This window comes from Typopeltis vanoorti, chromosome 2 (assembly GCF_054136105.1).
Source record: "Typopeltis vanoorti isolate ZY-2024b chromosome 2, IOZ_Tvanoo_1.0, whole genome shotgun sequence".
In the NCBI taxonomy this organism is placed as follows: Eukaryota; Metazoa; Arthropoda; class Arachnida; order Uropygi; family Thelyphonidae; genus Typopeltis; species Typopeltis vanoorti.
Genome location: NC_143550.1, coordinates 72,252,169 through 72,324,257, shown reverse-complemented (window position 1 = coordinate 72,324,257; position 72,089 = coordinate 72,252,169). Strand labels below are relative to the sequence as shown.

The 72,089-nt window shown below is 35.3% G+C and overlaps 1 protein-coding gene across 1 annotated transcript; it reads right to left on the bottom strand.

The window, feature by feature from the left end:
• Positions 1 to 20,222: 20,222 nt before the first annotated feature.
• On the bottom strand, positions 20,223 to 67,572 carry LOC150109163 (uncharacterized). Its single transcript, XM_090405910.1, has 5 exons — positions 67,217 to 67,572; positions 47,377 to 47,455; positions 32,598 to 34,127; positions 26,402 to 26,572; positions 20,223 to 21,136 (listed from the first exon to the last, which is right to left on the bottom strand). Exons 2-5 carry the CDS (start codon positions 47,441 to 47,443, stop codon positions 21,009 to 21,011), a joined length of 1,896 nt encoding a protein of 631 aa, XP_090262036.1. The 5' UTR covers positions 47,444 to 47,455; positions 67,217 to 67,572; the 3' UTR covers positions 20,223 to 21,008.
• Between the last annotated feature and the right edge of the window lie 4,517 nt (positions 67,573 to 72,089).

The following is a 72,089-nucleotide window of genomic DNA, read 5'->3' as shown; positions in this document are numbered from 1 at the left end:
CAGGTAATTCTTTCCAAATACAAGGTGATTTTGTCAATGCATATCTTACAATAATTCCATCAGAAATACAAATTTCTTTAGGAAATAAATTTGAACTCTTATTCAAAAGAGATTCGCAATCAATTGTTCCAATGATAGCTGAAAATTCGTATTTTTCACCCACTGCCGATTTTTCATAATTGTTTTCCTTCGTTCTTCTTCTTCTTAGATTACTTCATATGGCACCACAAATAAATATTTATTTATTATTATTATTATTATTTCACTGATTATTAGCTTTGATCGTATATTTTATGTTAACATTCTGTTACAAAATTCTAAACAATTAGAACTTTTCACAAAGAAACTCACAAAGAGTTCAAATCCTTGTTTGTCTCATATCAGTTAATTAAAATTACTAATGCTAAAGAAAAAATAAATAAAATAAATAAATTCCACTTACAGAAATAGGTTAAGAGCACAAGGAATCGAAGGTAAAATTAATAGTCATATTGGTTTTAAAAAAAAATAATGCATGTAAGCATTAATTTACTACAGAAATAATTTCCCACGGGAACCAAGAGTTCGAAAAAACTAAACACATGATTTCTCACCTACCTACAACAATTTGGTGACCAGATAAGAGGGATATCTTTAAGATAAGACTTAATGAGAAATCTACAGTCTTGGAAAATAAATTTACATACACTTTATATATTTATTAATTTTGCTCAGTTATTCTGTTAGAATATGAATTTTAAAAGTAAAATATTGAAAATAACCAATCAGTTTGAAAAGAAAAAAATAATAATAATAATTTCACTTTTCAGAATTCCATACTCTAACAGCAATCGGAATTCGAAACCGGAAATAACACTTACCCTAAACTAAATGGCGCATAGACTTTCCCACCGAGCTTGGGAAATCATAGCAAGAGCAACAGTGGGAAAGAATTAATACAGAGAACCAATCGGATAGTAATCTAAATTAAGTAGTCAACTAGCTTTTCTGGTTATTTACAGAAATATCTTTCAACTCCTATGTTTTGTGTGTTTTGTGGTATGAATATATATTAGCCACAGTAACCTATAATGAAAAAGTGAACTGCATTTCTGTGTTCTGTTATATGTTAATAATCAACAATTTGGAATATTCAGAAAACCTAGATAGTACCAAGATGTTCCCATTCTGGAAAGAAATGTAAGTTATTTTTTTTAACTTGAACATAAAAATTGATAATTGTAATTTCAATAATCACTTCTCGTATGTTTTGGTAAGCGTAATTCTAACACTGGATAGTTTTTTTCCATAAGAATAATCATAGGGTATATATTAGAGTATCAACTTGGATATATTAGTGACTTTTGATGTCTAATGTGTGTGTTTGAGTGTCACCAGCATATAATTAAATTATTCAATACAGTGCAGTAAATGAACCAAACACCCCACGTGACGTCCCTGACAGACGAGGGCCCCAGAGAAATTCAAAACATTCCAAACTCTATAATAACAATCATCCATGCCTACTCTACTCTAAGAATTCCCACCCTTTAACAGGAAAGAAATGAAATGTCCCAAAATGTATTGGAAATTAGTACAGCCATCTATAGAAGGGGAAAAAATGTATGTTTGAATGCATTAGCATATAATTAAATTATTCAGAAAAACTCGCAACACTGCCGCCATTACGACTTACTCTTAGAATTCCCACCCTTTAACAGGAAAGAAATACCCCAAAATGTATTGGAAAATTAGTACAACCATCTATAGACAACCAAATAAAACATGACGAGAATGATGGATGCTTGTCACTCTGGGAAAATTCCAAGATATCTTGTCTCAAAAACATCGCCCACAATTCCATAGCCAAACCAAAACATCATGTGATATCATAGAGAGACATATATATACTCCAGAAATTTCCAAACACATAACGTCATGATTCTTATCTCTAAATATCACCCATAATGCATTAAACGAACCAAACACTGCACGTGATGTCCCTGACAGACGAGGCCCCCAGCGAAATTCCAAACATTCCAAACTCTATAATAACAAACATTCACGTCACGATTCCTTATTTTATCTTGCTCTCGATCTTATCAGAAGTGTCCCATCAATCACAACAGGATTCCTTATCCACTAATATGATCCTTTCCATTCAAAACAATAACGTCACTTATTTACAACTAACAAATGACGTCACTTTTCTACATCTCATAACAATACACACCCATGTCATGATTCCTTATCTTATCTTGATCTTGTCAGAAGTGCACCACCAATCACAGCACGAATCCTAATTTCTGCCATCACACATAATTCCATACGCGAAGCAAAACACAAGAACTCACGTCACTGACACATATGCCCCCAGGGAAATTCCTGACATTCCAATCTCATGACGTCACGCCCACAATGACGGCATCTTCTTATCAACCAATGACGTCATGATTCCTTATCTTATCTTGATCTTGATTCAGAAGTGCACCCATACTACTAGGTGCTATCATGAGCAGCTTTGCTCATGATAGCACTCTCCATTCTTCCTTCTCATACGACAAAACAGCATTTTTCAAAGATCTCAAGTTCCTCATTTTTGCTACCCTATTTACATAGGATTTGAGGAAAGCGAGAGATCTTTTTTATATTCGATCAAGGAATACAAGTGTGCCTCCTCGGTGTGCAACTTCCCAGGACCTCAAAGTCCTGAGCAGTGGCACACCCAGGGAGTGAAAAGGCCCCTACCCCAGAAGAAGATGGAAAAAACACTAGAAAGTTTTCCAAAAATCTTTTTCTAATAAAAATTATTTATTTTTTTATTTATGTTGTGTGTAATCTTCTATTTATATACTACATCTGTATTAGCGGTAACAAAAGGTGAGAATACCCTATAGCTCTCTGGAATCACGACCGCTGCGAACGAAGTAGTGGTTGGGCGGACCGAGCGCTACTTCGTTTGCCCTAGCCGGGCCAGAGGAGATCACGGTTATCATGTATTGGCGATCACTGCAGATGCTCAGTCGTACGTCGTATGCAATGTGTAGTGTTTATTCTCAAATCGTCTACTCAACTCTTCCCCCTCCCCAGATTAAATCCCCACATAGTAAAATCAGAAGAGAAAACGCCCTCTGCTATCACATACGGAGCGCGATTTCTCTTGGTACCTAAAAGAAAATTAGGGATAAAATTACGAAGTGTGAAAGGAAGACTATAAAATGGGAATTTGTCGAGAAGCCCTCTACATCTGAACTGACGAAATGTCTCCTTTTAATTGCCGAATATAACAGCACAAGTTACTTAAAACCTTTACATGGCGCTTGTCTAAAAGTGCTTGTTGTAGGATTTGCAGTGAATCTTCACCAGTGGAATCCATACTGTTAGTCATTAATTACTTACTTCTCCAGTTACCTGGAGAAGTATCTCCACTTATCTGGAGTTACAATGACCGTCTTCGTTATTTTAGACAGCACGAGTTGAAAGCAAAAGCTGGACAAATTGATGGCAGGCATTTATTCTCTCTTTGGAAGGAAGAGGAATGCTCAATGTGAGCTAAATTCCATGCTGAGTGGATGCCAGCAGAGTATAATTCAGGATGATAATAAAAAATAGGTATTGTTTCAAGAGCACGTGTGTTGAGCATATTAGGTAGAATACCATTAGGACCAAAACGTTTTTTAGTATCCAGGTTTCAAGATTCAAGAAGACTTCTGAAGTCTTCGAAACGCTGTCGGAGGAATCAAGTCCAGTGTGATATTAGAATGTTAGCTTAGGTGATGTTGCAATAGTGTCATCAGGGGACTGAGGGCCTGCTGCAGAAATGGACAGTTAGTTCTCATAAGAGTTAAAAATCTGACAACTATCACCAGCAGTGTTGAAGCAACACTAGTGGCAAACTATCCGAAATGAAAGCTTCTGATATATAAATTATTATTATTGCTATCTGAGACCTCCAGGGAGTCACGAACTCATCGAAGGAGGATATAAATCACCCAAACCAGCTATCATACCTTCCCTCAAATTCATTCACACACTACCCTTAAAGGCAAACTATTCCACTCACTCGCTGTTCTCTGAGAGAAAAACTTAGCACTTACCCTCCCCCCCCCTTTCTTCAATGCGAACAAACGTACCTTCTATGGATGTTCCCGTGTTCTCTCCCCACCTTCCATATAACCAAAAACTTCATCGAACGATATTGTATAACACCCATTCAGAAGTTTATAGACCTCTATCATATCATCCCCTCTTTCTCCTGTTGACCATCGTCGGTAATCCACATACTTGCATCTGTCCTCATAATCTAAATCCCATAAGCCGGATATAATCTTTGTAACCCTTCTTTGCACCCTCTCCACAGCTTCTTTATCCCGTTGGAACCCAGGAGACCAAATCTGTGCACAATAATCCAGACGTAGTCTTATCAAAGCTTATAAAAAGGAATAATGACCTCCTTATCCTTACTTGTCAAGGTTCGCATTAACATCGCAATTATCCTCTGAGTTGTATTTGCAACTTTTGCTATGTGGTATTTGAACTTCTAATTCCTATCGACCAATACGCTAAGATCCCTTGCCTCATTCAGTTTCTTGTAGCATAACCCCGCTAATATAATATCCCGCTGGAAATATCATCACGCCAAAGCGCATAATAACTTTACACTTACAGACATTAACTGACAGCCATTTCTTTTGCCGAAATTTCAAGCCTATTCACATCATTTTGTAAGTGCTGGATATCAGTATCATCCCTGATTTCCATGCCCATCTTCGCATTATCGGCATACAATTACACATCTGATGCTAGATCCTGCCTGATGTAATTAATGTATAGATTGGATAATAATGGCCCAAGGACTGAATCTTGAGGTACACCACAGGTTACCTTAAATCTGGCAGATTCACCTCCACTGTATACTACTTTTTGATACCTATTTTTCAACTATTTACTGATCCAAGTCAAGATTATATTCCAATCCCATATTCTCCAGTTTATGCAATACCCATTCGCGTCGTATCCTATCAAATGCCTTACAAAATCCAACATTATTATAGTGTATCCATTTCCTTTATCCATCCGGCCATAATATTGTTATAAAATATGAGCAAATTGCTAAAACATGACATTTCTTTAATAAACTGATGCTGGTCCTTGCAGAGTATAGCTTGTTCGCCTATCCACATCTCTATATGAGTTCTTATCAAGTTCTCTAAAATCTTCCCTACCACACCAGAGATACTGATAGGTCAGTAGTTAAACACATCAGTTTTTGCGCCATTCTTGTACAGTAGAACTATCGTATCATACATTCCTTCCATTCCTGTGGTATCATTCCTGAGCTGAGACTCAAATTATACATCCATGTGAAAAGGCCTAGCCAATTCGGCTGAACACTCCTTTAGCACACGGGCTGATTTACCCTCTGTCCATATAGACAAATTCTATCCATGTTATGCAACAGTTCTTCAACCTCATTTTCATGAGCCTCTACCTCTTCATCCAACGTAGCAGTAGCACTGTGCACTATGTTACATACACCTGGTTGATATATCTTAGCAACGTGAGCACTCATTAATTAAACAATCTCATTAGCTCCTGACACTGCCATATGCATTCAATAAAGTTATTCTTCCACATTCATTCATTCTTTTGCTTGAGGCATAAAGATAAACGTTTTTTTGGATTACCTTTAGATTGCATGGCCAATTTCTTTTTATACTCCGATTTAGCTTTCCACACAATACTTGTTTAATTTTCTGGCCTGAGCTTTATATATTTCATAACTCCTCTCACTCTTATTCTCATGATATTCTTTCCACACCACCTTCTTCTCGTGGATCTCTTGTGTAATACGATTCCACATCAATTTAACTCCAACCTATTTATTCTTCAAACACCGTTCAGTTACTGCCTCATTTAAGCACTTTTTCAAAGATTCCCATGCATTTCCGATATTTTTATCATTCATTAACTGATACCATGAGACTAGTGTTCTCCTGAGTTGATCATCTTTTCAGGCTTTGTACTTCAGCATATAACTTGTTCTAATTGAACATCAATATAATTAAATACTTCCTAATAAAATCATATTCTTAAGAGAGACCCCTTTCGATGCTATGAACAAATCCAACACTCGCTGACCTCGAGTTCCTTCTTTCACATGCTGCTTCAGAAAGTTTTCTTGCAAAAACTCAATAGATTCCTCTTCGTTCTTATCGTGATATTTCTCTTCTACCCAATCAATGTTTTTACAATTAAAGTCACCTATAATGATCACTCGTTTAGTACCCATAAGGCTAAATTGGCGATGCACTTCTTCGTACTCTGCAACTGAGCCGCCAGATCTTTAGCAACACCCTACCAATTCTGTTAACCTCCACTTCACACCAAATAGACTCAAACTCACCGCTACATGGGACATTGTTACCAACATTGTTTTCTTGTATTTCTACCCTAACTGGACTTAAGTCATCTGATATCATTAGTAGCACTCCTCCTCCTCTCCTATCTCTTCTGTCATTCCTAAAAATAGTATATCCATTATACTCGATCCCACTTACCATATATGATTCTGATAGCCAGGTTTCACCAATGCCAACAATCTTAGGCCACACCATATTCAATAAAGTAATGAACTCAACCTTTTGTTTCTGATGCTCCTGGTATTTGTGTATAGACATAACAGATTTGTTCTTATAATTAGATATGAAGTCTATGTGACCTTTTAGACTTTCTCTTCCCCCCCCCAGACATACTAAAAAAGTCCGAACCCACAGCGGATATTTCTACCCCTTCGCCAGATGCGTAACAATGTTCAAAGCCATTCATATCTTTATCACGTTTGCATACCAGCTGAACTTTCACACGCAATTTTCCCATTCCTCCCAAGGGAAACTAGAATGATCTAGTTTCCCTGGCTCTCTGTATTAGATCTCATCCCAATAAGTAATTTTCCCATACTCACACATCTAAAACCTCGCAACCATTTCTTCTGCACATAGAATCATTAACTATCGTTCTCCTCCATAAATTGGTGCTGTCGTATTTGGATAGCAAACCTACAATTTTTATTTTCTTATATTTCTTTCTCGCTTCTTCCAACAGACCTTTCATATCCTCTCTCATACTATATGTGTCACTGCTTAAATTATTAGTACCTATCAGAACTACCATTCGTTTTACTTTTCTGTTTTTCGATTACGTTTGTCATATTTTTATCCCCCCCCCCCTAGAAAATTTTTAGATTGAGTTACCATACCATATCACTTCTTTTCCCTTAAATTTTAATTTACTTACCCTGTTATTCTTATTATTATGATTACCAAGTTCAGTGCGTTGCTGCCTCTTCTTGTTCAGATCCATTTTCTTATCCTGCTCTAAGTTTCGTTAAATGTTTTTCCACTTTTTCTAATTCCCTGGTAGATTTTCTGATTTCTTTTCTATTTCTAATGTCCGATTATCTCAAAGATATTATCATCACTGCAACAACGCTTCTGCTCATCGGGACAAACGTTCTCCTCAGGTAGTAAAAACTTTAACTTGCTTTAGACACTGCCCTGTTGGGGCGAGTTTTCGGTGCCATTCTTAAGAGTAGTAAAAACTAATACTATTTCTACAGTTATGTTATTAAATTCGGTAGCAAATAAATACATTAAAACTAAAAACTACAATAATATACAAAAAATACACCAATAAATCTATGGAAACATTCAATAAATCAACAAATATCACCGATCTTTCAGGAGCTTCCTACCAGCATGACTTTTCCCCCAGATAGCCTCAGATTAATCATTTTAAAGCTTCATAAATTTTCACACCAACGTTTAATATAGATTCACAAGACTCAGTGCAGCTGAGAGATGTTTTGTTGAGTGAAGTTATTAAACAGTATTATGCAGCTAGATGTGAAATTGGTAACGTCATCAGCTTTCGGTGATGCAACACGGAAGCTACTAGTGGCTACAATTAAATCGCAACCTGGAATTCATATGTAGTATTTATTCGATATTTGTCTTTTTATATCATAAAAACTGCAAGTCTTCTTCCCTTAATATCTACAATTTACTTTTCATAGTTCCCGTTATTCTCATCTTACAGCGTCTACGATATGAAAATGCAGATTCATGTTATTCATCTCTAATTACAGGTGGGTATTAGATTTCGAAGTATGTGTAGAGAACAAAGTACGTGGATAGAGTAATATTTCAGTTTCGTTTACATTTTATCAGTATATGTCTATTTATTTAAGTTAAGGGATATTACATCCCATATTGTTTCATAGCCGAATAAGAAACTCAAAGAGTTTCATGCCGAATATAGTAAATATATAAAGTTCGGCGAGTCCAAGCGTAAGCAAATACCTGGATAGTGTTACAACTGGCTCTTTAGGGAGTACAACACTGAGGCAACTCAGTGTTGCCTCAGTGTTGGGTGAGGTAAAGGTGGCGGTAAAGTAAGGGTGGCACAAACTCCGATCACTATTCTTGATATTTCCCCATAATATGAAACCCAGCTCCTAGGAGCTGTATTACTGTTCTACATTATGAGTGAGAGAAGGTCACTACCCAGACCGGTTTCAACCTTTATTGAGGTCTCTTCAGTGAGTAGGTAGATCTAGAAATACCAAGTTTGTAGCAAACAGAACTTACATTCCCTACTATGAGAATTGCCAAGAAGGCGTCCTAATAAATTATTAATTATATGAAGAGCCAAAGGCTTCAATTCGGCGACATATAAACTTATTTAAGTTAAGGAATATTAAATCCCATATTGTTTCATAGCCGAATAAGAAATTCAAAGAGTTTCATGTCGAATATAGTAAATATATAAAGTTCGATACAACTGACCCTTTAGGGAGTACAACACTGAGGCAACTCATGGTAAGGGTGGAGCAAGCTCCGATCACTATTCTTGATATTTCCCCGTAATGTGAAATATATATATTTTGATAATACGAACTTTATACGTTTAATATATTCGGCATGAAACTCTTCGAGTTTCTTATTCGGCTATGAAACAATATGGGATGTAAAATATTCCTTAACTTAAATAAGTTTATATGTCGCCGAATTGAAGCCTTTAGCTCTTCATATAATTAATAGTATATGTCTATATTTGTAATCCGAATTGCTAGTAAATTTTATTACAAGAGTAAGTCAGAAGGAACACATGAAAAAACAAAAGATACAAAAACCCATTTCGTAGAGATTTTATTCAATAATATACAATTCATACTTGCACTAAGTTCTCAAACATTTCGTCCTCAGCCTCAACCTACAGCATTATCGTATCGCATACGCATCTTGCTTGCCGCATTGAAATAAATTGAAGATTACTCGGTGTGACCAGCCATTTGAATTCAATACCTTGTAACATGTAGTTTAGTTCAGTCAGTTCTGAATTTAGTTTGCCTTCTACGTTTCCAAATATGGAATATGCCAATATGGTGTATGTATAACAATAACATCAATATTTGCATTTTGCAATGCAAATGTTGATGTTATTGCTAAAAATACCAGCGAAGTTTTCCACAATTATATTGTGTTCAGAGTTTCACATATAACATGATCCTTTCTTTTAATGTACACTATGGTAGAACTGTAATAATTTAAAATTATTTAATTATAATCATTGTCAGTTTCTTTACAGCCATCCTTTCGTTATATTGCCAGGTATCTGGTCCAATAAGTATAATGTACTGTAAATACTCACATCACGTGCATTTCACATGGCAATATCTTTCACGTGCTACCAGATATTTTTAAACATGCTGGAGACGGTCTGATTTCAGATAAGTGTTCAGACTGGTGAAATGACAGGGTCGAAAACCTGGTAAACTTTACACTTTAGACCCTTAATGCACTTCTCGAACCGTCCCTTATGGTTCGCTATCCAACTATTTCTTTTCTAAGCTGAAATATGCTTTTTGAAAATAAGTTAATATCTCTTTCTCTTTTGAACACTAAAAACAGTCACATAACTTTGGATCTAGTTTAAATTAAAGAAAGAACTTATTCATGCCAAGTTAATCATTTTGCTATTATGCTTTGAAACGTTTTCTTTCCACATTCTTGCTAATAATTATAGTAGAAATAGGCGAAGAAATTCTAAATCTCGTAGAGGCACTGATCAACCCATTACGGTATGAGAATATATGATCTGATCACAGTGTGTATGTGGGGGGGGGGATTATACGAGGGGGGGACTGGAAATTTCTGATAAACACCTAGAACAAAAAGGATATTAAAGCAACTGATATAACCACAAGAAAGGACATACTAGTTGCAGAGTCATGAAGATGTCTTAAGTTACGTTTTGCTGAGTGTGGTGGGTCGACTACTGCTGTAGCACTTGCAGTTGACTCCCTGCGCTTCCATCGCAGCATGTTCTTATATCCTCGTATGTTCTTTTTGTGGTTATATCAGTTGCTTTAATATCATTTTGTTCTAGCTGTTTATCAGCACTCCAGCCCCCCCCCCCCTTCATAGCACCGTGCATATTGTAAGCCTGAAAAAAATGGCGTGGTGATGTATATTTATGGTCTCAAAAGCTGAGTTTATTTTTTTATCCTCCCTTAAATCATCTATGGTGCTTATAGGTTTCCAAATATTCATTGGTAGAACACTCATAAAAGGAAGGAGAAATATCTTCCCATGTCACGTTGAACTCCATAATCGCACGATTTTCACTGATTTCATCAATTATAATACGAGTACATGCAAAGAAGTATTTAGGGCTACTTCTTCTTTTTTTATGTTTGTGCAGTCAAAACTTTAAGGGACTCCTAGCCACTTAAAAAATTATATATATAACAGTTACGTTTGCTTAGTGTGGTGAGTCGACTACTGTTCATATTTGCTGTTGACTCCCTGCGCTTCCATCTCATCATGATATCCTCAACTGTTGACCTGGGATGGCCCAATTTGTCAACAATTTGCCGAACAGATAGGCCTGCAATATATCATCCTATCACATCGCCTCTTTCAAACTCCGTCAGTTGCCTTCTCGCAGCTATACACAATTGTACATGTCTGAGGAGCATCGTATTCCTCCAATTCCTACAAATACTTAACTCGTTACATAGCACTATACACCTTGCCCATGGGGAGGATGTCCATTAACTTCCTTCCAAGCAGTGGATTAATAAGTTAAGATTACAATTTGTGAGAAATAGACAGTGATCACAAACGGCATAATATGGCTACTTGTTCCTAGTAAAGTTGATAAAGAGAAACCTTTGAACATACAAATAATTATTTTACTATTAAATAAGTTGAATTGGAAAAAGCGAGTTAAAAGAGATCAGAAAAATTGAGAAAACAATGGAGATGGCAAATGAATTTTAGAGAAGCGTAAAAAATGGTAAGTTAAAGTCACAGAGAGAAAAGAGTTTCCTATGTTAGCCTATGAATACATCCGGCTTTAACTTTAAAAGCAATAAACACGTAATATTGTAATATCAGTAGCTGATAACCTTGCGGTTATCAACGTTTACGCCTTTCGACATACATAGGAATTTTGTTTCATTAATGGATGCCAATGAATTCTCGTGACTTACAAGTTGCTAATATTTCAGGTCCTGTTTAACGGTACCACCACTGAAGGACATCAACAGTGAGGAGTAAGTGGAATCCTAAAAACGAATGAATAAAAAGCGAATATGCGCTTATGTAGGTGTTTTTGTATTGTATTTTGCACAGCTAATGCCACACTTTTAGTTTTCGCTTTTGCGTTTAAAATAAATTGCTGAATATATTCATAGAAGATCTCAAATATAATAAATAGTATATTTTTTACATTAAATAAAACAATATAATATTTGTATTTATAAGCGTTGTGAACTAATGTAGTGCTCTCGGTTATCTCTTGCTATTGTAATATTAATATCTGGTTGCTCGAGATATTTCCAAGGATTTTGATCAAGTCTGTCACGAAGGTCTGCTCATCAAATTGTCATTGTAGGCTCTTTCATCCAACCTTTGCGATTGGATTATTAATTTTCTCTCCGGTTATACATTCGCTACGTCATTGTGTCATAATTTCTATTCTTCAGATTTCCTCACTAATGTTGACTACCCGAGAGCGTCACACTTTCGCTACGCTCTGTTTCCTATTCATAAATGACCTACTCTCAGTAACTTCGAATCCAATCCACAGTATTGTTCACGGCAGTATTTTCTATTTGTAAAAAATTCTATTCGTATTTTTCGGTAGATAAATATTGCAGCACAAATAAATCCCAAGCTACAAGACCTTGCATAATCATTGCTTTAAACACTGATCTTCTTGTTATATTTTAGTGGACTGAGAACAATCTTATCAACTTTAATTCCAAATAACACAACGATGCCCTATTTAATGAAGAAGAAAAAAAAAAGACTGCACTTCAATCCCTCACATTTGATAGCACCCAGATCTCTACTCAGGATCAGATGCTTTTTCTCCTGCCATTTTCTGTCCTAAACTCATTACATCCATTACCCATCTGCAGCCAAAAAATATTTTGTGCTTTTCTACTCAAGACATTTTGCTCACTTTCAATTCCACAACTGTACCAACCTATCTTTATTGTATAATGAAACATATGGAGCATTCATGAGTAAACATACACACGCAACCACAGTAATAAGATATTTTACTAAGTAAATATTTCGTTCTAATTATTATAGGACATCTTCAATACAGTTAATTCAAACAATACTAGGAATTAACAGTTAGGGCGCATGCTTACAATGGAATCCCTCTATGCGTGCAGAAGCGTGTTATAGAAATAAATTAAAATATATCTGAAAAAAAAACATGATTACATTAAAATGAGATAACATATAGAATTATGTTACACAATTTAGGATGACAATTTCCCAGACTTTAGGGATAGTAAGAACGTCATTACGGTTCAAATTAGACCTGTGACATAGGGCTTGGCACTTTCTTTATACAAATGTTCATGTTTATATGAAGATCTATGTAGAAGTTTGGTTTTTTTCCAATGGATCCTATGGTTTGGGATCCTCGCACAATACGTAATTTTCAATTTCGTGTTGTGCGAGGCCAGAATTCTGCGGTTTGATGAGACGGATATGGGCTTGATGTTCAGAAATCTGTTTGTTGATGGATCTGCCTGTCTGTCCATAGTAGGAGAATTTACAGGAACATGGGATCTCGTACACCACAGGTACCATAAGCTGTGAACGCTTGTTTTTAGAAGGTAACCAATTGTGGATTTGGTTAAATGGTTTGTAGGTAGCGGCTAGTTTACATTTCTTCAAAATTTTTGAAAGACGTTCGGAGATGCCTTTGACATACGGTATGAGAATCCTACAGGTTTGTTCTTGTCTAGGTTGATGTGAGGCGAAATGACTGATGATTATTGCTTTGTTTTTGGATTGTATCCATTTTGTATGGCGGCATTTTTGATTAGTTACGATTCTTGGTTTAAAGAACCTTCGGAGGAGCAGAATCTGTGAGCTCTGGTTACTAATGATTTACTAATGCCAAATTTCTGAGATGGATGGTGAGCAGAAGAATTGTGAATGTAGCGGTCTGAAAAAGTCGGCTTTCGATAGACAGAAGTGGAGATGGAACCATCTTCTTTCCTTTGGATTTGTACATACAGGAAGGAGATACCCTGTGGAGATTCTTTTTCGAGTGTGAATTTGATGTGCGGATGAAGGTTGATTTTATTAAGAACAAGTGTAGTTCTTGTTCAGAATGACCCCAGAGAGCAAAGATGTCATAGATCTTCATAGATCTTCATAGATCTGGCTACAACGTATCGTAGCCAGATTTTTGGTTTAGGATTAAACGTGAAAATGTTTTCTTCCAGGTGTTCTAGAAAGAGGTTGGCTAGGTTTGGTGATGAGGGAGACCCCATTGCTGTTTCTTCCTGTTGCTTGTAAATTTTCTCTTTCCAGGTGAAGTATCCAGATGTAATAACAAATTTGAATAATTCGACAATGTCGAATGGGAATTTCTGAGTTAGCAAGTCTATCGTTTCTTTATGGGGAGTGTTAGTGAAGAGGGAGACAATGTCGAAGCTAATTAGCATGTGAGTTTCCAACAGTTGAATGCCTTTTATTTTTGCATGAAACTCTGTGGAATTTTTAATTGATGATGCTGAGTGGCCTATGAGAGGACGTAGAAAGTTAGATAAAAATCTCGATAATTTGTAAGTCGAGCTGCCAATAGAAACCACGACAGGTCTGAGTGAACTTTATTCTTGTGGAGTTTAGGTAGACCGTATATTCTAGGAGGCCTGACATGGTATGTCCTAAGTTTCTTTTTTATTGTTTCTTGATCTAAGGAAATGGTTTCATCGTAGCTTGTTCAGTTTCTTGAGCTGTCTTTTTGTAGGATCAAGTTGGGTGTATGTATTACGATCTCGGAGAAGTACATTCCTTTTTCGGTCATAAGTATTAGTATCTAGGACAACAGTGGTATTTCCCCTGTCGGCTGCTCTGGTGATAATTATGATTTCCTTACGTTTTAAGGAGGTAAGAGCTTTCAATTCTGATGAAGGGATATTCAAGTCAGAAGGTTTGCCATCATATATTATCTTTGCCATATTTTATCAACCTATCTGTCTGTCCTCTTCATTTCCAGTCTTCCTGTACTCTCATTTAATACTGTTATTTGTAACTAACTAACTCTGCTGCTCCCTTGTCTTCTAAACAACCACTTTTCTTTCTTTTTTTATCATTCCGTGCAAAGTTAGTTTAGACCTTCCTCCTTTTTCCTTCTAGGATCCAAATCAAAGCTACCATTAGGATCTCTACTCTATCTCAGAGTAGAGATTCCAATCCATTTCTGTCTGCATCTTGATCACTTTTTCCTCTGCCATCAGAGTAAAAATATTTTTAATATATCACATTATCCTGATAGACTTTGTAATCTGTTTAATTTGGTTTCGTGTTTCTTCTTCAATTTCCATGTGTCTCATTCATATAATAATAAGAATACACTATTCGTATCTTTATCTTTAGGGAAAACCTTTATTTTGGTTTCATGGTTTTATTATGATATCTGGATGTTAGTATGTCTTCTTGAAACACTTTGCTTTCGTTGATATATCCTTGTCATTTCCACTTTCTGTATAAACTTTCTGTATATTAGTGGCCAAGTAAAAGTTAAGAAATTCTTAACTTCTACTTTATGTTGATGAATTTTAATATCCTTATGACATTTGTTGTTTTTTATTCATATTTATTTTAAGACCAACTTTTCAGATGAATAAAGCGCTTCTAATTTAGCTCGTGTATCACTATGTTTAGATGAAATCCAAAATTATGTCTTCTGCTGATCTTTCAGCGAGGTCATTGTATTCATCTCGTTATACCTGCAACTTTTTTCATATTAAATCAATGACTGTTTATAAGCAACCTAGACACACTCGACCCAGTCTCACATTAGATCTCAAATTATTCTGATGTTGTTTGCTATGCAACAACACAACTTTTACTTCCTTTGTGTATTTCTTTTATTATTCTCGCATATTTGCCAGGAATTCCATAGAGTATATAATTATCCATTTTGTCTTTTTATCAACTGTCAAAAACCTTGGCAAAATGTATGAAATGAAGACATAAGGAAGTTCTAAATTCCATACATTTTTCAATGATTTAATATCTTTTCTATTTCGCTTTTAATCCTATTTATCAAAATCAACCAATATTTTTGCAAATACTGACAACAGACTAATTAATCTCCTAATTCCCACATTTAGTGAGTTCTCCCTTCTTTTAAACGATGGTCATTATTGCTTATTTTCATCGTTTTGGAATGTTTTCACCTTCTAGCATATTATTAAAGATCGTTTGCGATTTATCAACAGCAATTTCTTTAGTTGTCTTAAGTATTTCTGTTGCTGTACTATTACTGATACTTTTGCATCTTCTCTATTACGTTCATCATTTCATTGAAGATGTCAACTGGAAAAGCATGTGTCAGTAACAGCAATATAATGTTAATATTTAAATCTGTACTTTTACGAGATGTTCTTCCAATTAACCTTGTTCTTTACATTTAAAATGTCATTAAAATGGTCTCTTCGTTTTTCATTAGTCTTATCATCTTCAGTTAGCAGTATGCTATTCTTTCCTTGTTATATTTTCTTACTTCATTCGATTTTTCATGCCACCTTATACAATTTTCCACACTGGAAAATTGTATGAAGTGATAAGAAAAATAAAACGCTTCTTTTTCCACGTCCAATAATTCCTCTTATCTTTTTTGCTGATGTTTTAACTCTTCTCTATAATTTTGCAAACGAATTTCTTTAATTCTCTGAGACGTCTTCTTCCACGATTCTTAACGGGCTCTTAAATATGCATAACTGTCCAAGGTATCCTTGAATTTCGTATCCATGATTCTAGGATCAGGTGATTACCCCTATGCCACAAGAAATTTTGTTAATTGGTGACCCTTTTCTTGGGATTCCAAGAAAAGAGTCACCAATTAACAAACTTCTTCAGTTGTTGTCTCACAGATGTACTGTTTCGCCTTGGCATCCTCTATAGCCATCTTTATGAGTGTCGTTCTGCCAAAATGGCTGACATCGTTCGTTCACTTAACTCTCAAAACCCAGAAACACAAGACCAGCTGTTGTTGAAGATCTGTTCGCTATTCAGCTTTAAACACACTGGACGACATACTTTCCGTTGTCATCTGAAGCAATCTTCCCGATTGTTTTTCTTAAAAGGTATAATCTTCAGTTGTTTATAAGCAGATTCTTTTTGCCTACACACTACCGTATAGCACTGATGTACTATAAGCTTTGCAACTTCTTAAATGGAATTAATATTAAAAGAGGAAGTATTTTTAGCTGAATTTCTTGGACAATCACCCCAGGCCTTAAGGCAAGAAGTTCTTAATTGCCACGAAGCGAACCTGAAGTACTGTTGAATGGTGGAAATGTAGTTAATTTTATGGTGGTCATGACAACGAAGATAAATAGAACATCAGTTTCACACGATGTTCTTGTCAAAACTACTAATATTCTGTCTTATACTCTATTTAAAAAATAATTCAAAGATAAGCAGCTGAATAATTTTTCAATATCAACTGTTCTGTAATCAAATGTGAACGATCAGTCCTCATTTCAGTAACATTCAACAAAAGATTTACATTCTCAGCGTCCACCGCTATGCATACTTTTCTTTGATTAAAAAAAGCAAAGATTATTGGGTAATGGAACTACCCCACTTTTACCCACCAAAGGCAAATTTATTAAAATGTGTCTTTGGTGGGTAAAATTTATAAAATTTAGATTATAAAAATATAAAATTTAGATTATATTAAGGGTAATTAAAAACATACCTGACAGTACAGGTTCAGACATTAGGGACAACGAGGAAGAGCTTAACTTAATGAATCGAAATGTAAGATATGAGAAAGATGAATTTGAAGATGAAGCTGTTATATAAAATTTAGATACGTGCATTGGATATCCGGAAATTAAATGAATATAAACAGTAAACAAGGAAGATGACGATCAAAACGAACTAATTATAGATTTAGAATTCAAACTTATGAAACCTAAAATTTGGAAAAATTTTAGACCAGTGACATTTCAGCGTGCTGGCTGTTTTCGTCGAAAAAATGGCGTCATCAGATGATGAACAGCGTAGAATTGGCTGGTGTTTTATGTGTGGTTTGAGATTATGTATTGAGAGGAATTCGGGTGGTTAATGGTGGGTAATGTATTTTATTTAATCGCTAAGAGAGCGAAAAGCGTTAGGATCTTTTTTTTTTTTTTGCGTTTATACAATAGTGATTGGTTCTTATCGCTGAAGATTTCAAACAACGTAATTGAGTTTTCTTCGAAATCAATGTTGGTGTAGTCCGACCACATAAAAGCGAGAGTTCTAGTTGGCAGACCGCTTAGAAGAGTCAATTTATGTTGAAGGAAATAAAGAAATAAGGTGATGAACGAATCGGTCAACAACACGCGAAATCACGCGCTTTATAGGTAAATTGTTCCAACTGTTATACAAGCAAAATAGTTACCACTTTAAAAACTACAATGATCATAAAAGAAAAGTTAATTTTCCGACGTGTAATAATAAACAACTCATCCCACAATATGGATTGATTACCCTATTATCGGAATGGATTCTCCTTCTCTTGAGATGCGCAGAAGTGTCGAAGGGTCTCGTATCTGGGGGCGTACTATAACGTTTTTTAATTTGGGAGAGCGTCTGGATTGTATAGCGTGCGATTAGATTTCAGTAGTGAGGATTTTTATTAATGTTATTAGCGTGTGTTTGCTTGCATTCCTTTTTAGGGTGGCATGGAAGTATTCTGGTATGGGGATATTGTAATCGCGAGACTGCAATTACAATATGCAATTACGATATGTGGGACTGAAAAAACGAATGGCTGATTCGGTGTATTAAGTAATTGAATCCTGATTAAATTGCAGTTAAACTTGTAAACAACATTCAACTGTAATAGTAGATCGGAGTATAATATCGCAGTTTTGTGTTTTGTTAAAGTTTGTAGTTTGTATTTTGTAATTTTATATTACACGTAAATTGCTTATAATTAGTAAGCGGGGTAGTTCAATCACCGAATAAACTTTGCTATTTTCATCAATTATTACAGGACCAGCATGAACCTGTAGTTTCAGAAAATTTACTTTCGTTTGTTTTATTTTCATAGCAAATATACCTACCCGTGAATTCTTAGAAAGCGAGACATCTTCTTTAATATTTTATTAAATATCAAGTCATTTCTTAAAATATTAGTTGTTCTATAATAACAGTAGTAATCTTGAATAGAATATTTTTATTTCAAACTAGGTACTCTAAATTTATGATTGGAGATGCAGCGAGAAGATCGCTCTTTTTCTAAGAATAACAGCTTATTGATATTCTTACTATAGCGAATAAGACATTCATATCTGAAGAAATCCAAGCTGATAATCATCATCGATTGCAATCATCGTTAAAATTAGGTATCATCTTTATCTGGATGTTGCAAAATTGATCTCCGAGTTCTCTTTATTAAGACAAAATAGTAAACACATTTCTTCTACATTGATTTTTTCCCCATCCTAATTTATAGACAAAATTGGGTTGCGGAACTGCGTTCAGCAACGTGCTAAACGCCGATATATAGTATAGCCGATATATTTAACAGCCTTCATTGGAGCCACGCATAACTTAAATTTAATATTTAGACTACTGATCCTAGAAGGATATTATATAGCAGAAAAGTGATTAAAATTTAAACAAAACAGAATTATCTATCTGATAATAAAGCACTTCATTTGGCAGAATGATCTCGTCAAACTTCAAAGTGCAGAAATTAGAAAAGTCATTTCCAAGTTCTGCACGCCCACGCTCGTGCGTTTCCAGTGATATAATATAATAATTCCCGTTTTCATGTCAAAATGTAGTCGGCCTATTTGTTGGTGTTTCTGATTAAGACTTTAAAATAAAAGAGGAATCTGATTCAGGTCGGATATCGTGCGTTTAGCATGATAATGCGAGGTCACTTGTTTCACGTATTGTATCTGATCTTATGAGAAAACTATTCATGGTAAGTGCTTCCTCAATTCTGCAGAGTCCTGACAGATCTAAGTCTCTTCAGACTTTGACTGTTCTCTAAGTTGAAAGCACTATTTCGTATGAAACGCTTCGTTACCATTAACGAGGGTTATGCTCAAGAAGTCGTGAAACATATGAACAAATAAGGCTTTTCTAATATAAATATGTGGAGCATATTGAAGGCCTGTACATGTATATTGCTAAACAAATGTTTGGAGAATATTTGAAAGGAACCCTTATATTCTTCGCTTTGTGGAGAAGAAGAAGAATATATGAGGTTCATTTAATCCAATTAATCAGTTAAACTGGAATTTATTCAACTAAACAAATTCCACTTTTTCTGATTAATTGGTAACAACAGCATATTACTCTAAATTTAAAATAATTTTGTGTAAGTTTTTTTGTGAACAATTGAATTAGTCTAAGGCAGCTAAAACATTAAGAGTCCATTTATCACATCCTACAAATGCGTATATTCCCAACTAGTTTTAAATCTGTTTCAAAAGAGGTACTTCCTGTTATTATGTATACCGCAGCTTAAGAAATATTTTTATTACCAGAAAATTCTGAGCCTATTAAATTTTGAACCAATATTTGCAGATATTTGTGCATTGAGTTTTCTTGCTTCCATTTTGTTTTATTATTTAAATTTCTTCATTAATTTGGAATAAGCATTACTCTGTATAGGCACATCTCTCAATATATTTAACTTCACTTTATTACATAAAGCTTAACTCGCTCTCTCTCTCTCTCTCTTTCTCCCTCCCTCTCTCTCTCTCTCTCTCTCTCTCTCTGATATTCTGTCAAACCAAATTTGATATGTCAAGCACACAACAAGGCAGTGACAAACAACAAATCAAATCAAATATTAATGTATAATCATAATCTAGCTAACATAAAAATTGCATCGCTCTTGCGTATTATCAAACTCACGTTTCTTTACAAATTGATGACTAACCTCTTCTCCAATATCTTCTACAATCTATACAGCTTTACACATCATTGTTAAAATAACAGGAATGCGTACAGAGTTCTACAAAGGATGTCTACACAGATGTACATATTGGAGTGCATATTTAAAGCAATGGCTAAACGAAAAAAAAGTGCTTCATTTAAGTACGCAAGGAAACAAATCTTTTGAATTCGTTGGTCTCTTTGATCACGAATTTCTATTATGTGTGTGTGTGTGTATCTGTGTTTGGGAGTGGGAACTTATTAAGATATCGATACAGAGACATATGAAATATCATTGCCGATACTTCCCTTTCCGTCATGGAGACCCGATTACGAATGTCTGTATTAGTATCAAAAGGATCAAGTATCAAAAGTATGGCGTGTAAACTCCAAAGGGTACAGTGTGATTTCTTCCCTCACAGTTTTCACTCTCTTGTGCCAAACGCAAGAATCCTCGACTTTCAGCACACGTATTTATCGTGTGGTGCAAACAATGCTTTCAACATGTGGATCATCTGCCCTCGAGTTTTACTTTGTGTCGCTACCGGAAGTCAGAGATGAGCTGTCGTCTTGATCAGCAACTATAGGTTGGTGGGCTTTTGCATCTCCATTGGGATGTTGCTCTCCTAGCGGATACCAAGCTCCATTCATGGTAACTGAAAGAAAACAATATTCACATTTTTTTTATTGCTGTTATACATGAAATTAAACCACATAAAAAACGAGAAACAATACGAAACTAAATGAAATAAAAGTTAAACGCATCAGATCACTGCAATATCTCAGGAGATAATTTTTTCTTTTGTCACAGATTTTTTCAAATTCGCTTGCAATTTTTAAAATTAATTAATTAATATGAATTTCGAAAATTATGATGATTGAAGCTTTATATTAAGTTTTCGCAAATATTGAGTTATTTTGTTGTTGCTTCTGTCGTCGTAGTTATTATTATTATCATATCGAATCTGGCTGTCTATAAGCTAATACAGCTACTTAACTTATTGGAAGTACAACCATTTTAACTAAAAATGAAGTTATGCATAAAAATATAAAGGGAAGGTAACTCTTTCCAAATAAATTAATCTATGAAGCTTAAATCCCCAGACTATGTATTCGAACCACAGTACAGAAGCTAATATATAAGTGTCGATGCTAATATATCACCAAAGTCGAACATATTTACTTCATTACTTTATTTACCAAATACAAGTTTTAAATGATTAGTCCTTTAAGTAATCTTCTCATCAAATACCAGTAGTAAATAGCACTTGTAATAGTGCATATTCAATTAATTTTGTTCTTCGAGTACGTGTTCATAGTTTAGTGCTGCCATCTATCAACGTTTAGGTAAACTAATCATCTAAAAAAAAATGAAACGTTCGAATTGTGCCTCAGAATAAAAATGATGCAATATTAGTTGGCGCGATAAGACATCTGGAGAATCAGTTATAGAATTCGTATAATTGTAATTCAGCAATGACAATTTGTGTATACCAATCCACTGTGAATATACATATTAATATTTTCATATATATATATGTTACGGTTAAAGTGATAAATCCGGTTATTATTAATATTTACCGGTTAAAGTGAATAATTTCTAGAGGAGTCTGGTAAATGTAATAAAAACATGTTTATAGGTTTTGTATATAGGTTTTCATTCTCAATAGAAATTATAACAGCTTAAATCAGGTTAGGTTAGGTTAGTTTATAATGAAACAAGTAAAGAAAGTACTTCTTTTGCACTCAATGAAATCAGAAATCATTATAAACTAACCTAAACTAACCTGGATGTCGCATGTCGAAAACCAGAGTGTCGTCGTAGTTTGCCGTGGGCAGATTAATGGGGATGAAAGATAAACGTTGTTGTGGGCCGAGCTAAATGATCGCGGGCAGATAAACGGGGATAACAAATAATAGTTGTTGTGGGCAGATGAATAGGAATAATAGATAAACGTCGATGCTGTACCTCTTTCCTCATCATTGGAGAAAAACACTGATCAGTTCCTCTCTGATTTATCTATTATCCCCATTTATTTGCCCGCAATCATTAAGCTCGGTCCACAACAACGTTTATCTTTCATCCCCATTAATCTACCCAAGACAAACTACGACGACACTCTGGTTTTCGACATGCGACATCCAGGTTAGTTTAGGTTAGTTTATAATGATTTCTGATTTCACTGAGTGCAAAAGAAGTACTTTCCTTACCTTTTTCATTATAAACTAACCTAACCTAACCTGATTTAAGCTGTTATAATTTCTATTGAGAATGAAAACCTATATACAAAACCTATAAACATGTTTTTATTACATTTACCAGACTCCTCTAGAAATTATTCACTTTAACCGGTTAAAGTGATCAATTCTCGTAAATTATTCACTTTAACACCGGTAATTATTAATAATAACCGAATTTATCACTTTAACTGTAACACACACACACACACATATATATATATATATATATACCGGGTGATCCAAAAGTCACAGAAAAAATAAAAATTCAATAAGTCGAAAAGCATAGACAGGCACGATGCGGTTTTCACAGAAATGCACAGAAAGACCTGGGATTTTTTTTTTTAATAAAGAAATATTTTATTGCCAGAATAGTTACATTTGTCACCGACCTGTGGCGCTGTAACGGTACCGGAGCTGCTACCTGTCACTATTTAAACCGTGAGGTACGTAAATTTCGGATGTAGTGAACACTTTCAGCATTTTACGTTTATTACTGAAGTTAAACGTTCTGCCAAGGTGAGGCATGTTATCGTTACGAGATAAAAACACTTTTAGTTAAGCTGTATTATCAGAACTCCGAATGTGCAACTATAGATTTGCGCACCTATCGTTCGATGCGGGGTATTAGAAGTGGAAAGGGACCGATGTCTTGTTCCTCACTAATAGCTATGATGAAAAGGTTTGAGGACACGGGCAGTTTGGAAGCACGTGCAAGAAGCGGGAGATCCAAAAAAAAAACTATTGCAGTGCGCGTGAAATTTCAAGACGAACTCGCATTTTGTATACGGGACTGTGTGGCGATCATTCAGGATCATCCTCAAGAGGTATTCTTACAAAATCCAACACGTACAGAAACTGAAACCAACCGATTTCGAGAGACGTCATGAATTTGCAAAATGGGCTTTTCAACAGATGGAAAACAATGCCGACTGGCTGTCAAATGTCCTGTGGACTGACGAGGCGCACGTTTTGCTTAATGGAAGTGTAAATGCTCACAGCTGTCGCATCTGGGCGAGAGAGAGAGAACCCACACGTGATTGTGGAAACCCCTTTGCATCAGCCAAAGGTGACAGCATGGTGTGGGTTCAATGCGTCATTAATTATAGGCACCTTTTTTCTTTGAGAAAGTCCACAGCGGTACATTTCGAACTGTTTCTGTTACAGGCGAGTTATGCAGCGCTTTTAAGAAACAGTATCATTCCCTCCTTGCAAGAGAGAGGCAAGTGCGCCATTGTGTAACATTCATGCAGGATGGAGCACCTCCGCACATCACAGGTCCTGTCCAGCACCTGCTGCGATCGACATTTGGCGATGACCGTGTCCTCAGTCGCTCTCTCCCACACGAATGGCCAAACAAGATCTTCAGATCTTGTGACTTTTGGTTATGGGGCTACGTGAAGTCACAGGTGTACAGAGGTCGGCTGACGTCATTGGCCATGTTGAAAGAAGCTGTTCGCCATTATTAGACAGGAATTACAGCTGAAACCCTCTTCGATGCTGTGGAGGGTGTCGTGCCATGTCTGACGTCCACTCTCATGAATGACGGCAATAACATTGAACATATATAATCCTAGCTGCTGCCACTGCACAAACTACTGACACAACTGAGGCGCCACCTGTCGGTGACAAATGTAACTATTCTGGTAATAAACATTTTTCGTTATTAAAAAAACTCCCATGTCTTTCTGTGCATTTCTGTGAAAACCGCATCGTTCTACTTTTCGAATTATTGAATTTTTACTTTTTCTGTTACTTTTGGATCACCCAATATATATATATATAGTATATATATATATATGAAAAGATCTGATTTATAATCTTAATTTCAAATTTACATTAACGCTAAGATTGAACAACTGACACTTGTAATTACTGATAACGTTTCATTCATCAATAAATTCGGTTTCTATGTACAAAATTTGCATTTTCCTCAGCTTGATTTCAAAATATCAATCAAGATGCAATCAAACTATTTATCCATAAAAAATTAATTTTACAGACTCTGACAAATGTGTATCGGATATTTCACAGCTCCTTCTCTAAATTACATTGTAACAAAACTTGCCTTTAAAGTTTCTTTTGTTGATTAATATTTTCTGACTTAATGTACCTTTCGAGACCCTCAGTAGCAGCGTGGGTTTCGACAGTGTCCTCTAGACCTGGGTTCGAATTCCGTCCCTGGAAACTCTATTTTGTGTTTCTCAAAACAGGTAAACCGCCCGGTGACCGTACATATCTTCAGGCTTGAAAATACTTTGTCTTAGTTAGGGGTGGAGTCAGATGCATTAATTGCCTAAAATCCCTAATTAGGGGACTCAGTCCATCTTGGATGAACGAGAAATGGATGGATCGATTTTTTTCACGAGATAAGGACAAGGAAAGATGATATCTCTATGGCTACAATGCGTATATAAATTTCTAAAGACGTAAATAAACTTTTTTATTCACAGGGTTCGATATCGAAGACTGCAACAACTCATCGTAAGAAGAATAATATTAATACAGCAGAGGCAGGAAGAAGTATCGAACTTGAGAATTGGGAGATTTTCAATAACCCACTGAAATGAATGTCTAAAAATGCAATAGAGTTTGCCACTTCAGGAGTGCATCGGGGAAAAACTAAAGCAAGACGGTGGACGATCCTGACACTGCATATTTTAAATACTGACATCTGCAAAATGCATCATCCATACCACAGCAAAATATTTTATAATATCTTTTAGGTTAAAACACATACTGATTATGCAATGTGCTCAAGCAGAACCTACTGTTACTATGGAAACAATGAGAGCATGACGTAAATAGGTAAAACCTATTTTATTACAGACAGAAATTAATTTCATATGAATATTTTTTTTCCTAAGAGTCAAAATAAAATAAGCAAACTAAAATAAAAATTAAAATGTTTATGAACTCAAGAAATCGCCGAATTAATTAAAAAACGAAACAAATTTATAATTGACTTCGAGCTTCCGGCCAAAAGTTTTTACGCCTTTTAGTATAATTGAGTGTTACCTTACGTGACGAATGGATGGCGAAAGGATAATGAGAAGTTTGACAGTTCTTTCTCGGTCCCTTTTTCCTCCTATCATAAATCAAAGAGATTACGTTGCTAAAAGGTTTTCTTTTTTTATGTCAGACCAGTAGCTTAACCATTATCTCTATGACTCGGTTACAAAAGTAATCAGAGGTCACTTACCTTAAAAGTTTATCAACCCCTTTCTTGATTAAAGAGGGAGGAGTTTCGGCAAGATTTTAATTCCTTTCAATTAAATGGATTCGTGCCAAAGATGTTGTCGTTTCTCCAAGCGAAATTTTACATTCTTAATGCACGTGAACCAATTTCTTTGTACTTCAACTGCTTCTGTTGAGATTGTTCAAATTCGAACACAACACTTTATACTGAGAAGTTCGGTGATTAATAAAAGCAAATAAGATCGATTTCTTACCCATGTGTCAAGTACAAATACAGACACTATTTGGTAACGTCAAGAAAAAAACTAACATAAGCCAAACCTCAATACATTAAACCGAGATACACAAATATCAGGTTAATTCGTAAAACTATTCATCGTTATAATTACAGTTTTAGAATTACAAATTACTTCATTTATTATAAAAGGGTTCATGACTGAGTGGTATAAGAAATTAAAAAGGATATCATGTAAATGCAGAGTTACCTGGTTGTCCTTTGTTCTTCTTGGGCTTCTTATTTCTCTTGAGACACGTTTGATAGAGAGTCAAGTACAGAATGCCAATGACAGCAGAGAAGAGAGCTACGCCTCTAAATGTATGTCGTATTCCGTGCATTCCTATGAAAAGACCTCCCAAGTAGCTTCCTAACCCACGACCTGCAGAGAAATAAATAAAAGAATGGAAATGTCAAAGCTGATTCACTTGCACGAAAAAAAAAAAAAAAAAGGTACCATTCATAACAATGCATTCCAGCAATGAATAAAGTCATGTGGCCATGTCTGAGCTGTAATTGTTAAATTATGCTGATATTTCTTGTTGCTTTGACAACTGTTGATCACAGTCGAACAACAATTGAGTTATGACATTGAACATTTCATTCAATATACAAACCTTTGATATGAAATGGTGGTTTGATAAGCAGTTATAAAGTGTTTTAGTGCGTAGAAAATACGAAGGACAAAGAATAGAATATAGGATTTATTGTTTTTGTATTTCTTTTTACTCTGGGAAAGACGTTGACAGAAACGCTCAAGGTTGAGCACCACTGTGGAGAAATAAATCTATCCGTGAGTCAGTTTTAACAAAGCAATTACTCTAGTATATGCTTAGCACCGGAACAAGCTAATACCCTTAAATACCAAAGTTTGCGTGCTGAAGGACACTGCTGCCTCGTCAACTTCCTCATATCGCTGTTTGTATAATAGTTGCTGGTTCCTTCAGTCACGGTTCACACTACAGGGAGCTGGTAATGGACGTGCTTGGCTTCGTTGGACACGCGATCTGTGAACAGCAACCATGTTTGGTCACCAGCAATTCCTGAATATTCTTAATGTGTTTTTGAATAAGCTCCTAAGAAAAGGAAGACTACTAAAAGGCTTAAGCCTTTGATTTATTATTTGTAGCTACCAATATATCAGTCATTAAGATGCAATGTAGTTCGTGTTGGTTGCTTCTTTTAGAATTTTATGGATCATCTTTAAATATAGTGAAGATAGGCTAAAGGAGAAAAGGAAGGATTATGTTTAAACTTATCTGCTACTTATACACTTAGTTATAAAATGGTAAAAGGGTTGTACTGTAATCTTTACACCCTTTATTCCTTGACTGACGAGAAGGAGAGGATAGGATTAAATTTAGCATATATGAATACGCTGGCTTCTCTTCGCTAAAATACTTACAGAATACTCTTTTCATCAAACAAACTTCATGGTGTTACTTTTTTTTACCAGTTGAGTGTTTTAATATTACAATGACACAGATTAATATATGAAGGGAGCTTATTATACCAACTGCGTTGTGTTCTTTGGGTGGTTTATGTGATTGGCGGTAGTATACACCGAGTATCGGACTCCAATACTCAAAATAAATGCTCTTTGCATCATAGAGAGGGTATAAACCCAGTTATTTCAAACACGAGGGAGCCATTATTCTTCCATCTGTTCAATGGAAACTCCGAGCTTCCTCAAGAATCTTGAAAAGACTTCCCGAATATTGAAACTTGAGTATTTTGAATTACTTTCTAGTCCGATAAAATTAATTAGGTGTAAAACAACTCAAAGTTATCAGATTAATAATGGAAGTGATATTTACGGTTTTATTTTTAAAAACATCCCTGACAAACACTTTAACAAACATTTTTTACAACGATAACTTTGAGTTCTTTTTTTTTTTTTACATTACATTATATTTTACATTACCTTATTAGGTATTTTTTTAATAATGAATAAACTGCTATCCACTGAACAATGAGAGATCTCTTCATCGTTTACTCTGAAACTGCCAAGAAAGCATGGGTTCGAACCCGAACAATGTTTTTCTTTGATTCAATCAAAAGTGCCTTCTCCATATAATTTTATAATCGCATTATACTCATATTTAAATTCTGTTGAATTCCATCAAGAACAGATTAGAGATGTCATTCTCCCGAAAACAAGCTACCTGTCCTGAGAACATGTAACTTACATACATTATGTAGGTTTACGAGTTGGACCGATTGTTAAGAGTCGAAGCAACTAAGATTATGAGACAACCAATCTCTTCTGTCTGGGTTGTCTGGTTTAACAAGATGAAACACTTGGCCATTCTATAAAATACCATCACATCATGGCCTTTGCATCAGTGTTAATTCTAAGCAAATCAACTTCAAATTTCGTTCACGCAGTATTTTACCGTGTGTAACACAGCATCAAGCGTAAGATTACCTTCCTGGTTGGCAGAATGGATAATCTCCGCTTTTCGACAGACTCTGAATATTCGAAACCGCGCCATGGAGACGGACAATCGTGAATTATCTTCAGATGGTAGATGAATTTCATTAATCGGTGTGAGACCATCACCACGTTTAAGATCTGAAAGAGCTTGGAAAAAAAATCTTCATATCTGCTATTTAGAACAAGAGTTTAGGATTACCAAACTCTAGCCCCCCCCCCCCCCATCCCCATGGCACTCGCTACCTGTACTACATACACTAAGTTTTCAATCTTTAGTGACTGAGAGTAATGTAAAACAAGACACAAAAAATTAAGAAGTCTTCGATATCGAAATCTTTCAGATCGATGCTTATCCAATCACAAATTGAATGTCATACAAGAAGAATTTTTCCCTTTATCATAACATGCTCCATTTGTTTTCGCTCAACTTGGTATCTTATTCGTTGAGAATCTGTTCATTTTGTTGTAGTTCGAGCGTTTTTATTTTTCAACCTGAAGAAAACAAGCAGATGAGCCATATCGTACTGATTAATCTTCTTGATAAAAAAAAAAAAACATTTCATTTATTACTTGCTTACTTTTCATTCTCTGTGAATGAACTATTTGCAAGCCTCTAAAAATATCGTCAAAAATTCTTTTAGCGTTCTCTTCATATCCTAGTAATGGCTGGCATATTATTTTGAATAAACGTTGCTATCCTGGAAGGAATCTTTATAAGTCGGTAAAGTTTCTCATTATTATATGTGAAAATTTTTCATGTGTTTTGTTTCGAAAACGTCTGAAGTATACATCATATGTTGTCTTTCATTTCTAGAAAATATGGCTACGGAACAGTTTATGAACAATTTCTATAAAATAAACAGTCAGGTGTTAGTTATTTTGTACAATGAATGTTGACGAAACATGATATACTTGTTTTTAAGGCATCTAAGTGAAAGAAACGGAGTTCTTGGCTGATGCCAAAATTATGCCAACCCTTGGTTTCTATACACAAGGGGCTCGGACACGACAGAGCGAAAAGAGACAGTCAGTAAATCGCATATGGCATATTTGTAGCTTCTATGGGCCCTCGACAACGACACAAAATTATGCACAAGATTATCTCTGGGCTGTGAGCGATACTCGACATATATCATGTTTGTGTGTGTGTGTGTTAGCAGATGTTTTGTTCATTTAGAATAGATCTATTTGAACAACCTCTGAGCACTAGGCAAATCTTAGAGCGGGTGCTTTTAAGAAATGTTTTCAAAACAGCGGTTAATGGCCCAAAGGAGCAACGAACGCAAGAAATTAACAGCAGATCTCGTGACTCGATAGCCGGCATATTCCTGTAATTGATTTCAATGCACTCAACCACGATACACGGACACCTCGTGGGCTAAGATGTGATCAGTAACCCGGATTACGCATATAAGGGCCAAGGATATTGGTGAGGTTGAATCCAGGGAGCAAAAATGAAAGAAGAAAAAAAAACAAAATCTTGTAAAACTAGATTTCTTATCTTATTCGCCTACTGATTACAAAGGTATCAAAAGGGCGTCAGCCTGAACAGGGGAGACGACATAGACACAAATACGAACTGTTACAGAACGCTCCCTTCATAAAGAGGGACAGGCAGGCAGGTCAGTATCTAAATCAGCAAATTACTGATTTAGATAAGAGCAGGCATGTCGAAAGCTTCGTATTGTACTCTGAAGACGTCAGTAGACAACCCGATTGTTAAGTTATTGACAACCCATAAAAGGAGATCAGATATCCAACCCACAACAGCATTTGCTTCTTTCTGATGCGTGAATATTGACCTCTATTCTTCCCATTTGCCTGTTAACCCTTTTAAGACAGAATATTATTATTTCATTCGATAAGATATCACAAAATCTTGATTAAGAAAATCTTATTACAATAATGACTGCAGTTATTTCATGTCTTCTAATATTAATAAAAAGTTTACTTGTCATTTAGCTATAATAAATTCATATTAAATACATTTAAGAAATTTATTCGGCTTATCCCATTTTAGGTTGTCTGCAGAGTACGATTCGAGAGCTTCCAACATGAATCAAAATGTCATCCAATAATAACTATCACTTGACATGAAGATCAAATTATCCATTTTTCACTACGTGTTTGACGCACGTACCATTCAATTGCTTCCTGTAAACGTAATCTCTCGCTAAATATTTATATCTTTTGCTTACTAAGCAACAGTTGCTAAGTAACCTATCTTAATATCATGATCTACAGTGCTTCATTGAGAGTACATTTCTTAATGCTTTTAAATTATCCTTATCAAGAAATTGCATTTTTCTGTCCATCTATATTTTACGCTATCGCTTGCAAATAAAACTTTGCATCGGAAATAAGTATAGCACCAACTATTTTCCGTAATACGAATAGTTCCCTTCATTATGAAAAGTGGATAGGACTTTCCAGCTAAGACTATGGAAACATCCCGTGCATCAATGTCTGTCAACAGCGTACGTTGTTATGATCCATTTATCTGTTCTGAGGGAGCAAAATGTCCAGCTACATTTGTCTATGACCTACTAGCTCAGCCAAGAATGACAAGGCCGAAACGAACTGTTTTGTGTCCTCGATGGTATTAAGATAGAGGATATTTCTGCCACGTAATTATATTATTAATATATTATATTATATTATTGAGCGATTGATGTTAATGAAAGAACAAGACAAAAGATAGATTTTAAAAAATACATTTTTCATTTTAAAGCATAAAGTTCTTCATCTGGCTGCAAAATTCCAAAGAAGGCTGCTATTTGCGATATTTTAACAATAATATGTTCAAGTAGGTTCTCATGTTGATATACACATAGCTTCTATTTCAGAAAACAAATGGCTCTTTATTTTAGTACGTAGTTATGACTCTTTATTGTTAGAACGAAGCTAAAGGATAGGAGAGCATGTATAGCTTGATAGTATATGAATGATCTCTCTTTTCAATGAGTAGAACACAAGGTTTCGGGAGTCTAATCCTACCATCTTCATATAAGACTTTTTAACGCACATTTTCACATAAGGGTTCTTCTGTCTTATTAGGATCCAGGCTATCCAATAGAAAAGAATATCTTTTTATTACGCTGCGTTGGATGGTTCTCCTACCAAATGTCAGACCCATGTGCGCCATCGGATATATTATCCACAAACTATTGCTGAAAAACTAATAACATACAACCTCATCCTCTGAAAATGTATTAATTCGTTGCATCTGCCTATGGTTGGTTAACGAGCGTTCACGTTCTTCCATATTATCTCTTCAACGATAACTGTACATTTCAATTTATTAAAAAATTACAGAAGCTTGATAGCAGTTTCGGCTACCTTCTTGCGAGCATAACAATTATATTTTTTTAATCTCTTGTACTACAGTTTTGCATACGAAACAAACTTGTCACATGACATTTTAGTATAACAATTCACTAATAGGTCCAACCATTTTTAAAGTGAAAATAAAAAAAAACTTTTATGCAATTAAAATTATATAATAAATTAACATTCGTGGTCTGAATGTCTAAAACCCTCTAAAGAAAACGACAATCTTGGAAAAGAGTATTGTGTATTATTAAATTTATTCAAAACATTTCTTTTTTGATGCGCACACACAATATCTATAAATATGCTTAAATCCGTGACTTCCATACACTGGACTTTACTGATGGTAAGTAAAGTGCCGTGTATGGGGGGCAAACATGTCTCCCTCTTTCAGAAATGAAGGAGGACAAAAATAACGCTTTGATTAAATGAATTTAGAACAACCCAATAAAGGGCTTTTTTTTCTTCGCATAATAAACATATTCATCTCATAGAAGTCTCTTTCTTATAATATTTTATCGACAAAATGCATGGGATTAGAGGATGTCCATTATTCCAAGATGATCACTTAAATCCTACTGATCTATCTAGATGAATGAGAAATAAAAACAAATCGAAATGGCTAGTATTTTAAACTTACCAATGCCAAAATGAAGAACATTCATTATGTACTGCATCGGAAGTCTGTAGTTCCTTGGGGCGAGATTCTGTCCGTAAGCAACCACAGCCACCCACATCACGCACAGAGAAAACGCTTCCATAGCAGCAAATGGCAGTGTCCACCAGGGTGAGTTAATAAAAGAGGTTCCTGCATAGTGCGTGCCGTAAAACAGAAATGCAAATACTAGAAGGTTGGCCCGACCAATATTTCTCACCATGTTCTTAGAAATTGCGAGAAAAGGAAGGCTAGCTCCAAATGCCAAAGTCATTGTTAATCCGATCATGAAATGTGAGCAGTCTATGTCCACATAGAACCAGGTGAGAAATGTTTGCAGAATCCCCCACTGAGTGCCCAGCAAGATCACCGCCACCAGAAACACGAACATCTCCACAGTGAAAAAATGATGACCTCCGTAAGGATAATCCAGTGACTCAAAGTTGCTACCGGTCTTTTTACTGGGTTGAACAGGTAGAGCCAGGACCAGGATGCATCCGAGGATGGCGAGTCCGTCAAACATAATGACAGCAGATGTGTAGTCGATGAATGCTCCAATCTCTTGGTAATAGTCCACCAGAACTCCTGTAATGGGTGGGAAAGCGGCCAAGGCAAGAGCAGGCCAGACTCGAGTTCTTCCATAGGCACCTTCGAAGTCATTGAGTGTAGTGATGGTCAAGGCGTCCAACAAACAAATCACCGTCAAAACAGAGAGGTCGGCCACAGCACGAACACCAAGGTATGCCCAAAAGGTCAAGGACGGATCACCAATCACCTGAACGCAAGTATCGTCAGTAAGTTGAGCGTTTCCTCCGTTGAATAACAGCTGACATTTTATTACGCAGTTCTCCGGAAGAGGTCGACATCCGATGCCGTTATACTCTTTTTTGTTCACTAACACAGGACCGACAGGTCGATAACTACACACGTCCACCGTGGTAAGCGCGTGGTCAGAATCATAAGTGACGAATTCCGACGACTCGACTAACAACTCCTCGTGGTCCCAGTTGGATATGCGAGATTGAAACTCGACCGTGGCGTTCGGCTCCTGCTGCGGATCGTACACCACGCAGATATTGGCATCGTCGCCTGTGAAACAGACGTGGAGCGGATAAGCGGTGTTCGCTTCTACTCCGGGAAGACACTGGTACTGACACTGAGACACGTGGAAGGTGGTGAGATTGTCGGCAGCCAGGCCGAGGTCCCCACAGGAAGGCCAGTTATCGCACTTCTCTATGCGCACCGAAGATCCACACTCGAATTCCACCAGCGGCCTGCGAGGAGTCCTCATAACCACGGGCACGAACAACAAGCACGTGTAGGAAATTCCAGCTAGGATCATAAACGTTACAATGACGATCTTGTATTTGACCTTCCACTCAATGATCGCTGCAGCAAGTGGTGGTCCCAAGATACTAACGAAACCTGCAACCATGGCAATCGTTGAAACCTCCTGAATGGTCAGACCAAGATGGCGCATTTGGAGGGTGAGGAAAGGAGCAAGAGAGGCGATGCCTAGAAGTGAAAAAAGTAAAAAAACAAATTAAAACGAAGTAAATAAGACAGTTTTATTTTTTTTATTTTTCAATTATGTTTGGTAAGCCTATTTTTAGAAGTAAATATTCGAGCTGGCAATGGTGCGAAATATAAGTTATTTGATAAAATAAGACTGAGTTGAAAACTCGCTTATTTTCGCTGAATAAAAAAATTCTTGTAAAAACAAATTAACAGTTATATGAAATCGTGGCGTAGTTACCATTAAAAGAAAGTACTGGGTGCGTGGGGGGGGGGGCTCTTGTCCTTGAGCTCAAGTAAAATCAAGATATTTATCTTCGCTAATGCAGAAAACGAAGATGGAGTGAAGCCAATAGTTTTATAACCAACAAACAACTTTCTTGCACCATTCATTTTAGCAAAGATTGGCCAGGCAATGGACTGCATGCAAAGCACTACTTACAATGCAGTTTAGATGAAGCCAAACAGGAAGTTCTCATCGTACGAAATATGAGTGTCTACGTAAGGCTACAACTCCGCCTTCCAAGGACATGAGAGTTAGTGACAGTCATGATATAACATTGTGACAAGAACTTCGTCTCTCTCTGTGTGTCATTTTACTTGCTATATGCAGCAATCTAGAAAATATACTTAATTGTTATAAGTTGTTATTAGTTTTCTTATAGATGTTCAATTTATCTTAATACGTAAATGCATGAAGGAATACGTGTTTTTTTTTTCATGAAATAATTCCAATAGTATTGAAACGAACAACATTCATTTTCTTTGCCACATTTTAGTATTAAGTTTCATAACTTTTGTCACTAAGAAGCATCTGAATTACAGTAGAAAAAATGATGCTGGGTGAGGAGTGGATGGTGAAAGTGAAGCGAGTTCTCATTGAAATACGGTATTATAGGGCAAAATACTACGAGAAGACAACGTTGTTTTGTATAAGTAGCTAAAACAGCGGTAAGATGCACCTCCGTCAATCATACTGTTGTGCATGCAACCGCATGAAATTAACTGAATATTAGAATAAGCTTGAGGACCGCAGAGGTGATAAGGCTGAGAAATAATTGTACATAATTGCCGAATTTTGTACAACCATTTCTCACATTAATTATTTTTTACTGAAGTATGTTGTTATGCCAATATTTTTAAATATGACAGGTTTTATAATATACAACGATGTATCTCAATAATGTTTAACTTTCGGAAGACTGTAGCACAATTAAAAGTAGAAAAGTTTTAATGTGGCAAGCAAAAACGTCCAGTATCTGATCTAACATCAGTGTTTCCCAACGTGTTTTGAATCATGTCCCACCTCAATGCCTCAAAGATTTTGATTCCCACCCCTCTGCATAATAGTCATCCAAGTTCTGAAAAAGTATAATATAATTAGATACTTCAAATAAAAAAGGAACATAGGTAAAAATGTTTTCAATTTGACTTTCTTCAATGAATATAAATTTTATATTACACTTTGTATATTATAAAACATAAATCGAACTGAACTCGGGAAAATAAAATCCAAGTTAATGTGATCCCTTGAGCTTGATGTCTGCTGCAAAGAGTTTTTATCAGATATACTAATTTAGTCATTTTCAATCTCAAATCAACATGCTTTGTGATATCCAGATGATTTCTTTTTTTCAGTAGCAAGTCATTTACAGCACTAAAGCCACATTCAACTAAATATGACGACGGAAAGGGCTTTGCAAAAACTAGTTGAATTTCGGTATTTCGTTTCTGTCTCATCAGAAACGAAATACCGAAAAAAAGCAATTGTATCTCAACAATGTTGAGATAAAATTGCTACAATTAATGTGCAGTGGTTATTTTTTAAGAAAACCTAGAATTAAGCTATGATTATTTCTTTTTTTCTTCTTCTAAGCTATATTTAACTACTTGATAATAAAGTGAAAAATAAATCGTCTAATGCCTTTTATTCTCCAAAGGAGCAGGAAGAACTGCTTTATCCCTAAATTTTTGAAGACAAGGTAAGTAGCCAGTCTCCATTCTTCAAGCCAACTCTACGCTAATAATGAGTCCATGCCATCAATGAATCAAGGCTTTTCAGGAAAGAGAGAGACAGAGATTACGGCAGAAAAACTGTTCTAACCTCATGGATCTTAACACCAAAACTTGTATTATTGTCTGTAACAGGCAGGTTGATTTCTATAGAAGATTTTAGATGTGGAGTTGAAAACTATAGATAACGGAAGAAAAAATCAACCCCCCCCCCCCCCAAGCCAAAGATCGACTTACTCGGAACTGAAGAAAGGTTTATAAAACGTTCATATAGAGGCGACTAGACTCGAACCAATAACTGTCTCTCTTCGGCCTGCCCTGTACTATGGATGCAAATGTCATCTCTTCATATTCAAGGTCGACATATGTATCTATTTAAACTCATTAGTTTTAAACATTGATTGTGCTAACATTGTTTCCCCATTATGAAACAATGTTAGGACAATCTTTTACATTATGTAATTTATCAAATATCTATAGTAATTCCATCTGAATTTAAACTAAGTCGGTTAGCGAACAAATGTCACGAATAAAAAATTCACGCAAAAATCGTTTGGTTATCGCCCAACAATGAAAGCAACGCCCTCTCACTGAGAGGACGTTGCTTTCGTTGTTTGCCATGAAAAATATGAAAAATTCACGAAAAATTTATTTGTAACCAATTATCACGATGTGTATTATTATAACAGATAATAAATAAAGTTGAACTGCGCATAAATCGATATCCAATTGGAAACATTTCTGCAAATACATATCAAATCACAATTATTTTGATCATACTGTATTTCATTCTTTGTGTACACATAAAAATTTATGGCGCTCTATTTCAATATAAAAGAAGACCATTATTCTTTTGATCACCATAAATGGATGTTCACCAGCTATAATAAAATAAACGGTTTCAACTAGTTGTTATGGTTTTAAAATTGACATCTTTAACATGACGACCGGTCAACGGCGGCGGTTGACTCCACGGAAAATTTAAAATATAATCTAAAAATATACGAGCTCTATGTCACCTAAAATGTGCAGGCAATAAGGAAATTGGTTAATGGTGAGTTATGCTACGAGATCAGTAGAGTGACAAATTGAGCTCTTTATATAATTTAACATGTCACCATTCTTTTATTTACAGAAGGCAAATAGTCGTTGATCAGAGAGTGCCGTGTTTTCACATAAGATGGCGCCACCAAAGCTTATACAATGATATCTACGTGTAGAACAATAAATTTCCGAAATTGTTATTCCAGACTTTAAATATATCACCATAATTCTACTGCGCCTACAAATAAACAAGATTTACAAGAGTTTAGAATAGTAATTTCTTTAAAAATGTACAGAAAAGTGTTTCGAATCATTAAAGGAGTGCCACGCTGAGAAAGTACAGTACACAGTAAAAAAAAAAAAAAAATCTATAAAAGGAAAATATCAAGAAAATTATCTGTCAGTAATTGAAGAGTGAGTATGACACTTCAGTGGTAATCTCTGAAGAAAGACATGCGCTTGTTGTAAAGGCGTGGAATGGAATTCTATATTAAATACCAAAGAATATTTTATAAACCTTTTAAATGGCCTTCAAATCAATCTGTCTTGCAAGGTGTTGCGAGCTGATTTTTTCTCTTTAGTAGCCTTGGGATTCATCTTATAAAGATGAAATAAAAAAACTGGCTGCTAAAACTTTCAGAGTAGTCAGGTCTATGTACCTGTGCATTATACGTATTCGCCCCATATTACTCCACCTTATGCTTTATTCAGTGGTCGAGAACTTGTTTTCAGAAAACTAGAACAACGTTCTCCAACTCTTAGATGATGCGATAGTCTCAGTTAGCGTGACTGTGCTGCCAGTTTGCACAGGAAGCTTACGAAGTGGAAACATTACTATATGCAACTGTTGCTGTCTGCTATGAAATGCATTCTCTCATGATACGACAGAATGCACTTCATAACGACCACTCTGCCGCTAAAATACGAAAACTTCAACTTCTCGACTCCTGACTGGACACTGAGGATTCAGGAACAGTACATAATTAGTTACTTAAGATTACGTAGATATGATTGTGGTCATTGTATAATGGGACATCAAGAACTTCCGAGCTAGCAGAATAAGAAAATATCGAAACACATCTTCCCTATCTTCGTTTACATTCATGTTTAGTTTTTGTTATAACAAAAATACTCCATCAGCATTCACAAACGCATGCATGCTGGTACTGAGACTATCGCTGTCTGTGAATGTAGGATACATAAAATTAAATTACAGCGATTAGCAGTGATTTCCGAAATTAATTTAAACATCAAGATAGAGATATATTAGTTCTGTGGTGATATGATACCAGTTTATTATGCTATATGCTTGTATTCTTTGTCAGTTTCTCTTGCTTGGGGGGGGATGAAAAACCCTGTCATTTCCTTACGGGACCGACTAACTCACTCTCAGTTGAAAAGCTCTGATAAAAATTCTTCACATCCAAGACAGGATTGGAATTCAGGTCTTTCCAACCATAGGATGTCGTCGGAAAATTAATAATAGTATCGAAATGACGATCAACATGTAGGATATGTTGTAGAATTCTCTTATGCGAAAAGAAGATGACTGTGTCACGTGTTCATAAGTGATCTGATTAGAAGTGCAAAAGATGTTTCTTCCACGCCTTTTGATCCAAGACATCTGAGTCGAAGCAAGATGTTAGAGACATTAACATGGTAACTTTGATTGTCTTCTTTGACACATGGGGGGGGGGGGTTACGAGACATAGTACCTAGAAAAGGGCTTCACAAAATGGTATTTCAGAACCTGGCTTCTTCACCAGTGCAAAGAGCCATACCACTGGTCTTCAGTGTCCAAAAACCATTAACCTGACACGAAACTACATTACCAGCGCTTCTTCACTCATCTTCTCAGATTTTATTTTCCTCTATGCAAGGGCTTCCGTAAATTGAAATTCATACCGAAAGGAGACGATTTTAAGACAACTAAATACCACGTCAGCTGAAAGCCCTTCCTAAAGGCTTAAACTAATTGAACAAGAAAAATCGCTACATATAAGCAAATGGATCATGCTTCGGAGGAGATAACTTCTACGGGCTTTACTTTTCCTTCAAGGAATCAGCCTTCCTATACCATTTATGAAGTAATGTCAATTAAAATTACGGCATGGGTGTGTTTGTAATGCCTCCATATTGTTTGTATCCAAGCGCGTAGTTGTTCTTCCTTCTTCCTTCCATTGCAGTAAAAGTCAAGGACGCAATCATAAACCGAGAAGAGATTTGCGTTATGGTTAAGAATTCGTTTAATTTTTACCACTCTGTGTTGTTGGCTCCGTGCCACAGATCTCGTCATTCCAGTTCTCTTAGGTGTTGCAAATAATATACACCTACAGGTCCTGAGCATTGTTTATATTTAGGTGTGATGCTTAGATCTGCATGACAGTGCTTGTCGAAATATTTATTACTAAGGTGATTCAGGTTACACACACCTCATTCCTTTCTTGAAAAAAAAAAAACAAATAATAAACGGAATATATTCAAATAAAGAAAAATTAATAGGATACAAATTCTAATCAACTAGAATTATGCATCAACATGATACAAGGGAAAATATTTTATGAGTAATTAATGTCAAGATATTAAGAGGAACAGCTAACGAAAAATTTAAGAATCAATAGCCTGCATATATATGCAGAGCTGTACTGTGACATACCACAAGTCTACTCTTTTCATAAAATAAATTCGAATATTTATTTTATGAACTTTATTTATGAAATTTATTGTTATGAAATTTAATTAAATATTTTATGAATTATTTTTTAAAATTAATTTTATGAAATATTTTATGACATACTCTGTGAATTTATTTTATGAAATTAATTTTATGAATTTATTTCTAATGAATTTTTATACATTTTTATGATTTTTATGAAAAGTTTATGAAATTTATTTTTATTAAAGTTTTATTTTATTTGGGAAGCTTGTAAGATGTAAATTAAATCTTGAGAAAGGGACAGCAACCAAAACAGGCATTACCAGTTTGTGCGACTGTAGAAAAATAAGTTGCAAAAGAAAAAGAAAAAAAAAATAAGAACAATAAATGATTAAAAATTTAGATCACTGAATGAGTAACCAACTGCAAAATATAAGTACAAATAATAAAAAAAAATGTTGGTGCATCACATCATTGAGAAACCGGTTGAAAGAAATCTTCCAACTAAAGATGTTGCAATAAAGAACTTGTAAACCAAGCTTGAATCAAAGTGACGTTTCATTGTTTGTATTCTATTAAAGAAATTCTATTATTTTGCTTGCCGATCTGTATTATTTTTTTTTACTTGGCATAAAAAAAATAAATTATTGCAATACGCTTCGATCCCTTCATATTACACAAGCTAATATCTACAAAGCTTGGAAAATTATGTAAAAAAATATAATTGTCTTAATTATAGACGACTAGACATCTTGAGGAAATTGATCCTACAATGATACTTAATAAACATAAAAGGGAGGATAATCACTACATGAAATTGTTGCCAGGATTTAAAAAAAAAAAAAAAAATGCATTTCACAAACCACTATAATTCACACTCCCACGCATTCTGATAAAAAGCACTCGCTGTATTATCAACAAGCCCGAGCAAAAATATCAATGTATCACATAGCATGAAAAAGCCAACACCAATATGACGAAACAACGCAGACAAAGTCACGCCATCACTACATCATGATCGTGTCTCGGGTCAACGTACAAAACACCTTTCCATCATTGTGGGTAAGCTGTGTATGCAATGGATTTGAACGCAGAAATAGTTGTTGTTTTTTTGTGTGTGTGGTCGTGTTTGCTTCACTTTAGGCACGGTTATAACGAAAACAAAAGAAAAAATAAATTGCCGTAACCTGTAAACGGAAATGGAAATAGAATTCAAAAAAAAAATAAATAAATATAGAACCTGGATTCATAAAAGGTTCGCATATCCGTGCCAACTTTGTGTGAACAGTTTACTACCTTTAACTTTCTGTTAATTTCCGTTTCCAGCAAAATAAATTCGTGCGTTCATAAAACATCCAGGATCCAAACGATTCCATGAAAATTCACCGAAAAAAGTTAATCGAAAGAGAGTTTACCGAATGGCAATTCGCCGAATAAACAATTCATTGAACCACAGTTCAGCGCACGACAATTCGGTGAAAGGTTTTCGATAAAATCTTTCGCAATTCATCAAAAAAAATTTCTTCCATTTAAATTAAAATCCCATTTAAATACCACTTTTAAATTAATTAAATCTACGAGGGTGGTCTGAAAAGTTCTTGGCGTAATAATGAAAAAACGAATTCATAATTTCAAAATTATTTTTATTTTTCAACATAATCTCCCTTAAGACTAATACATTTATTCCAGCGATGCTCCGGCGCCATTATCCAGTCCCTGAAGTGCTTCTCAGTAAGATCTGAAAAATACCTCTCTACAGCTGCAATCACCTCTTGATTCGAAGAAAAACGCTGACTAGCGAGGAAGAGTTTGAGTTTTGGGAAGAGATAGAAGTCAGAGGGAGCTATATCTGGGGAAAAGGGTGGATGTTCCAACAATTCATAGTGCAGATCCCTTAATTTTCCCACTGCCAAAACAGGTGCATTGTCCTGATGAAAGATGATTTTTTCTTCAGCAAACCGGGTCTTTTCTCAAGGCTCCAAGGACTGTTCAGAGATATGCACTCGCTTTGCGCATGCGAGTGCATTTTTGATCTGCTGTGAGCAAACGCGGCACCCATCCTGCGCAAAGCTTTGTCATTTGTAATTCTACATGCAAAATATATTCTACACGTTCTTTTGAAATGCCTATAGTCTCAGCAATTCACGCACTTTGACTCGCCTGTCATCCAATACCATATCGTGCACTTGATCAATAATTTCTGGTGTTGTTACACTTTCTGGACGTCCTTAACGTGGATCTTCTGCAAACCTGGTCTTTTTTCACGTAAATGTTTGCGTCTCGTCTGTTTAAAAGATCGGAATAATATTTCCTGGTTATTGTTTTACCCTTTTCAAGATAATTAATAAACAAAATGCCTTTAGCATCCCAAAACACCGATGCCATGACCTTTCCTGCTGATGGAACCGACTTTGTCTTCTTTGGTGCTGAACAACCGATTTCTTTCCACTGTTTTGACTCCTGTTTGGATTCTGCTGTATTACGGTGAATCCAAATCTCATCCATAGTAATACATCGACACACAAAATCGGTTTTATTCTTGTTAAAACGCTCCAAGCATTGTTTAGAGATTTTCACGCGAGTGCGTCTTTGATCCGCTGTGAGCAAGCGCGGCACCCACCTTGCGCAAAGCTTTTTATATGCAATTCTTCATGCAAAATATATCCTACACGTTCTTTTGAAATGCCTATAGTCTCAGCATTTTCACGCACTTTGACTCGTCGGTCATCCAATACCATATCGTGCACTTGATCAATGATTTCTGGTGTTACACTTTTTGGACGTCCTTCACGTGGATCATCTTCAAAGCTGGTATGGCCACGTTTAAATTCGCAAGCCCATTTCTTAACTTTCGAAAACGAAGGAGAAGAGTTCCCATAAACTTTTATGAACTTTGAATGAAATTCTTTCCGTGTTAAACCTTCTTTTACAAAGAATTTTATAACCGCATGATACTCGATTTTGTCCATTTCAAGGAATACAGACAACACTTTTTCTTCAGACAGCTGTATGAAACAAACTACTTGATAGAATGACTCGCAATTTCACATGGATGCTTACGACAGATGTACCAACTTCGAAAAAAAACATCTTGCCGATAATGTTGCCATCTATGGTCGAGGCCGAGAACTTTTCATACCACCCTCGTACTATTAACTTAAATTATTTAAATTAAAATATGCAAACTATTGTTTAAAAGAATCCGGTATCAATATCTATCATTTACTCAACATATGGAAGTAGTCATTGAGACGTAATAATTATTTCGTTATATTTTAGAATAAATTTTCTGTAAGTATACATATTGTTTCATTGTGATTTATCTCTAGACAACAAATTCCATTCTACCTAATTTTTTTCAAAAATCAGCAACAATGGTCAGATTGAAATCAAAACTGACAAGTTTTAATATAGATCTTAACTCAAATATTTCGTTAAATTCCATCCAGCCAGTATGGAATTACTAATATCATTTCGAAACTTTTTTTACAAAAATGTTATAATAAAAGTGGTGCATTTGGACCACGCAGATTGAACCATGCAGACAAATACTTCGAATTCGACTAAGTCAGAGAATTATTGTAATATACATTTTCCACACGTCATTTGTAGCCCCGAATATAGCTGACCTGAAAAATGGAACTTCGACAAATTTTAAAAAATTTTAATTAACACATCTGAGTAAAATTCATCCCATATAACTTGTGTGTGTGTCTGCGGAAGTGACATACTACGACTACCACTAATAATAAAAATGAAGTCTCTGTAGTTCAGTTGGTGTAAACAAAGCCCTTTATTTCAAAGACTTGGGTTCGAATTACGTCTATGACACGAATAATTATTATCAGTTTCCTTCAACTGAAGGCAATTTAGCAAGCCTCATACAGAGATGGCAGGGTTTTCCTCTGAGAAACAAGCAAACCAGTCCTTTGAACATGCATATTTACATACAGAAAACATTTATCGGACAAGAAAGGCAATAGAAACCATGTTGTTCTTTCATTATTCTCTAGTAATATAGCATTTCCACCCCACCAACCATTAGGTTAATGAGAGAGCATGATGGCGGGGAATAATAATAACCATTATTATTACTACTATTAACAACAATAATAATGCAACTACTTTTTTATTTTTTAAATAATAATAATAATAATAATAATAATAATAATAATAATTTATTACATATGATACAACATTACATACATTTCTTTACATTTGACACATTCGTGTATTCTGATAATAATAATAGTATTTTTTTTCGCAATAATAATTATAATAATTTATGACATATGATACATACATTATATACTTATCATTATATATGATACAACATTACATACGTTTGTTTACATGTGATACGTACATTACATGCATTTCATTACATATGATACATTTTTTTTAATTTTTTTTATTTATTTTATTTTTTTTATCTTCAATGAGATGAGATGTATTTTCTCAGCTTTCATCCTCAAAGCTAATTTGTGAGCTTATCTGAGGATGACACCAGTTATTATTTATTGGTTTATTTGCTGTGTTGGGAAGCTATGAAATCAAATCTATGTTTAATTGGCTTGATTTCCACTGCAGCCGTTGATTGAGAAATTCGTACGCACACACACACACACACACACACACACACACACACGACAAGTTGGAATGTCTTGATACGTCACTAAACTGGAAGCCTGAACGAATATATGGTGTTTCATTGCTTTTGTATGGTATTTTGGGTGCGTGTTTCTTGTTCATAGAGCTCTTTTCAGGCTATTGTAGTTTGTAAGATTTCTGTATTCAAAAGGTAATTTGTTTATCATGTCTGGGATGTAGAAGTTTGCGTGGCCTTTCTGTAGTGATTATTGTATTTATATGTGATATAATTAGTTGTCTGAGGTCTTGTAATACGGTATGTATTTCTGATTGTCCTGTAGCTGGCAACGAAATAATGTTTTAGCAAAGCTGCAGTGACATAAACGTTTGCTGTCAGTATTTTCTGTTCTGCCATTGCCGTCTATATAAAGTCGTTATTGTCTCTCTCTGATCTTCCCAAAAGATCAGTTTTATTATTTTGCACTGTAGCGACATTAATCTATTTAATTTGTAGGGTGCACAGAAAGCACATGTTGTTATAGCGTATCTTAGTATATTTTAGCATAGTGTTTTGTATATTAGTGTTTTAAGGCGTATGGGAACCATGTCTTTTAACCTGTAGAGTTTGCCACTTATTGTTCGGAGTTTGTTGTGGAGATGGTTTATGTGGCTATTCCAGTTCATATCTGCATCGAAGTAAATTCCAAGGTATCGTATTGTTTCAAACTGAGTGATTGTAGTAGTTTTGCTGTTCTGTGTGTTTTTTATGTTGGAGAGTGGATGTTGGATGGTTATATATTTGCTATCAACTGGTCGAGTCAGTGGATTTCTGAATATCATTAATTTTGTCTTTTCTGAGTTTAGGTGTATGGAGTTTTTCGTGAGCCAGTCTATGATCAGATTTATATCATGTTGCATATTTGTTTGGGATATGCTTGCATTATTATGGATGAATATTATAGCTGTATCGACCTTACCTTTGAGCGGTAGCTGATTAATATGTGCGTGTAAATGTTGAATAGTGCTGGAGAGAGTACAGCTCCCTGTGGTACTCCACAGGTTACTGGTAGCTCTCTGCTTCGGTTTGATCCGATATGTGTGATATGCTTTCTATTTTGGAGGTGGTTTGTAAACCACCTGTGAAGAGGCCCGTCTATTCCAACATGCCTCAGCTTTTCTAACAAGGTTTGATGTGTAAGTGTATCGAATGCTTTAGTTAGATCAATAAAGACTACCATGGCTATTTTGTTTTTGTCTAAGGCGGTATTAATTACGTCTGTAAAGTCTTCCAAGAGGGATGTTGTTCTCTTATTTTTCTGAAAACCATATTGTGTTTTGGGGATAATATTAAAGATCTCAGTGTATGCTGTGTGTTTCTTCAGTATGATCCGCTCCATAATTTGATTGATAATTGGTAATGTTGCTACGGGTCTGTAATTGCCGATTACATTTCTTTTTCCTTGTTTGTATATGGGTGTAATTATGGCGGTCGTTAGCATACTTGGTATCTGTCCTGTTTTAAATATTTTATTTATTAGTTTTAGTAGGATAGGACTTAAACTAGTTGCATGTCTCTATATCTTTAGGTCTGATACCATCTATACCTGGGTCTTTGTTTGGTTTGATTTGATATATTGCTGAGAGGAGTTCTGCTTCTTTTATGGTTGGGAACCATAATGTCTGTTTTGATCGCGGTCCAAGTGGGGGTCTCGTTTTGTGATTGGGGGAATATTTCTGTGAAGTTCTTGGATGGATTCTGCAAAGTATTGGTTAAACTCATTTGCTAGTTGTTGGATAGGTTTTGCGTCTTTCATGAAGCTGTGTTTTATGGTTTCGGAGGCAGTGGTGTTGGGAATAGAATCTAGCATCTCATTAATCAGATGCCAGGTTTGTTTCATGTTGTTTTGTGCGGAGGTTAGTTTGTCTCTGTAGTAGCTTCTTTTCTGCATTTCTGATTTGTGTTGTAAGGCGATTCCTTGTTATCTTATATTCAGTTTTTAAGGTTGTGTTATTTGGATATCGCTTTAATTTTTTCAATAAAGCGTCCTTTCTGTGTATTTCTAGGATTAAGTTTTGTGTTATCCGAAGGTTTTGTGTTGTTTTTGAACGAATTCTTTACAGCTTTATTATATAATTTCCTCCAGTGTGAGCTTAATGTTGTTGTAAAAGATATTAAGATATCTTCTGAATCTGATGCCAGGTGTTCCCAGTGTGTTTTTCTTATTTCGTGGTTGACTATTTCTTCGTCTATTATTGTTTTCTGTCGCTTTTCTTCTGTGGGACATTGCATGGATATTGTCTTGGTGTGCAGGTTTAGAGCGGTGAAGTAATGGTCTGCTACTTTGCACTTTATGACTGATGCAGTGTAACTGTTTGGTGGTGCTCGGACGTTTTTATGGTCTATATAAATACTTTTTACATATTCATTCCCGGATTGTGTAAAATGCACATAAAGTATAGAAAAAGCATATACTGACATATATACTTCTTTTATAACTTCACTTCCCTTCGCATGTCTTGTAATTCATTTTTCGATGAACTCTTCATTCGATGAATTGTTGGTTTTCGTCGAATTGCCTTTCGATAAATTGTGTTTTCAATTAATTGCCTTTCGATAAATTGTGTTTTCAATTAACTGCCGATCGATGAATTTCTTTTATTCATCGACTAACAGCAGTCGATTAACAGTCTTTCTTGTTTTTTCAATAAATTGCCTTATGTGGTGTGTATATATATATATATATATATATATCACTTTATTTTCTTGTAGATCAATAATTATATTATATAAATTATATTAGTTTTTGCTGTATTATATAAAGTTGTACAGGATATTTGATCACAAAATTTGCCGTGCAGTAAAAATAACACCAATAGAAACACAACACAGAGAATGGCAGCAATATATGAATATTAAAATTAGGAAAATATTATGGAATCACTTACTGGCAAAGAAGAAGAAGAGGATGATTGCCAGGAAAACATGCTGTCGGTTGCGGTAAATAGCCACCATCTTGAACTGTCACTAAAAACAAAAACACAGATGTAATAGATTACCGATTTTGTTTCAATAATTGACAGTAAATCATTTCTAATATTCTGTTAAATAAATCAATAATAACGTTAGCAATAAACAGAGTTTATCAGGATATACAAATATCTGTTGCCATAGTAACAGTTTGTTTTTGTCTACTATGAAAGTGTGTTTAATACTGTCAAATGTGTAAATCGGTAAAATCTGTAAAAAAATTTGTAAAACATTAAATATTGATCCCTGAAATGTATATTATTATATGAATATTAGTCAAAAGCATAAATATAATAATAAATATAAATAATGCAGACTTTTTGTCATTAAACATTAAACAGTATGTCAATTTCTTGTAACTGCAATTCAGCTGGAAATTACGCGCTGATTTCAAGTTTCCTTCTAAAATTTCCTTTTAAAGAGGCTGTGGTGAATTTGATGGCAAATGTTGTTCAAACATCTAATCGAAATACATTTGTGTGAATATTTACATAAATTAAAAAGATATTTAGTCAAATCAGAGAGTCTATCACAGAGATTACATCTATTCCTGAATGTCGCTGACAGAAAAAACAAGCTCCTGTAAGATTTCTGTATATCACTGATTACAGTTTGCAGATTACAGATTTGAGTTTAAGTTACACTGATTAAAATGTGTAACTTAAACTCAAAGTAAGAAATCGCAAACTTGTTGAACTTGGCGTTCTCTGAAAGAATTCTGACTGAATTCAGTAATCATGAAATTCTCTCCCTCTCCATTGAAGGTTCTCCAATTAGTGTTTCTGAAGCGTATTAACTTTACAGGGAGGCATAAGACTGATCACTTTATCCTCGATACGGTATCGGTTAAATGAATAGAAAATCCTCGACAACGCAAGGTAAAAGAGGAATAAGAAGATTAACTTTAGAGAAAAAAAAATTGAAACTGCATGGCTTTGATGACAGAGGGGAAAAAAAGAAGCAAGAATTAGATAAAACTGTCAAGATTGATCTTGACAGTTTTATCAAATGATATAAAATTAAGAGAAATAAACGAAACTTGGGTTTCATTTATTTCTGTACCAAATCTGAATATATATTTGAATATATTAATACGCAGTTTAGATGAATCCTGGGAGTGAAAATACCTGTTCCAGAGATATTTCCATAGTCGATTGCGCGTTCACCAGAGTCAGGCAATTTAAAAACATCTCCGGAATTTCGAAATGATATTATAGAACTAACGACACTTGATCTGTAAATGGTACGCTGTTGTGTTATTCTACAGAAGGCTTAAAGTCCAGAGCGGACGAAAATGCGCAGCTCCTTGGATGATAAGGCAGCTATGGATGCATTATTTAGGCTAGTGATAGATTAGACTGAAACGTTTTCTAATGGAATTCTTGTTCCCAGATCTTTCCCAGCACGAGAGTAACCTTTACAAAGCCTATTCAAACTAAATGTGATTAAGCCAATCTCATACAGGGCTAGTGGTATTTCCCTCCTGCAAAAACCATATTAGCCGGATAAAACATGCAGTTAACGGCCATTATACTGAAATAATATATCCTTAGTCGCTTTGGTTTCCCAGTAATTAACAAATCAAGGGAAACATTTCTTTCCAAGAGCCAGGGAAATGGGGGAATGACCTTGGGATGAGGAAACAACTACTGAAATTGGGTAACACACCAATAATAACTCAGAAATGACGCCGTACACATCAGATTAATTTGTACCTGGCACTACACACGCTAATCTTAAGATGTTTCCGAAGATGAGATGCCCTTAATGATGTCGCTTACAAATAGGTCAAGGACCGACCACAGATCTCAATGTTCTTCCGGTCTTTCATCAAGATAACGATGCTACCAAAACACACGCAAATCTCTTTCTCCTCGAAGCAATCACAATGACGTATCTACTGAACAATTGTTCGTTAAGGATGGTAGTTATTGTTTGTACTCGTCAGCAAACTTTCTCTCTCTCTCTCTCTCTCTCTCTCTCTCTCTCTCTCTCTTTCAAATCTATCTAAGAAATAATTTCCAACATCGAGCAATGCTATTGCTAAGCAGTGCGTGATGCAATTGTGTAGAGCGTGACTGCGTGAGGTAAGGTCTCCGTAATGAGTTAGAAGACCGTGGAATAATGAATTTCACTTCCACGCAGTAACAATGTGGATTAAGAGATAGAAAAACAAAAAAAAGCAAGTCCGGCATTGGATACTTTGGCAGCCACGTCTGACTTTTGACACGCGTACTCAAACGTTTTGCCAATGAGAATCGTTATGTCAAAGGCCGAACAACATGCAAGCAACAGGTTTTGGTTGAATCTGAAAAACAAACTAGTAAGACCACATTCGCTATATATATTTATGGATAAGAACAATAATACTTTTCAAGAACAATGTCTTATTTTTCTTGTCCTAATATCTTCTAGAAATCGCAATATCTAGAAATAAAGCAAGCCAATATTTCAGCAAAGTAGTCAGTCATATTGTTTACAGATTTACAAATAAGTCACAGTGTTTACAGCCTACAGCGATCACGTGATTATACACACACACACACTAGTAAAATCAATCTCATTAATTTTTACTACTGTGTGTGTGTGTGTGTGTGTGTGTGTGTGTGTGTGTGTGTGTGTGTGTGTGTGTGTGTGTGTGTCATTGCATATTGTATATTGTCCGTAGCCGGCGAATGAACATGAAAAAACGACCAGATATTGGGGACAATTTTTTTATATAAATGCATTTTTTGACCATATAATTTTCCCCACTATAAGAAACGTTTTACATGCACGTCGTTCAAAGCTCAAGAAATGTCATCGATGATCATTCCAAACGCTCTTGTCAGAAGCAACGCCCCTCGCGTTGAAGGACGAAGACTGGACCGGCGAGCAGAGAGCATTCCCCCCCACTGTGGTTTAAGATATTCAATTTAAGTATCTATGAAATTATTTAATAGTGGCTCACAACAACCAAATTTCCTTTGAAAATATTAAATATAATCGATGAAGAAGTGACATCGTGCTTTTTTGTTCTTTTCTCCTAATACTTCAGTTCAAACGGACTAGAAAATTTGCTATTGGTTGAGAAGACTTCAAGCGAGGAATGCAACTCTAACCTCTACTCCACTCTACTCTACCACCCACTGAGTCCTTTAAAGAAATTCATAAAAATAAAAAATCCCCTAAGTGTATGTGAGGGGGAGATGGCAAGAGCACGTTTTTTTTTTTATAGATCAGCGCTTTTATCCTACACTTTCAAGCATCGCTGTGTGCAGCGTCGACCAAGTAGTAGATGCTTCACGGTAAGGTGAAGAACGGGAGGAATGGAGGGGAAGGAGGGAGTGATAGAAGGGAGAAAAACTACAGTACTCTTTGGAATATTATGAGGGAAAATAGCGAGAGGTGGTTTATCAAAGATGGCAAACAATTTAAGAAATTTCAGGGATGATCTTCTTCAGCTGACTATGTAAAACAAAATAATATAAGAAATACTGTTGAATTTTAGATGCAATTAACGTAAAAATTATATATCCCGAATGAAACATTTATTCTGAAAAAGAAACCAAGTTAAATTCACCTGATAATTGCTAATGCAAATTTAATTCCCACCAAAATTTGAGAAAGTAATTCGCATTTTTGATACTTAGGATTTGGAATTGTAAGGGTTACAGTCATCTGTAGTTATGAGCGAAACAACTAAGATAGCAAAGAGTAAGCATATCGCGCCTGTATTAATTGCGTTCATTTCTAACTGATTTGCCTTTTGGCACGGGGATCGACTTGCTAATGAAATTAGCTAATCCACCTTCAGTCAAAAAGTCCCGATAAAGGTCTCTCACGTCTTATATGGAATTTCAGTCGACTCTTTCACACCGAAAGGCAAATGAACAATGCTTGGAAAGAAGTCAACGGACACCATAGTGTGAGGAACAAACACCCATGGCGTCCACCTTAATGACATGTAGGACTTCCTTTCGCTAAGATGACTGCAGCAATCCTACAAGGCATACTTCCCACAAGCATACAAGCGATCTATAGGAATTTTGGACCATTTTTCCTGTAGGCATGTAATTACGTCCTGATCTCGTGTGGCAGACGTCCCTTGACTTCACCCGACATTCCAGTTCATTCCACAGATGTTCGGTAAGGTTGAGATCAGGGTTCTGTAGAGGCCAGTCAAGTGTAGTGACGTTCATGTCCACGAACCACGCAGTTACAGCAGCAGCCTTATGACATGGTGCATTATCTTGCCGAAAGAGACGATGGTCATTTCCGTAGACACTTCACAAAGTAGGAAGCGTAGCATTGTCCAGAATGTGTTAAGATACCTCTTGGTGTACAATGTTCCTGGCACCATAGAGGTCCTAGTCCAAACCAGGAAAAACAGGACCATACCATCATACCGCCACCTCGGAATTTCATATGGGATTACGCACTCCAGTAAGAGACATTCACCGGGCATCCACCAAGCTCACACCTGTTCATCTGCTCGGTAGAGTGTGTAGCCTGTTTCTTCGCTCCATAACACAGCCTTCCAAGCTTCCTCGTTGCACTGCACACGCTCTTTGCACCAGTGAAGAGGACAATGCATATTGGTTCATGTAATGTGGGACTTGCATATTACGCTTCTACCATGGAAACTCATGTTGTAAACTTCGGTTCTGAATGATTTTGTACAAATTCGTGTTTCAGTGCCCGGAATCCGCATTCAAGTGTCAGCCGAGGAATGGAAGTTTCTACATATTATCCTTCGTAGCACCCTACGATCATGTTCGGTGAGTGTGGTGGGTCCACTGCGGGTAGAACTTGCAGTTGACTCCCTGAACTTCCATCGCAGTATGGTATCACTGACTGTTGACCTTGAATGGCCCAATTTTTCGACAATTCGCCAACAGATAGGTCTGAAACATGACATCCTATCACAACTCCACTTTCAAACTCTGTATCATATTCCTGCAATTTATACCGGCTATAAACACGTGACTCATTACGTGGTACGATGCATCCTGCACATGGGGGATGTTCGTTGACTTCTTTCCAAGCAGTATATATTCGCTACTGCGTTCCATTAAAAGCAATATCAGTTGACGTAATAACAATCTTGATCTTAAATTCACCGCAATATTTTTGTTTTTAACTAGGCATTTTTTACGTGAAGTGTTTTGGGTGGGATATTATGGAGTTTTCTCTGTAATAAGTTGTTAATAAGAAGGGAGCTGTCATTTCAAATCGGAACTGTCAATTAATGAAAAACAAAACACTCACCTTAAAGTGTGGGAATGCTTCTCGTAATCAGTGTAATAAGGAGAAAACTCTCTTGAAGTTAGATCCAAATCCCCTTTCATTAAGTCGAATGAGTTTATGCAACTTTTGATTATTAATATTTATAAGTAAGTATTTGTACTCGTGGATCAACGTCTATACACAGGTATTTATATGTATTTATCCCAAATATATTTAAGTACATTTGTCATAAGTCAATATCGTACACTCGTCAACGCGTATATAACACACATATTTTTATAAGGGGAAGAAAACCGTGTATGTGGGGATCCTCACTTGCCATTCCTGATATCGACGAAATGAAAACCATTGTCTTATATTTGATTATAAATTATTTTAATTGTATTAAATTATAAAGGATTTTAAATGATAAAATCTTTTTCATGACAAGTTTATATTTCTGTTTCGAAAACATCATCACTAGAAAGATTCCAAATTAGAAGGATTTTCCAACCAGACTCAACTGTAGATGAAAAATCCCATCCAGCGAAAGATTAATTCAATTAAGAATGAAGCAACAATTAGAACGAATGCTCAAATTTGAAATCTTCAAGGTGGCGTGAGTAACATGATCAACATTTGACACACACTGCTTGCAAGCACGGAAAAGAGGAGTGGTTAAGAAATTCAAAAATGGAATGGGACCTCTCAGCTTAATGTTTGACCGTCACCTAATGAGTGAGTGACTGTGCTAGGTCAAGATTAAAGAGGTCATAACATAACATTCTTCATAAAGGCTTATCACAGTTACTAGCTTTGCGCAATATAGCTGGTTATGTCGTGCTATGAAAATATAATTAGAGGTGAAGGACAAGAAGTGATAGTAGGTCAGAGATAAGATGACAAAAATAATAACGCTCTGTGACAAAAGAAAACTTTCATGGTAATCTTTTAAGACGAGATATCGCAAAAAAAAAAAAAAAGAAACCAACCCACTGACTGTTAACTAGATCACGCCGTTGATCAATGCTACATTACTTAATAGGAAGCTGTTAACTAATACGGGGCAAACAGTATGAGGTCAGACTGTAAGCATGGAGAAAGGAGCACAGACTTTATGAGATGTTTCTGGCAGAAATATGACAGTGAAGGATTCGACTAAGATAATTTAAACAGAAGAGCAAATGTTGTGACAGAGCTATGAAGAAGACGCTCCTCTGTGAAAGTGTTTATGTCATTTATTAAAATAATTTAATAGCTGAATAAACATTCAGAATATTTTCAATATATTTCAATGTGTCCTATAAGTTAAAAAGACTTTTGTAATGATAATACAAAGTCCTTCCCTCTCCTTTGTTACTCTGCCTACGAAAATAGTACTAAATAGTACTTCCCTTTGGTGGGTATGCGTACAAATATTTTTTAACTGTTAAGTTGCTTGAACTTCAGGTCCAATTACAAATCTGTTGCGCATGAATTTGAATATCAGCTTATACATTCTCCTTTCTCCTCAAAGGGCGAACGAAAAGTGAAATTTCAGAAAAGCACATGAGGTCACTCACCCCATTTTTTTCCTTTTTTTTTTCCTCCTCACAGTGAGAAGGATATCTGTCCACCTCAGATGCAAACCGCCTTTGTGACGTGTCCGATCTCCTCGTGTGTCCATTTAAGTCGCCTCCCCCCCCCCTCGCTACACGAACATTTGCGGAATTCTAGGAATGGACGCCGAATACCTTAAGAGCAATGTTGACCACACGGAGGTGTTGCATAAACATCCCTCTTGTTGACTGGAACGCCTCACATGATCGCGTAGACGTGATTAGTTCCGCCCCATTGATCCTGAGTTACTACGACTTCGATCTTTCTTCTCTCCTAAGCCAATTCTTTATCCGAAAGAAGCCACCGAGGCTTACTGCTGCTTCTGTGAGATGGGTTTATCCAACCTTTGAAAGCAAAATTTCCATTTTGTTTTCCACTTGCCAGTTCCTCCTCTTTGTTGGGATATCGTAAAAGTTGAAGAATGTTCGTAAAGTAAAAGAAAACCACACTAAAAATAAAATTAAATAAAAAGTTTTATTTTTCTCTATACGCTCAATTTAATCCTGCTCTGCGGAAAAATCTTAAAGAAAGATTGTTTACGGAACAAAACAGTTTTCCTGTGAGATTTTATGTAAGTGTTTAAAAAAAGGAAGTTCTGTTTTTTTTTCTAATTCTCAACAAAGATCTTATTATCTTCAGAAGTGCCATGAATTCACTTTCATTAACTAAATTAACTAAATTAATCAGATTAACTAAATTTAATTTAGTTAATCTGATAGAAGGTCAGGAACGCTTCATGATGAGTCATGTCAATTTTGTAACAACTGTTGTATTAATTTTCACTGTTAAATTTAAAGTAATTTAAAATTTATATAAATAAATTCATTTAAATAAATTTAAAAGCTCAGCATTTCTTTCCACTGTCGATCCCGTGCCGTTTCTCAAACAAAGGTTTTCTGGGACTATTTTCAGTTTTCTTTCAAAAGAATGTAAATAGCATAAAGCAAACGAGATGACGTGTTGTTTTCTCGCTGTAACAGTAGTAACATATTAAATCGTGTTCTTATTTAAAATATTTAATTACAGAAGATGACAAAAGCAAATGAGGGATTAGAAGAAAAGAAATTACAAAATCAACCTTCAACAGAATGAAAAGCATAACAACATCAAGAGAAATACGAAAACCATAAAAATAACAGAAAACAGAGTAAGAATGATTAAATGCTTGATATGTTATTTTTAGGGCCCAACCCACGAAATGTTTTTATGTAAGCCTATAATACATTCATATCATGGATAGGCTAAGGATTTTTTCTATTTTTTTTATTAATTTTATATTTTTGACACTTTTTATTTATTTTTTTATATAGTCGAGAGATCCTGCTCTAGAGGTCCAAACGTAGATCTTTTTCAAACCACTTCAGACCTCCAATAAGCAGGACGGTGGTTTAACACCGAGCGATAAAATTCATCTTCCACCTCAAGACAGTCATGAACATCCAAGCCTGCTTGGTTGTTCACGCTCAGCCTGCTAATTGTCCAAGATAGGATGAGATCAAGAATAGTCCTCTTCCTCCTCTTGCAGGGATGATACATGATTGGTAGATAGCTGATCAGGTTAATCACTTCATTTGTCTTATTTTATTTATATGATTACATTTAACTTATTAAAATCGCAGCACTGAAATGAAAATTGCTGCTACTCTTTTGATGATGAGCTGTCTTTCTCCTTCATCAATAAAAATTAAATCACTGAAAAAAAAATGAAATAAGTTCGTTCAAGCAACAAACTGATTACTTTCAAAATATTAAAATCACGAGGGACATCCTCTTGTAAGTCCCAGTTCTATTATGTTAAAGCATCACGTATATTTAACTAATCTAATCTAATAATCTAATAGCAGCTGTTACGATAAGCTGTTTAGACAGTTTAAAAATATGATAGTCCGCACTGTTAGCCTTGTGGCTGTGCGCTTCGCAACCATATGTCTAGGGAAGGAGTGTCCTAGGTTCGATTCCCGTCGGTGACGCTCCTCAGCCATAGCCACGTTAGCTGGGCGTGGAAAGTAGGACTTTTTCCCCAGTTTATCGTGGGGTTTTTCATCCCGCAAAGCAGGCAAACCGGCCTTGAGAATTCAACACTACAGGACATAGGATACACCGTGACGTAGGGCTGACCACCTTATCCTGTGAACGGTTTGAGATCCAATGATTAATAAACCCTCGACACCGCAAGGTAAAAGGATGATGAGATGAGAAATATATTATAGTTACAAGCACTTGCAAACAGAGATCAGATTTCCGCGTACTATCTTTTTATTTAATTCTATAGCCTTCATATCCTTGTTTATGCATGCATTTGCATTAATTAATTCTATTTAAGGGAGTCTGATCAATACTTTGTCGTTGGAATATGTATAAAAACCTTGAAGTAAAAAAAAGTTGTTTTAATGTGAAAATGTGTAGCGCAAGTACAGTTGATAACAAAGAGGACTTCTGTTTCAGTAAATGAAGTTAAAACACCAGACTATAAATTTAAAAAATATTTGAAATAAATCTCACAATTTTATTATGTACAAAATTAAGAATAACATTTATAAAAGCTAAAAATGAGCCTTTTTTTTTTTTTTGAACTACTCTGCATGAGAATGAGCAGGTGGTTTCAATGGCAGGACCAAATTAAAACTGTAGATGTCACATCAGAAGATGAATCGAGATTATTAAATTTTAAAAATGTTAATTAAGAAGTATAACCTAAGGAGATGAGTTTGAACATAATGGAGTTAGAAGGATTAGTAAAACAGATGTTTGAGAGGGAAAAAATGGTGGGAAAATACCCACAAGAAGACAAAGACAGACTGAAACAGTTATCCCATCTTAGAAGATGTGGGGATGTATCAGATTAGGACGATACACAGCTAGTCGAACATGAAAGAGCATTGTATAGAACAAGATAATAATAATGAACTCTGGATAGAAATTACATAAAAACTTGATAAAATAGTCTTAATATGAGAATATCATATACTTCAGTACTTTTATTTTTCTGTGGGCAAATCGTAACAGAAATAATTTTATGGTATTTGCTGATTGTTATTAATATCATTATTTCACTTCAACCGTTATAAAAAAATTAAAAAAAATGAATGTTTTTCCCATGAGGAAGGAGCGAATAGACAATTGCAGATTGTTCACCCCCCTCCCCCACATGAAGAATCACTGAATATGTAAAGCATGAAATCGTGACAATAGAATTATCAGATAGGCGAGAAGAAAAGGTATCCCTTTATAAAAGAGGAGGGGGAGCCAACTCTCGTTGTTAACGAAGCGGTTACTCTGGTTGCGATATAAAAAACTGGCCGAACGTCTGCTAATAGAGACTCCCATTGAATAGTCTTAAACATTATTTTACATGCACGGTTCAATACTTCGTGGCTAAATTCTTAGAAGCCTTGCCCAAAGCGTGATTGTGTACATGTTGTACAGTAGACAAAGCACTAGAGGAAAAAAAAAAAAAAAAAAGAATGGGAGAGAAAGAAACAAGCCGACCTTGGAAGGGACTACAAGCCAAGGACAATGCAGTTGAATGTTATAATAGCAACGTTGGTTACTACTTAGGTCAGTATAAATAACTTCTTCCCGCTTATTTAATTGTTTCTAATAAGAGGTGATATGAAAGGCCAGAATATTTGTTCCCAGAACTGTAACTACATCACGTATTTGAAGCGTGCTTATTCAACAAACGCCCACGCGATTCTTTTGACATATGAGGTTATTCTGTTACGTCACAAATTAATTCTGTTCAAGTTTTCTTCGTGGCAGTGTTGTGAGTGGGGGAGGAAGAGAAACGGACAGGGCATCAAAACAAGCGTTAAAAGATAAATGGTAAATTAAAACACATTACAAACGACACTAACAGACCTCTTTAGCGGTGTACATTGTAGTTGATATGATAACAGTAAAAATAATAATATTAGAAAATGAGCTACGTTTTTTTTTCTTCTTCTTCTTCTTGTGTACTTATATTCTGTTGTTGGTTGAATTACAAACCTAATTGAGGAAGGCGACAAAAATGTGGATGAAAATCTCCGGAAAAACACTAAATAAAAAGACTTCTGTTCTTAACAGAAATATTTCCTGTTTCTATTTACATTTCCGAAAAGGCATGTAAATGTAACAGTTGGTTATAATCAGTTGCTGATAAGCGAGAAACTGCCTAACTTAGTGATGTTGGAATGCCATAAACATAGATAACAACAACACTAATACCGTGAAATCTTTAAAACATAAGCCATTTCCAAGAAACCGGAACTTCACTAGAGTATTGGATCCAAACTTCGAAGTTATAAACGTTCTTTAAGTGGGCACAACGATTTTTGATACACCAAAACTTAGAAGTTTTAAAACTTCGCCTGCATTGCCGGTATCGAAATATTTCTGTCTGCAAATTCTGGTTTCCTCACAAGGAAAAGATTACGTACTTAATATTTATCTACACATTTTACATCAAAATGTGAGAGATTATTATTTAATATGCATTGAATTTACCGGCGTGGTTGGCAGAGCGGATAGAATATCCACTCTTCAAGCAACATACTACGGGTTCGAATCCCGCCTTGGGCATGGATGTTTGCCAATGTGTTCAAGTGAGAGAAGTATTTCATTGGCAGCTGCGATACCACCGCCCCGCTTATGACCTGAATTAGCCTGTAAAAATTCCATATTTGGTCTCTAGAACAAGAAAATATTTAAAAAATACCTTATACCACGCGCTAATGTGTGATCATTGTAATTAATTACAACTTCTCCATGAGAAGTAGACGCATTAAAACAATTATTGCATATTATTATTGCAGTTCACAGAATTAGTAAATAGCTCTTCAGATCCCTGGGGCAGATATCGTATGCTGTCTAAACCAATATCGGCTGAAAAGGTTATAAAAGTTCACTTAGTTCACGGCACTCCTCGAATCTATAACCTGCACTTCACTATCAAGAGGGGCTATTAAGTACTAGGGGTTACTTATTTAGAATAAGATTTTCTGAAATGTAAATATAAAATGCAAAAGTACTTTAAATGCTTTTAAGTGCAAGTCATACATATACTGGATTACTAAAGATGAAGCAAAATTGGAATTTAATTACTTCTATATATACATTTGAAAGAACAACAACACGAATTTAAAACATATTATAAAATTCAAATACAGTATTTCCAAATAAATATTCTGAATAAGCTACTGAATAAGCAAGCGGTTCTATGGATATCATGAATGCAAAACAGAAGAAAGACCATCATTGCTTCTTCTAAAAATAAGGGATACAACTACAAGAACAAGGGAAAAAGTATTAAATTCAGGACTGTATCATGCAAGAAATATCAATTTTTCCACAGCTACCTTTAGATATAAATATTCGAACAGTGGTTACATTTTGCCGATCCAAAAATAATGTCCTTGGTAAATTCTGATGTACGTCGTTAAGAACTTAAAATTTTAATTTACAGTAAATTAAGTTTATTGTAAGAATATTTCGCTTTACAATGACCGATTATTCTGAGCAACCTAGTCTAATCTCCTCAATAAGTAAAGATATAAAAAAATCCTTCCAGACATTTGACAGGCTGCAACCACAGACTGTGCCAAGAGGGCGTAGTCAAAATATTTGAATACTTGCTTGATATTTCATATTCTCATTCAAATTACTTTATTCACTTTATCCTTGAAATGCTTCAATTACTGTTAAACAAAATACTGGATTAAAATACCATTCTTCACCATTCCTGTCCTGTTTTTTCTAGATGTAACTATTTAAGGTTAAGCACATTTTACTTAATGCAAAGTATGTGTGTCTTTTGCAAGCCCGAGGAGAAGAAATCGTTAAAATAAATAAACAAAAAAAATGATCTGCTGAAATTATAGGGTAGAGTATATTAACACATTCTTATTTGTGATTGATGATCAATGACAAACAGATTCATCAAGGGAAATAGTATTTAACTGTCATCCGTTCTGAGGCTTTGCAATTCAACCAACGATGATATTTTACTATAAAACGGAGTATTTTTTTTAGAATAAGAACGTTCTATAAACTGTTGGGGCTACGTGCAATTAGAAGCTGGTATTCAAATAGTGATTAATATATCCTACAGGCTTCCAACCGTACACATATCTTGTTAACGGAATGCCTCCGTAAACAGACGCTGACTGCAACAGGACACTCGGGGAAATATTTTTCTATGGCAAACTCTAATCCCTTTTGTATTGGATGGCAGGATATCACTTGGTATAGCAATAGGGGAAAAGATCGGGGAGCTGAATAACAGCCGGAACAGTTGGAGCACAATGAGGGTCACCAGTGTCAAATATTTCCCATCGCTACGCCCTACGGCACGAGCAACTAAATCACCATCACGATCTCTGTATTCACCGAGCGAGATACCGTAGAACATTTGTTGTCTAATGTACAACGAGTTTAATCCCCTCCCCTATCCTCCTGCCAAGAATTTATTGCTCAAAGCAAAGGGATCGGAACACAAATTAGAGCTACTCGCTTATTAATTTTCGTGATTCAAGTTTAAGAGCATTTCTGTTTATCATTTTTTTTTCCTTATAGAAATGCCTACGTGTGCGCTTCCTGATGAACTAAACTGCTGTTGCAATACACTAAAAATATAATAATTATTTAAAAAACAATATTCGGCGTAGCATACAGTGGCATTAGCGGTTTCTTCTGACACACATGCGGTTAAGTAACTTCAGTACTGGCGTACGGAATAGTAGCTAAAGGTTAAGATTGCAATAATGATCAAAGTACATGCTCCATGACTTAGGAGTGGCTTCGGTTTCAGCATTCCCCTCACGTAACACCCCCCCCCCATCTTCTACCTTAAACGGTAAAGTGCTTTGTCTCGAGTACCGCTGGTGGAATTTTTCTTTCCAATGCTCACGTGATCTAAAAAGAATGACTCTCCAATAGGTCTCAAATAGGGCGACGCATTTTTATCAAGAAAACCATTAGAGCTTATCGCGCCTCTTGGTCTGAAAGCAGGGAAGGAAACTACAAACTCATTCTTTCACTCTTTTAAAGGGACGTCAATGTAGGACGAAGGAGAGGAACAAAAAAGAAAGAAAAAGACAGTGAAAAAGGATACTACAATTAAAAAGAGGTTAAAATATTATAAAAGAAAGTAGCCTCCATTTATTTTCAACAACAAAAAGAGCTGCATACAAACAGAAACTAATTGAAATAAAACAACCTCCTCATATATTAACACAAATGAGATGTAAGCCTCCGAAAATAAATTATTGAAATATGTTTTTATATCAAATGTCAACGTACCGAATTTAGACCAGGTTGTCTACAGTAATCCCCCCCCTATTGAAGACATATTATTATCACTATAGTGTATTGCATTATAGTGAGCTAGACTGAGCCAACATACTAGATGTGAAACGCTTCTTAAGTCAAAAAACTATGCTGAAAATATCGTTAAATATGTGTGCAAAGTCTATAGAATATGAAACTTTAGTCACGTTGATTTATCATTGCTCATCTTGAATAATCCAGACTTTCATAGTCCTATTACATGAAAGTCTTCAAAACAGACTCGACGTAGTATTAGTGCACCTTTTTAACAAATGTGCGTCTCCTCACTAATGCAAATAACACCTTATTCATATTTGATTCACTTCTCATTAATGATTTGCATGGCACCCTGTAAATGATTTAGACAAGCACGATGTGTTTAACTAACCATCAGTTGTCGATCAGTAATCGTTTCGGGGAATTTTTTCACATCTCTTGTTGTCATAGTAACCGGTCTTCCTTATCAGTGCTCCTGATATGGATGAAAAGAGAAAGCCTTTCAATTAATGCCCTTTATGATGATGAAGATAGCAATCTCTCGATCAGTACTCCTCATCAGGATGACGATAATCTCCCGATTAATGCACCTCGTGACAACAAGTCTTCCCGATCAATGATTGTCGTGCCAGCATCTAATCTGATCAATAATCTCAGCGACAACAATGAATTTTTCTTTCACATGACCCCCTCTATCTTTAAACTTTCTGCCCTGTTGGAGATAATAGCACTTTAAAATCTTTGTAGTTTTGTTTCAAAATGCTTAATGTTATTAGAATATCAATTAAATTATAAAATATTTCGATTTTGACATATTTAATTGAAGCATTAAATCGGTTTCTTATTACTAGAATTACATAAAAGTACTCTCAGGGGACCCTGTAACCCCTAGAGAGCGCGTCCCCTGGGTGGCGGATAGGGGAGCCCACCATGTATGTGTGTGTGTGTATGTGTGTGTGTGTGTGTGTGTGTGTACATGCGCGTGCGTGTGTGTGTATATATATATATATATGGTGGGGTGGTCCGAATATACTGAATAAGGACTCGTGGACCAACAGGGCCATAAGGGGCAATCATCTTGATTGTAAGAGAAGCGGCACTCCCATGGACCCCTAGCTGGATCTATCCTCTCCTTCTTCTACTTTGAGGAAGACCCACTTACTTTAATCTTTCCTATAAGGCCTTATCAGCCAACTCTTCTTACTTTATGACCCTTGTGCTATTAGAGTACTCGAGGGCCATGGGGTCTTTTCATTTCTGGCCTTACAACTATATCCTCTCTATAAACCTTACTATATTTCTTCTATAATCTACCCTTTCCCCTTCAATATACCCTATTCCTCCTATGGGTTTAAATTCGGAAGAAGGAGAGTTCAGAAGCCTTAAGGTAGCAGCCCTACCACTGAACTATTCCATCGTCAGGCTGGTCCCCTGACATGGAGAACATAACCATACTTGTAAGCTGACAGAAAAAGATAATCGGATTGAATCTATGGGAAACGACACTGGAATGGAAAAGGGAAAATGAAAATGGAAACGACAAAATATAATACACATAGTAAACTGGAATGTAAGAGGAATAGCATATAAAGAAATAGAATTAGACCAGATATTAAATGAAAGAAATTTTAAAATAGCAGTAATCACTGAAACAAAAAAGAAATTAAAAGGAACTATGAGAACTGAAAATTTTAATGTGATATACAGTGGAGTCGACAGAGACCAAAGAGCACAAGCAGGAGTCATGATTTGGATTCATAACTCCCTTTCAAAACAGTTAAAGCCTTATAAATTATGGAATGAAAGAATAATAGAAGCTAGAATAAAAATAGATAGAGGCTATTTAACAATAATTGGTTTATATGCCCCAGAAGAAGGAAGAGAACAGGATAATATTGATTTTTATAATTGGCTACAAAACACATAATAAAATAAATAAAAATGATTACATAATTTTAACAGGAGACTTAAATGCAAGAATTGGAAACACGAAAATTAATAATAATATAGGAATAATGGAGAACACACTCTCAACAGAAATGGTAAAAATTGATTGACTTTGTAGTTTATAATAACCTAAAAATAATGAATTCCTTCTATAAACATAAAGACATACATAAATATATTTGGGCAGCAAGAGGATGGAAATCAATATTAGATTACTTCATATTAAATGAAAAGACATCAAAATTTTCACTAGATGTTAGAGTTCACAGAGGATATGAAATAAGCAGTGACCACTTCCTTGTTAAAATAAAATTAAGATTACCACCTAAATGGCTACAAGTAACAAGAACAGAAAGAAAAATTGAAACATTTGTTTATAAAACTAGACTATTGAATGATACAAATGTACAATGGCTATATGAACAAAGAATTAACTAGTATCTAGATAAAATAAAACAAAATGAAGGAAATAGAAATAGAATGGCTTAAAAACGATACTAAATGCAGCAGCAAATGAAAGCTTAGGAAAGACCAAAAAATTCAATAAAAGAAAAAAAACTGAAGATCTGGGATGATACAATCAAAGAAATAATCAAAAAGAAAAAAGAAGCCTATCACAAATGGTTAAGCAGTAAAAGATTAGAAGATGAAATAGAATATAAAAGAATAAGAGCCATAGCTAAAAGAGAAGTCAGAAAAAGACATAGAGAATCATGGAATAAATTTCTTTCTAATTTAGAACATGATTTATATAAAATAAGACCCAATGTATATAAGATTTTGAAACACCTAAATGCAGATACCAAAGAAAACATAAAATTAAACACTGAATTGAAATTAGAAGAATTTCTAAATTACTACACAGAACTGTGGACAGACAAATATTTTAAAAAAGACAACTGGCAAACAATTAACGAAAATGAAAAGGAAATAACTGAAGAAGAATTAGAAATCAGCCTGAAAGAAACAAGAAACGGAAAATCACCTGGAGAAGATAAGCTAGGTTCAGAACTATATAAATACGCAGGAACAAGATTCAAAGGAAGACTCCTATTGTTTTTAAATAAAATTTACTTAACTGGTATCCCCCCAATAGAATGGAAAAAAGCAATTGTGATTCCTATCTTTAAGAAAGGTAATAGAGATGACCCTAAAAACTATAGAGGTATCAGTATACTAAATTCATGTTACAAAATATACAGCAGAATCTTAAATAACAAACTAATGAAATATTCCGAAAACTTTATTCTAGAGGTACAAAATGGATTTAGAAAAGGACGATCATGTATAGACCCAGCCTTCTGCCTAAAATTACTAATGGAGAAAAGAAGAGAATACAATTTAGAAACACATTTTGCATTTATTAACTTTGAAAAGCATTTGACAAAGTTAAAAGAAACATATTATTTAGCATATTAAAAGAAAGACAAATACCAAATAATATCCTAAAAGCTATCACAAGTACATATGAAAATAATCAAATACAAATAAGATTAAATCACAAGCTATCATATACGAGAGAGATAAACCAAGGGGTCCTACAGGGATGTCCCCTCTCAGCAACTCTTTTTAATATCTACTTAAATGAAATAATAATAAAATGGAGTAAAAATTTGCATCAAGGAATTAAACTTTCACCTACAGTTAACTTAAACACTCTCCTCTTTGCAGACGACCAAATAATAATTACAAATTCTGAAGATAACTTACAGAAAGCTATTTCAAATCTAAATGAGATATCCAAAGATTATGGTATGATAATATCAACGGAAAAATCAAAAACTATGGCCTTTAAAGGACAAGATCAAGCAAGAACTAAATTAGTATTAGACAACAAGATCTTAGAACAGGTGAATTCATTTAACTACCTGATCACTTATGAAAATGAAAAAGATATAAACATAAAAATTGCAAAATATTTAAAAATAACAGGAGTAATTAACACTATATTTAAACCAAACCTAGTTCAAAAACAAACCAGGCTAAAAGTATACAATACATTAGCCCTACCGGTCTTAAGGTATGGAAACGAAATCTGGACAATAAAACAAAAAGACAAACAAAGATTAACAACAGCAGAAATGAAGTTTATGAGAAAAACTGCAAAGTATACCCTATTTGATCACAAAAGAAACGAAGATATTATGAAAGAATTAAACCAAGAATCAGTAATTGAAAAAATTAAAAAATATAAACATAGGTGGATGGAACACGTTCAAAGAATGAAAACAGAAAGATTACCAAAACAAACCTTAAAGTACAAACCATTAGGAAAAAGAAAACAAGGACGTTCTCTTAAAAGATTCAACGATGACTTCTAAGGCCGGAACAGGCCTAAATCCTTGATACGTATGATGATGATGACATAAAAGCAATATCTTAACAGTTGTTAACATTTCTATACAGGTGAAATAATTTTGAGAGGCCACTTCATGCTACCTCTGAAGTGACTCCATAGAAGGTGTTCCGAAAAAAGTCTCTTAATTTGTTTTACTGGTTCCTGTCTCGTGTCTGATTCCTGACATCTACCTTTGTGGCATCTTAAATGCAGAGCAAATTAGCAGATTGTAACCTGAATTGAAGTTCATAATACTCATCAGGTGGTTATCATTGTGCTTTCTGTTTATTTTTCAAGTGTCCACCTACCAATATCTTTTTACTTGACATCCGGTATCTGCCTACTTAAAGATGTCAAGAGACTAGTAAACGCATGTAGAAGTATTTAAAAAAAAAAGACTCTTTCCAGCTACCGTAATGGCAAAGATGAGATTGTTAGCATGGGTTAATGCATTATACTGATAATGAACAAACTCACAGGAAGAAAAATTAATTTCGAAAAATATGGTCTCCTTGAACCTGAAAAACATTGTAAAATAGGAAATAAATAACAAGTAAGCAAAGTGATGTGCGATTGAAAACCTCCTGAGATGTTTCGAAAGTTATGACACGGCAGCATCTTACACTTTTCGTATGTCACTCCCGCTTACGAAATCTTGTAAACCCGAAGTGCATTAGTAGAGCGAGCTAAGGATTTTTCTTATTTTTTTTTACGATTTTTGCATGACTTATCTTAGTGTGCTACAGTACTTAAAAGACTCTCATAAGTTTTCCTTTTATTGGTATTTTTCCTTAAGATTACCACTGACAGGACACTCTTTCGAACTAATTGGTCCTCCTCAGTGGCTCGAATATAAAGTTTCAATCTCTGACTTCCGAGCAACTCCCTTGCTAATGAAATTCCGCTGTGATTTGAATGTACATTGCTATCTATAAAAGAATGCGTGATGCAACTTTATTTTTAACATAAAACTAAAAAATCACGTTTCGATCTCAATAGAAAAGTTCAAGATATACTTGTTGCAAAAGAATTTAAACCCACTCACTGCAAAACAAGTTTTCGGCATTGACTGATGGAGTCGAAAAAAAAACAACAAAAAACCTCCGGGAACGTGATCAATCAAGCCGAATGTATAGTTAAAGGACAGCCAAAGAATGTTACGAATGAAATATTTCCATAAAAACACCGTTGACATAAACAGTCCCACTCGTTGACAACCGCCTGGACGGCCGTAAACCGAACCACCACGTTTGCCATAACAGTCTAGGCCCGAAACATTCCGAAAACTACACGCTGTCTTCGTATTAGTGTATTTTTTGTCCTCTCTAACACATACAGAAAACAAAAGTGCATTTTCTTACCTTATATGCAAAATTCGCTACGAGGGTGTATCCGTCACTCCTACGTCGCTCGTTCGCCGCAGCCGTCGCCACCACTAACTGAAAGCGGCTCCGCTAGGTTTGCCGTGTGCGACTAGTTTCGTCTGGTGACCCACGTGACCTGGCAGGTGCTACCTTATCCGTCACTCACCTTTTCCCCCTACAACTCTCACGTCAGGAATTACGGGCGGGTGGCATGGCTGGAAGAGGGAGGGGGGAACAAAGTAACAGCGCGAGACGATGCCGTATATGTCCGATCTCCGGATACCCCAGGTCAGTTAACCCTCGACTTGTTCTGCCCATGAAACCGAGAGCCGAGCGAAGGTAGAAGCAAGCGCACGCGCGTTAACGTCTCTAGTTGTACATTTATGGAGTTAGTAAAGCTTCACCGATCTGTCAAGTGATGTAGCGTCGCTTTAAATGACGTCACGTGAGTCTTAACCACCGTGCTTATTGATAAGAGCTGTTTGTGAGGATAGAACAAGCAAACTTTTGTATTGTGATATGATCGCAGTGGTTCTACTCAGCATCGCACAGAATAGTAAAAAATAATAATCATAAGAATCGATCCCTGAACATTTCTTCATCATCCAAGTTTACTCTATTGGAGGAGAGGAAATTGTTTATTCCCGCATTCTTATCAAATAGTAACTTGCAGACTTTCCAAACTCATATGTGCTCTCTAAAATATGCTCATACTAAACCTCCCCAAAGAGGACCAAACAGTGGGGGTTGGGAGGGTTTAGAAAAATCGCCGCACTTCCGCTTCACAACGGAATTTCGATGCCCTAGTAATCATAGGGTCATGGATGGAACGCTTTCGGAAATGCACTGGTCTCCGTCCCATGCATTTCCGTCATTAAGCAATATCCGCTATTGTTAAACTGCCCTCCCTTGAACAAGGTAAGTGGCGGACATTTGACAACTGCTCGATCTGTTCCGCTGACATGGCTTGTGTATGTTTGGGAATATAAATGAACTGCCATTCCGGTACGAGTGTTTTCGTTGTTTACTCGGTTTCCTCGTTACAGCAATTGATTCCTAACGCGTCACCTCATTCCAGAGATCGTCTGCATCGGATTTCAAAGATTTGGATATTTTGCCAATTATGTTTTTTTATATATATATATTATAATCAATTCAAATAAGTATTTCCAAATAATTTATGAGCCGACTGGATAGGGCGGGAAAAAAAAAGTGATATTTAGGCTACCGACCACCCACTTGGTAATGACGTCATACGCAGATCTGGATGCACGTAAAAGAGGCCTGGAGGGAGAAGGACTTAATGACTAAAAGGTCACCACATATCAGTGAAATGTCATTTTGTACTGCCAACAAAAAACACAGGCAGCAGAGACCACTCTGTTTATTTTATTATATATTTTTCGCTATCTAATCTGCCAACCTTCCACTTAATTCCCAATATTTACATAAATCTGAATTTTCTGCTTCCAAAAATGCACTTCCTGGTCTATGATGACGCAGTTATTCATGAAGAATCCAATATTATTGATGAGTAACGTGGAATTGTGTATTCATCTACGTCTTACATCATACTTCTAAATGAAAGATGACTACATCTTCCAAACACTTTTTTGCCTACCAAGAGTTTATGGAAATAACGATCTTTGTTAGAGTGCGTGCAAAATCTCTCCTTCCTATCAGCCATTTATCTCATTCTCATCAAATGAAAGAGAAGTGCAAGTTGTTATCGGCAATTCTGACTATCAAATAACCCCCACACCTCACGATCAGTACTATCATTTGAATTGTGCACATCATCTCGTCAGTAGAAGCTCTGATGCAACAGAATATTTCTAGTCATTCTGTTTATTTTATGTTATTTACTTCCAGCGTGGCTCCTCTACATCCTTATTACTATGTATGTGCTTGTTTCTGAAGAAGAATAACACAAATTATACAACTAAATTTAAATATAAATATAAATAAAACACTTTTGTCAGTTACAGAATGATATTATCACCAGATTGACATTTTTTCATTCTCCATGATAAATAATAATAGGTTCTGTTTGCGCCTACCAGGTGGCAGAGCAGTCAATATATGTTTAACCTGTTAACAGCATATTCTTTTTATTACTACTATTACATAGTTGTACACTGCGCGTGACAAATACCAAAGCTATTTTAAATAAATAAAATTAAATAAATAAAGGAATAAGTTTATACAAACATATAAAAGAAACAGAAAGTACTAGAATCTTCTTTTCTACTACTTATCACCATACAAATATGAACAACCATTTTAGACTTTTATAAACTGTTGAGTTAAGTACCCGAAACTGTTTGAGCATAGTGAGCATACAATGCAGTAAATATAAATAATATATGGTAAATTTAAATAGCATACCTCTCTTCGTATGTTTTTATTTCGTATATCAGCAAATATTATCCCATCATTAAATGATTATAACCACGTTATTTATGCCAACTCACTACAAAGTAGGCCAGTTCTCAATAAACTCGTTTTTCATTTGTGGCATGGAGGTAACTTTATTCTTGAGCACAACCCCTTTGAAAGTCTGGAATTAGGACAACTCTCTCTCTCTCTCTCTCTCTCGGGTCACCTATCCTATCCTATCCTATTCACCAAGGGCTGAAAATCCCATCATGCAACATTAGCCATAAAAATAAAATGCTGTTCAAATGCAAAGGATATTCCAACACAAAATAAACTACGAAGGGAGACAAAAAACTCTTTTGTTTATATTATTTATTATTTGTGATGGTGGTGATAGCACACGATGATACACATTTCTTATTTCACAGCATATTTATTGTATATCGGATGGTGACTAAAATTGAAATGAAAAAAAGCATGCGACAAAATTAAACCAAATATAAATGTATGGTGATAGTATTAAATAATATAGACGAATAAACATATCTGGACATGGGCAACATCCTAACAATACTGTTTTTATAATCAGTGCATTTTTACAGTTTGCAGAAAAGAAACCTGACTGCTGACTACAAATATATCGATGCAATACTTTCTTTAAATTTTTCTTAGCTAATTATTTTCTTTTAGTGTTCCTTTAAAAGTATGTTTTCAACATCAGTTATTGTTATTAACAAGCTTATTAATAAAGTACACTTTAATAATGTCATTCTTAAAATCGCATATCACCTTTGCTTTACAAGTATCTTGATCCTCATAACGTCTCAAATTTCAAACCAGTTTAATTCACATGATTGTAGCAACACGAATCTTTAGAACCAAACATAATCAGAATGCAATAAAAATAAAAAAAATCACGGCATCATCAGCTTTCTTAAGTCCCTACATCAATGACAAAAGAAAATATTCTCCTCCTTTTGCTCTTTTTAATACTCCACGCCAACTTCGTTTTATGCTCTTCCATCAGTTGGTAATCAAAAAAAAAATCTGAGCAACTTCAACACAAAAGGAAAATCTTCAGCACTTCTTAATGATATCCTTCCAATCATTCTCAAAACATGTGCTAGAGTTTATTTGTATCTTATCCTGAATTGTTTTGTTAGTCTATTGTAAATGACTACATCAATCCTATCCCCTCCCCCCCAAAAATAGACAAATTTATCTAACTAAATTATCGACAGCCAGCATCCTCGCAATCAATCGATTCTGAAATAACGAGAAAATGTATCAACTGTCAAAATCTTTAGTATTTAGAAGTCTTTTAATAATTTATATTAATCTACATATTCTATCAAAACTTTAAGACATGAGACCTTATCTCGCTTCCGTTAAATTATTCGGAGAGGTACAACGAGAATTAGAAGTTACTTTAAATCACTCAAGAGAATTTGATGATACGTCGCTATTACTGCTTGTGCAAATACATTATCATAATTGTACAATACCCATCATCTCTTTGTGTTCTTCCTGAACTCTGCAGTTGGATGATTATTTTCCTGTTTGGTCATTAAATCCGTGTTTTGAAAGAAAAACAAATGTATTGTCTTGAAGACATATTTGAATTAACCTTAAAATAATATATATCTGATATACATCACTCTGAGGTAGCACGCGTAATTCAAGGGCGACTCGCAACAAAGGTGGATCAAGTTCTGCACCATAAAGAATTTATATCAGAATTGTTGTTCAGAGTTCTAGCAAAAATATATTATTTTATTAATAATATTATATAAAATATCATATAAAATTGTAAAGTAATTTATATGTTGAGAAACTTAAATAATTCAAACAAAATATTAATACACCTTTTTTATATTTATATATATTTCATATTTTAAATATGAAAAATTATTTTTTTATTATAGCTTAAAATAGTTCGTCTAGTATTGTTCAAATGGTTTTGATTGTAATCTCATTCTAATCAGTACTGCTATTGGTCCACGTGACAACTATATATATAAAAAGCCACGGACGCATTCTCCATACTTGCTGCGCAAGCTCAATTAATTGAGAAAGAAGTAATATTTATTTGTTAATCAATGCTTGCATTTATAAGCATTCCATTTAGGCTTTGATTTTTTGTAGACAAACGACGTCTTAAGCTTGCACGTCAATAATTGAGCTTTGCGTTGTATATAGAAGGCAAATGCTTGCTCGTCTAGTCAAACCTACATTGTCTTGCTGGGTTGTAAGAGCTTCCAGGTCCTCGCATCAGCACTGTGATTTCATGCGCGCGCAGAGCCATTTCACGTCGTCTCACTCTCTTGCTTCAACACAGGCCATACGCAGTGAAAGCAGCTCTAGCCATTGAGCAACACGTAGCCTTTACAAGTGTGCGTGTTGCTTGGGAAAACTAAGTTACAACCAACTTTTTATGAGGATGTTATTGACCAGTTCATAAAGAAGAACCGAAGAGTAGAATTTGTATTCA

Bases quoted from the DNA above. Each gene is read 5' to 3' on its own strand.
- LOC150109163 (XM_090405910.1), bottom strand. From the start codon at position 47,443: ATGGTGGCTATTTACCGCAACCGACAGCATGTTTTCCTGGCAATCATC. The intron at 34,128-47,376 runs GTAAGTGATTCC...TTTCACTTCTAG, and splicing joins CCTCTTCTTCTTCTTTGCCA to GCATCGCCTCTCTTGCTCCT. The intron at 21,137-26,401 runs GTAACTCTGCAT...GTTTTCTTTCAG, and splicing joins GAAGAACAAAGGACAACCAG to TTACCATGAATGGAGCTTGG.